General features: G+C 42.7%; 3 protein-coding genes across 6 annotated transcripts in view; 1 reads left to right on the forward strand and 2 right to left on the reverse strand.

The window, feature by feature from the left end:
• KRCC1 (lysine rich coiled-coil 1) overlaps positions 1–3390 on the reverse strand; it is a 17690-nt gene extending 14300 nt beyond the window's left edge. Inside the window, exon 1 of one of the 3 annotated variants that reach the window (XM_028516601.2) lies at positions 3157–3390. The gene's annotated coding sequence lies outside the window, so the exon portion shown is untranslated. Of the gene's footprint in view, positions 1–2922; positions 3005–3156 lie in introns of those variants that run through there. The other 2 variants (XM_028516602.2, XM_036028258.1) reach the window with 2 other exon arrangements.
• A 7605-nt stretch (positions 3391–10995) lies between these two features.
• On the forward strand, positions 10996–53163 carry SMYD1 (SET and MYND domain containing 1). 2 transcript variants are annotated; one of them, XM_028517200.2, is made up of 10 exons: positions 10996–11210; positions 28838–29014; positions 33830–34043; positions 36733–36863; positions 39104–39142; positions 42916–43105; positions 47935–48027; positions 50095–50258; positions 51265–51433; positions 52703–53163. In XM_028517200.2, exons 1-10 carry the CDS (start codon positions 11074–11076, stop codon positions 52859–52861), a joined length of 1473 nt encoding a protein of 490 aa, XP_028373001.1. In that variant the 5' UTR covers positions 10996–11073; the 3' UTR covers positions 52862–53163. The 2 variants fall into 2 exon arrangements, with proteins under 2 accessions (XP_028373001.1, XP_028373002.1); XM_028517201.2 differs by lacking the exon at positions 39104–39142.
• Positions 53164–67663: 14500 nt separating this feature from the next.
• The window catches only part of FABP1 (fatty acid binding protein 1), a 5786-nt gene continuing 1633 nt past the window's right edge, over positions 67664–71816 (reverse strand). The window contains exons 2-4 of the mRNA XM_028517332.2: positions 71388–71560; positions 69820–69912; positions 67664–67774 (exon numbers count right to left, since the gene is read on the reverse strand). Coding sequence (XP_028373133.1) covers positions 67724–67774; positions 69820–69912; positions 71388–71560 — 317 coding nt within the window. The 3' untranslated portion in view covers positions 67664–67723. The remainder of the gene's footprint in view (positions 67775–69819; positions 69913–71387; positions 71561–71816) is intronic.

Here is a 71816-nt window from a genome sequence, read left to right on the forward strand (position 1 = left end):
AGGTATGTCCCCTGACCAGGAATGAAACCTGCAGTCTTTCAGTTATGTGCTTGTTCATGTACTCTTAATTGGCAATTATTTAAGGCTTTTATGCATATTTAAACTAAAAATATATTTAGTCTCACTAGTGTTTTAAAGAGAATATATCAAATATTTACCATTTGTTAAGTAATAGTTAACTGAATAGTTACTGAAATAAATTATGTTTTTTCAAATCCTAGTGAATAAAATAGTCTCAATCCTATGTCAACAGAAATTTCATTACTCTATAAATGTTATTTGACGGCCATTCTAGGTCAAAGTTTCATGTTTTATGAATTACCATTCTAGTATATAGCCAATACATAGAATAATTATCAACACAAAACCATAAATCAGCTCACAATTTTAAAGTTGTCCAGGACCTCAGAGTTTGGTTAAGTGCAGAGTTCCTCAACCTCAATACTGTTGACATTCTGGGTAGAAGAATCCTTTGTTTTGTGTGTGTGTGCAGCTATCCTGTGCATTTTAGGATGTTTGCAGCATCTCTGGCCTATACCAAACAGATGCCAGTAGCCTCTGCTCTCACTATGCCCTTCCTTGCCAGGTGGTGAAAACCAAAAAAATCTCTAGAAGTTGCCAAATGTCCTCAGGGGTTGGGGTCAGGGGCAAGTTTTCCTTTGGTTGAAAACTACTGTATTGTTTGAACTATAAGACGCCCCCCCCCCCCCCGCCCAGCCCCCACCAATTTGGGAGGAATAATGGTTGTTAATGCTGCTGTTGAGTTCTGTTTACATTTACATTGGTGAAATATTGTTATTTACATTATTAAATATTTTACATTTTTTGCTTAAAAAATTTTTCCCCTATTTTCCTTCTCTAATACTTAGGTGCATCTTATGGTCCGAAAAACCACAGGTACTCAATTAGGTTAATCCAATTGCTCTTCCCCACAGATGACAAAGCTCAAAGAAAAGTTTGGGAGATAGGGTCATACAGCTAGTGGAGAAATCACAACTAGAACCTATGACTAGTCAAGACTCTTATTCCAGTATTCTCATTATATTACCCAGAAGTGGTATAAAAGGTTATTGGCTAGCATTGTGTGGACTGACATCATTAAGTCTTTAGTAATTCTGTACATATTCAGTCATCACACAAAAAAACCCCCAAAATGCCAAGTCAGCTAAAAAGCGTTTTTTCCACAAGAAACTGTTTCCAAATCTTCCTACAATCTGGTTATGACAGCCAAATAGAACTGTAGTCTTGACTCTTATAAACTGCTCAGGCTTACTTGTTGGTGAGAGGTGGGATATTTGTTATGAAAACCAAAAATTCAGATTTATCTCTGAAAATGATGCTAACCCAGGCTGACTGAAGACATTAAATCTAGTCTTTCAAATTGCCCTCACTAAGATACTTAATGGCACATCTAGTTGCAATGAATTTCTAATTTCCCATTTTAGTGAATGAAATTTATATAGAATGCTTACAAAACATTTTAAGAAATTTATATTTTACTACTTTGTTATTCCTCCACAGTGAAAGATGTAAAAGATTATGGAAAAGCACACAAAATTAGAATATATCATGGAGGAGGGTAAATACAAAATTATTTTTATGAGCTTATTATATTTATTGGTGTCCCTCCAGATGAAAGGAATTATTTTAAGATAATTCTGGCTTCCACCATCTTTCACTCTGGAGACAAAAAGCAACCTAAGGCAATACAGTAAATACTAGAAGTTAATCATTAAAGTGAAGTTGGCTCAATGTTTTACTGAGATCTTCTGCAGTGGGATCAAACTCCATCTAAAACCATTCGCAAACTGCCTTATAGCCTTATCTCAGTTTGGAAAAAGCAGGCTGTTTGCAGATAGTCTTGCAAGAATTTAACGTCTCTTAGATGGAAACAATCAAGAAATAGCATTTCGTATTAGGGAAAATGTGTTGGTGAGAACCATAAAGACTTTTGGCAGGGTCACTCCTTCCAAACCCCTGCACAAAGAAACTTGACCAAATTTAACCATGGCCTCTAGCGGCCTAAGATGAAATTCCCGCGATGACCTTTTCAGCTTGTTAGGATAAGCTCAGGGATGTCCAAAGAAATTTACTGTTTTAACACCTGATGATAGCCTTATTTCTTTTTAAGAGTACTTACTAAAAAGGCTTTCAATTATGACTCCTTCCTCTGACCCTTGAAGATGTACGGTATCTCCTGTAACTCAGGGTTGTCTTTCTTAAGGACCTGAAAGTCATTCCTTTGAAATGCAACCATCAGGAAGTTTAGGCCTCAGTCCCCCAGTCACCGTGGAAGAACCCTAATTTCCTAATGTCAGCAGGCAGACACAGCTAACCGCATTCACACTAACGACCCTTCGTCATTTCCACTTCTCCGAGTCTACCTGACTCTACTCCCCACGCCTTCCTTTTCCCTTTCAAACGCCCAGTCACGTCTGCGTAAATCGAAAGAAGCTCAGCGCTTTTCCCTACCTACTGTTAGTTGCTGAATAAAATGTTTTCACCCTTCTGATGTCCGGCTTTGTTTTATTTGACTTTGATAGGTACATACTAAAGCTCAGTTCAGAGTTTTAGATAGGCCTGTAATCTTGAAAGTTTGTTTTAACAGGGTGTTATCCTCAAAAAAGCCAAGGAAACTTCTCCAAAGTGGTCCCTCGAAAACCTGAGCCCCTCCTTCCTTCTCCCAGATGCTATGTCCTACTGTCCCCAAATTCCTAACTCCACTTCTCCCTAATTATCCTACTGTGAGGTTTCTGTTTTCCAGGTGTCGGATCCACCCACAGAGATGTGCTCCCTTCCACGGCTCGGGCCTTTTATCTCCGTATCTCTGACCCCTCAATCTTGAGTTTCCTCATCAAGGCCCCTGCCTCCCTGCACTCCAGGTCCACCGGCCCTACCTGGCCGCCTCTTTCTCACTCACACCTCGGTTTCCTCAGCACGCTGAGGCGTCCCTTTTGCCTCCAACGCCACCTGGGGCCCTAGGCGTCCCTCTCCTGGCGCGGGTGACGAGAAGAGCGGAGGCACTCGGACCACTACCGGGTCGGCCATTTGCACATCGGGGCGCGGCCGGCGGGCTTGGTGCGCAGGGCCTTTCACTGGGCCGGGGAGTGGAGGGGCTGAAGGCGGGGCCGCCCCCGCCGCCGGGCGGGAACTCACCTTCTTTGAGGCGAAAGGGCGGGCGTCTACAACTACTGTCCCCCTCCCCGCCAACGCCGCCGGCCGGGGGATAGGCCGAGGTGGAGATGGCGGAGAGGCAAGGACAGCCGCTGCCGCCACCACCGCCTCCGCCGCTGAACAGGCGGGGTAGGAGGAGGAGGCGGAGACCGGGACTCCTGAGGGGAAGTCGCCGCCACCACCGGCGGCTGACTGGCCGGCCCCTGCGCCATGACGGAAAGGCGAGCTAATGCGCTTGCGCTAGTCGCCCCTCCCAGAAAGCCCCCTTAGCCCCGCCTTCCTTCTTGCCCCGCCCCTTCGCCCGCCATTTCCGGGGCTCCGCTCTAATATGGCTGTACCCTCGTATTCCGTAGCCAATTTCCCACCCTCCTATTGGAGGCAAGGAAAAGCTCGTGGGAGCTCTTGCCCTTCTGAGAGTGAATCTGCAGCCAACTAAGGAAAAAAAAAGTAAGCCTGGAATCCACAGATTACCTCCACAGCATCTGAAAAATACATTATCTCCTGCTTTATCTCTCTGTCCTTTTGTCAAACCTTTAGTAGACAAAGTAGATTAAACAAAATTCTCGGTCATGATATGCTGTCATCATTGGTCTGTAAATGACCTCTCTTTCTGTTCTGGTTCTCCCTGTCCCTCTTCTCCCTCTTTCTCTCCCTCGCTATTAAATATGTGTATATGTCCATGTATGTACATATACACACACATCTCATCATCTTATTCCCTACCTCCCAAAGAAATCACTACCCTGGTTTGTAGTCATCACTTCCTTCCATATACACAAATATGCACACACACACACGCACACACTTATAGTTTAAAAAGTTTACATTGTTTTTGAATTTAGTAAGGTTTATATTTTTCCCTGTGCGGTTCTGGGACTTGCTTTGCTCAACATTTTGAGGTTCATTCAAACTGTAGTATAAACGTGTTATTTGTTTCATTGCTGTACAATGTTCTACTCACTTTCTTGTTGATGGGCATGTCTCCTGGTGCACTATGCAAGTTACTCTTAGATATCCTTTCCTGTCACACTACCACTGTCTAATTTCAGCTTTTCTTTTGTTAGAACCATGGCAGTGGCTGCATAACTGATAGCCTTCCTCAGACTTCACCATTCCAATCTACTGCCCATATTGTTGCCAAAGGGGTCTACCTAGAAGTTATTACGGGCTTCCATTGTCTGTTGAGAAGTCAAAAGTGAATACTGGCAGGCTTCTATGCACCTCCCTGATCTCATTACCTTCCTATGGCCTTCACTTCCCCACCCTGCTTTCATATTATGACCCAGCAACGTTAAACCTTTACTGATTCCTGTAAATGCCAAGTTATTGCACAAACTCACTTTATTGTACATGCTGCTCCTTCTTCCTGGAATGTACTCTTCCTACTTTTTAAAAATTGATTTTTTTTGAGAGAGAGAGAATGAATGGGAATATGGGAGTGAGAGAGAAACATCAGTTTGTAGTTGCTCTTACTTATGCATCCATTGGTCCGACCAGGGCCTCTTCCTGCTTTCTAATGAACTTCTTCACTCAGAGGTAAATATATCGTGAACTCAGCATATCTCATTCCCATACATTTCTTTGAACTTTTACTAAATATGTATTATATGTATGTATCCTTAAGTAAACTAAATATTGCTTTGCATGATTTAAAACTTTACATAAATGTTATTATACATATTGTTTATTCCTTTGCAATTTGCTTTAACCACTGTTTTTTATATTAATGTATGCTGAGATGCGAGTTTCTAATTCATTCACTTTTATAGCTCTATAACATTCCACCATATGAATACTATGAACTATCTGCTCTCATATCAATAGACAGTAAGCTTGTTTCCCATTTTTGCTTTTACAGACAGTGCTACTCTGATGATCTTGTGGAACCTCCTTGCACATGAATGTGAAAGTTTCTCTGGGGTTTATAGTTAGGAGATTCTTTAACTAAGAGGCCTTTGTAATAGGGTGTTGTAAAAGCATATGAAGTATTGCAAGGAAAGGACAATTTTAAGCATTTAAATGGTTATTGTTGCTGTTAGAATAGCTTTGAGATACATATGAAACACTAGGACGTAAAAGGCAATAGTCTGGTCTCAGAATGATAAATAGAAGTACAACATGTGTGCTTCTGTAGCTCCCTCCATACATCCCAGGTTGTAGTTGTCTGCACATGTCATACATCTCTCCTCATGCTGCTGTGTCCTTGGGCCTGAAATAATCTCCTCCAGTTCTGGTTCTCTCCCTCACTTCTTGTCTTTGTTGGCCCCTTCTTCTCTGGATACGTTTTCCTCTTTGCCTCTGATACCTCGTTATCTTTGTGCTCTTCCACAGTCCTCTCTAAATGGTCAGTGTCTTGAAGACAGAGGCTACATTTTATTCTTCTTTGTATCAAGGCACTCACTGAGCACAGTGCTTAATACATGTGCTGATAATTGCGTGTGGGATGAATGAATTTAGGAATTCTTGGAAGGAAAGCAATTGGTAGCTAAGAATTTCTTGGTGCCAAAGGAAGAAAGATGGAAGCGAGCACAATACTTTGGTAAGAACACAAAAACCAGAGAGCGTAAATGTTGTCAATGATGTAATTATACACATTTAATGGACCATTAAGGAGGGAACCTGCCCATGTCATCCTGGAACATGAGTGCTAGATATGCACAGTACTTTTTCTTTGTTCTTGCACTCACAGTGATTTTGAAGTGAATGGATGAAACAGCCAGTGAATGCATTTGGGGCAGTGAGCTACACTGCCAGGCATTAAGCTGTTATTATTATAAAGCAGGGTTTGGCAAATATTTTCTGTAAAAGGCCAGATAGTAAATATTTTCATCTTTGTGGGCCGTATGGTCTGTGTTGTAAATATTCCACTCTGCTGTTGTAATGTGAAAGAAGCCATAGTAGCAAATATGTAAACAAATGAGTATGGCTGTTCACTAATAACATTTTATTTATGGACATTGAAGTTTGAATTTCATATGTCACAAAATGGTCTCTTGATTTTCCCCCATAACCATTAAAGAGGTACAAAGCAAACTTAGTTCATGGGTGTTGGCCTAAATGCACCTGTTCCAGGTACAAATGTAGGTACAACCAGTATAAAGGGCAGTTCTTTTACTAAATCAGGCCTTAGAAAATATTTAAAACCTTGTAGCTCCCTTGGTTTGTCACTAGATGGTGGTGCCTGCAGGGTGGGAATCACAGTGGGTCTTTCAGTTGGAGCAGGGAGGGATTTTTCCAGGGTGGGATAGATTAGCTGCCGCTGCTAATAGGCCACACATACAGCCTGGTGATTCAAAACTTATCACAATCACGTGGATTCATTTATGTCTCTTACCTTCACACTTATTTGTACATATTCCTTGAATTACAACATATCTGACTGAAGAGAATGCATCACTCTCTTAAGGCCTCTGGTAGTATTTTTTCCACAGGTCAGGATAATAGTAATATGAATAAGGTTATGGTTAAAGATTTGGAAGCTCATTGTGAGAGGATACTTGAAGCCCATGTCTAATCCTGTGATGATGACTCTCTCCAAACAGCCCCACTCTTGGCCTTTTCATGTCATTCCTTTTACCTTGAGGTGCATGACTGGGGACCTAGGGTTACCCTTGCTTGTCCTGCAGCAGTTGCCTCATACCTTCTTTAGGGTGGGGAGTACTCAGTGGCCCTAGAACGTGCTTGGCCTGTGTATGTGGGCTGAGGTGTCAGGATGTTTGGCTGGAATATAGGTAGTTAGAACCATAGTGGTCATCCTTGTCTTCCCATTGTCTGAAATCTCCCAGATCAGCCCTCTCTCCTGGACAGGGGTCTGTTCACTTGAGTGTCTCATTTCCTCCCATTCTCACTACCCTTGTTGATCCAGATACACAAAAGAAAGAGACTGGATGGCTATTAAAATCATTAACAATGGAAAAATTTCCATCTTCCTGGAGAGAAAAAGGTTCAACAAAACATATTATGAAGGTCTACATATTGTGAAGCTCAAGTCTACATCCCAAGGTCATGTCTATTTTGGCAACCTATTTTCATCTCTCAGGAAATGTAAATGAATCTACTTCTTGCCTACTTCAATATGACATTGAAGAAAGCATTCATGTTTTTCCTGCATTTTTTTTTCCTCTGGTTCAACATCTTCAGTAGTGCAGTAAGAAATCCTTTCAAAATTCTAGATGTGATTTTTCTGCTGAGCAAGAACAGTAATTCTCAATGGAGGCAAGTTGCACCACTTAGGGGGCATTTTAGAAATGGGGAGGGGCCGTTCTTGCCAGGTAGTTCCGTTGGTTAGAGCTTCATCCCGATATACCAAGGTTGCAGATTCAACTCTTGATCAAGGCATGTACAAGAATCCACCAGTGAATGCATAAATACATGGAACAACAAATTGACATTTCCCTCTCTTTCCTTCCTTTTTCCCTCTCTAAAGTCAATAAATAAAATAGAAATAAAAAAATAAGTGAAAGAAAATGCTACAAATGATGTTACCATTAAATAATGTGAGAGAGACTTCCGGCCAAGATGGAGGTGTAGGTGGACACACTGTGCCTCCCTGCACAGCTAAAATTAAGGACAACAAAAATTCAGAAACAAAAAAAACAGTAAGAACAGACAGAAAATTGAACTGTACAGAAGTCCGACAACCATTCATCCAGACCAGTCAGAGGGGCAGAGTTGGAGGCCTGTGGAGAGGGGTTGCGGCAGGAAAAAGTGTGGCTGGCAGAACCCAGGCACACAGGTGGCGGCTAGCAGACCCTGGTGGCAGACCCCGAGTGCAGGGAGGCAACGAGCAGACCCAGTGAGGCACGCAAGGCAGCTGGCTGTCTGCAGTCACACATTTGCGCGCAGAGAAACCAGGTGAAAACAGGCAATGAGATAGACTGTGCAACCCAGGGACCCAGTGCCAGGAAATAAAGCCTAAAAGCACCGATTGAAAACACTTGTAGGGATTGAAGTGCTGGGAGAGACTCACAGCCTCACAGGAGAGTTTGTTGGGAACATACAGAAGCCCACTCACCCGGGAACCAGCACCAGAAGGGCCCAATTTGCTAGTGGGAAGCAGCAGAGGGGACTGAAATCTGACAGAGAGAGGAGCAAGCGCCATGGTTCCCTCTTGGACCCACCCCCACATACAACGTCACAACCCAGCAACTGGGTTGCCTGGCCCTGGTGAACACCTAAGGCTCTGCCCCTCATATGTAACAAGCGTGACCAGACCAGAAAAAAAAAAAAGAGAGAGATGGTTCAAACAAGAACAAATGAAAGCTCCAGAGCCAATACTTTTAAACAACTAAGAGATAGCCAAGCTATCAGATGCACAGTTCAAAACACTGGTAATCAGGATGCCACAGAATTGGTTAAATTTGGTCACAAATTAGATGAAAAAAATGAAGGCTGAATATGCTAAGTGATGAAGGAAAATGTATAGGGAACCAATAGTGATGGGAACAAAACTGGGACTCAAATCAATGGAGTGGACCAGAAGGAAGAAGAAAAAAACCAACCAAACAGAAAAGAATGAAGAAACAAGAATTCAAAAAATGAGGAGAGGTTTAGGAACCTCTAGGACAACTTTAAACATTCCAACATCTGAATTATAGGTACCAGAAGGAGAAGAGGAAGAGCAACAAGTGGAAAACTTATTTGAACAAATAATAAAGGAGAATTTCCCCAATCTGGCAAAGGAAATAGACTCCCAGGAAGTCCAGGAAGCTCAGAGAGTCCCAAAGAAGTTGGACCCAAGGAGGAATACACCAAGGCACATCATAATTACATTACCCAAGATTAAAATGAAGGAGAGAATCCTAGAAGCAGCAAGAGATAAGGAGACAGTTACCAACAAAGAGTTCTTAACAGACTGTCTGCTGATTCTCAAAAGAGACCTTGAAGGCAAGCAGGAGCCAGAAAGAAGTATTCCAAGTCATTGAAGGCAAGGACCTCCATCAAGATTGCTCTATCCAGCAAAGCTTTGATTTAGAATGGAAGGGCAGATAAAGTGCTTCTTTGATAAGGTCAAGTTCAAGGAGTTCATCATCACCAAGCCCTTATTATATGAAATGTTAAAGGGACTTATCTAAGAAATAGAAAATAAAAACAAGTACAGTAAAGTGAGAGCAAACTCACAATTATTAACAAACCACACCTAAAACAAAAACAAAAACTAAGCAAACAACTGGAACAGGAATAGAAACAAAGAAATGGAGATCTCATGCAGGTTATCAACAGGGGAGTGGGAGGAGGAGAGAGGGGGAAAATGTACAGAGAATAAGTAGCATAGATGGTAGGGAGAAAATAGACAGGGGGAGGGTAAGAATAATATGGGAAAGGTAGAAGCTGAAGAACCTATCAGTATGACACATGGACATGAACTAAAGGGGGGGAATGTGGGTGGGAAAGGTGTGCAGGGTGGAGGGGAGTGAAGGGGGGAAAATGGGGTAACTATGATAGCATAATCAATAAACTATATTAACAAAATAAAAATACTTAAAAATAAAGCAAAAAATTGAAAGAAAAAAAAGTACAAATAGTTCCAGACTAGCCATGGGATATAAGGTAGAATGATGCATGGACATTAAGAATGGTGTGAGGATTGCCTGAAGGAGTGGGGGGTGCTGGGTGGAGGGGGGGAAAGGAAGAAAAATTGGGAAAACTGTAATAGCACAATCAATAAAATATAATTAAAAAATAAAATAAAGTTAATTGAAAAAAAAAGTACCAAGTTCTGTGCTATGTCCATTATCCACCTTCAAACTCATGACAATCCAGAGAGAGAAATTATTATCCTCGTCTCACAGGTTCAATCTCAAAGTCGTAGTAGTAGGTTTAGAATTCAAGTGCAGATCTGACTTAGGAGCGAGTGCTTGAGAATTACCACATTCACAGAGGTCCAGACAGAGACAGGGTTCCCAGAAATAGATGCATCCCAGGAACTAAAAATATTACATGGAAGATAAGCCATAGCTCTAGACCTGCAAGTGCCTTTCTTTTTAACCCAAGTGGGAATTGGTATTTAGTTCACTGCAGATTTTAGAATTGTCTTTCCAGTGTCTTCACTGCTGGGTAAGAAGCACAGAGCACCTGGCTATTTTTCTAGCAGTAAGCACGTGTTGAAGATTTGATAGCAAGATGAAATAAGGGTTTTTATTTTCAAGACTTGCCTCCCCTCAGATAGCCTGCACCCAGCACACCTGCATTATCAGGGAATTCCCAGACTTCTATGCCCTGCAGGGTGTACTGTGGGAACCCCAGTGATAGTGGAGAAGAGGGATGCCCTTGGAGCCTGAATAGCACTGTTAGGTGAATGCCAGAGGGGTGGCTCGATGTCTGCCATCCACCTTTGCTTTCTGAAAATAGTCTACTGTGGGGGAGGGAACCGGAGGATAAGGGGCCACCTCACTTGAGGAAGTGTAAGTCTGACAGATGAGGGACCCAGAGCAGCAGGCATCACCTCTCTTCCTGGACCATTTCAGCTGTCTACTTTGGATTGACAGAGGCATCTGGATGCTAAAAATACCTTACTGAACAAGTGCTCCCTATTCCACACTAAAGCTGAGCATGACTGCCATCTAGACTGAACCTTTTCCTTGCAAAGGAATGTTTTAAGTTTGCATACTCAGTCCCAGAGCCACGCCATCCCATGGTCATTCTCGTCTCTGTCAGCTTTGCTGGCTGATGAATGGGACTCTTCCCACATCACTGTCCTCTTGTGTGCCCCATCCCTGCCTCCAGGAAAAGTGGCAGAGGGGGAGGTGAGGGCCCAGTGACCAGAGGGGGTGGGGAAGGGGAGGTGGCTTATCCATTATAGGCTTGCTCTTTGGGATGCTGAAAGTGCTAAAATAGCAGCAACGACAAGAGCCTTGGCTTGGCTTTGAATATCTGCGGTGCTGCCTGAAAGATTGTGAGATGACAATAGGGAAAATGGAGAATGTGGAGGTCTTCACTTCTGAAGGCAAAGGCAGGGGTCTGAAGGCCACTAAGGAGTTCTGGGCCGCAGATGTCATCTTTGCTGAGAGGGCTTATTCTGCAGTGGTTTTTGACAGGTATGAATGTGGGGAGTTGCCCTTATTTTTTCCATTTGGTTTGGCTGGTGCCAAACTCCAAACACTCTGCTCTTAAAAATCATCAGGAAAGGGATAAAAATCATGGGATCGTTTTGAAGAAAAAGCTATTTCCACCACCTGTTTTCTGACATAACTTTTTCTGCAAAGGACTCATTCATTGCCATGTGTGATTTGGTCTGGGCCCTAAGAGGGTTGTGAAAGTGAGCAGTGGCTTTGCGGCACTTTCTCACAGCACCAGTGAACTTGGTTGAGGGGTGTGCTGGGTGTGCTGAGGGTGGAGGGAAAGGAGTAGGAAAGTGGGTGTGGTGCTGTAGGAAATGCTTTCTACCGAAGGGCCCTACTCGATGAGAACTTTGGAAAGGAATTGAAAACACAAAAGTAACACTGGAAGGCATTACCTTTGAAAAATTAGAATATCACTAACAAGCTGGAATCCCTTTTTACCTTTTTCACCCTTTCCCAGTCCCCTCTGTGTTCCCTAGAGTTAATCCTGTTATCATTTTAAAGTGTTACCTTTTAGAATGTTCTTGTACTATTATATACATATATCTGCACTTATCAAAATGTATAGCTATAGTTTGTTGATTAATTTAATTAATTTTTACATCCTCACCCAATAAATATGTTTATTGATTTTAAGAGTAAGGTGGAGAGAGAGAGAGAGAGAGAGAGAGAGAAAGGAGAGAGAGAGAGAGAGGAGAGAGAGGGAGAGAGAGAGAGGGAGAGAGAGAGCAGACATGGATGTGAGAGAGAAGCATTGATCGGTTGTCTTTTGTGTGCTCCCTGACTGGGATTGAATTTGCAACCTAGGTATGCACCCTGACCAGGGATTGACTGCAAACCTTTGGTGTACGGGATGATGCTTCACTCAAGTGAGCTACCCAGCCAGGGCTATTATTATTATTACTTTTATTTTTATAGAAATGGTATAATTCTTCAGATGTCATTCTAAAGCTCGCTTTTTCACTAAACATGTTTTTGATATTTATTCTTATTGGAGCTATAAGATATAGATGCTTCTTTTAAAACTCAAAGATCTATTTCTTTTATCCACATGTTGATATGTCTACATTGACCCATATGCTATCTGGCTCACCAATTTTAACTGCTGTAGAAATTCCACCCTATAAACCATATCCATTCCCCTACTGAAAGACATTTGTGGTTTCCAATTACTCATAAAAACTAACCTTTTTATAATTAAAATCCTTGACTGTCTGCTTGTACACATGTGATGATTCTCAGGATGTATGACTAGAAGAGGAATCGCTGTGCCATTGGGTGTGCTGTTTTCAGGTTGGATAGACCCTTTAAAGCGCTCTATTAAATTTACACTCCCATTTCCCCACCACCTGTCTATACTTGACTACCATACTTTTGAGAGTCTCATGCTCTACTGACTGAGCTAGCCAGGTGACACCTCGCTTTTAAAGTTCTACTAAATCTTTATTAAAAAAAAAAAAAACTACACTGTAATTAAACATGACAAAATTCTCTGAGTCCAAAGTTGACTTTGGCCCTCACTTTTATGTGGTTTGAGTCATGATGGTGTCTGATAATCTGGGCTTTGTGGTGGGCTCACTGCACTGATCATCTGAGAATGGGCACTGCTTTAAGAGATAATTTGTTTATGAAGAAATTCTCCTTTCTTCCCGCCTACCAAGACCTTCAGGGAAAAGGCAGTGAATGGGGCATGTGGCTCATTACCATTAGAAGAATGTGAGGGGGCTTGGGTGACAGTAACAGCTCTTCAGAGAAAGCTTGTCCTACTTCACTTATTTGTGTGTGTGTTGGGGTGAAGGTCAGTGCAATTAAGGAGTGAGTTGGATTCAGAATTAAGATATAAAAATCTAGAAACACAAAAACTCTGATCTTGGTGTTGCCATTTTGCCTTGTGTAGAACACCTTCATTGGTGTCTCCAGTTTCCCAAAGGAAATATAACCAATCAGTTTCCTTTTCAAGAATCTTTGGAGTTGAGTAAAATAAAACTTAGGAAGAAAACAGATACCTTTACATGAAGGTAACTACTCTCAACATTGTTGTCAGCTTGTTTTAAAACAGAGGTTTCATTTGTTTGTACTTCATAGCTGGAATCTTACTTCACAAAATATTATTTTTTCACATAATAATTTAATTATAATTTGTATTACTATACACTCTTCATAAGTATAGCATTTAATGGCTGTATACTATCCTACCATTCCATTATGACTGGACATTTATGTTGTTTACATGTTTTTGTTACTATAAATAACTTATTCATTTGAAGTAATAACTACAAAAACAACCTTAGTGTACATTACAGATAAACTGCTACATAAAATATTATTATTATGAGAGTAATAAAAATTAGAATGATTGGGGTAAATGATCTTTAAAATGATTTTAAAAATCTGTCCATCCCATCCTCCCTCTCATTTTAGGCTCCAGGTGAGGCTCTGCCCCTGTAGATGAGAAACCTGACTGAGGAGGCAGAACTGAGTCACCCACAAAAGTCGTTCTATAAAAGAGCATGCTCTAATCCACGTGTTAACCTAAAAATAAAAGGCCAAAGTGAGAGGCAACAAGCATTTATTTGAGATAAAAAAAAAGAAGAAAAGAATACTATTTAGGACACACTGATTCATGCGAAGGCCCAAACAGTGTTCTAATTAGGGGACAAAGCAATGACAAAGGGAAGGGTACAGTTACATCAATAGAAGGAGGTAATTTCTATTGGTGCAGCTAAGCTAACATAGTGACACTAATTCTAAAGAATGTTTTTAATTTTCACTTTGGTAGTTTTGTCTGCTGTTTTGTCATCTTTGCAAACAGTTCTTTGGGATATGTCATTGCTATAGGCCCAGTGCAAATGTTATTTCACCCCGTCTCCAAAGGTTTGAGGCTTAAGGCGTGCAAGGCAGTTTCTCTGGGAAGGCAGCTCTGACTCTATTTCATAGTGGCTCTATTTATATCATTTTTTACACATGTTATTGGGGGCCAGGCTGATTTAGTTCATCTTATGTGAAATGGAATGAGAAGATAAATGGTTTTAGTCTAAAGAGTTGAAGGACTTCAGCAAGGAGATTAAATCTTTATCTTTTCTTTTCTTGGTCTTGGAAGGACTCTTCCAGCCTTCTGAAGTAGAACCTCCATCTTTCCAAAACTGTAAAATCAATTAGGAGGTTCAGTCAGTTGACCCACAGACAAAGACCCAGGGGGCATAATTTTCACAATATGAATAAAATCGTACCACCACCATCACCATTATCGTCATTCTCTTCAAACAGTACCCACAACCAATAGATACATGGCCGAACTGGAATAGATTCACTGACCAGGTGAAGGAATTTGCAGCATGTTTTCCAGTAACATCAGAGAACTGCCCCTAATAGCCATCTACAAACAATGACTGTCATTTTTAAGAAAGGGTTCTCCTCCATTTTTTTTTTTTTAATTGACAAAAGGGCGAATGAGAACTAGGCATTTTAAGCATAAGTTACAGTGTTATATTTCAGGTGAAAATGGGGTGGGATTGTGGGGGGAAATGCTAGTCAGAGTTCAAACCATTTAAGAATTACATAGACCCTGGAGCCCTGGCTAGTGTGGCTCAGTGGATTGAGTGCCAGCCCACAAACCAAAATGTCGCTGGTTCAATTCCCAGTCATGGCACATACCTGGGTTGTGGGCCAGGTCCCCAGTTGGGGGCTTGTGAGAGGTAACGATGTGTCTCTCACACATCAATGTTTCTCTCCCTCTCTTTCTCCCTTCCTTCCCCTTTCTTTAAAAATAAATAAATAAAATCTAAAAAAAAAAAGAATTAGGAAGACCCTGGGTATGCTTACCTTTAAATGAATCAGCTCATGGTAAGTCAAAATGTAGTTTCCACTTATTGCTTCTGAAAGGATTTTTATAGCTTTGTTTTTAACATTTTTAATTTCCATTTTTCATTTTTTGCTTTTGTCTTAAACTTTTTTTGGAACCATTGAAAGGTATCAGTCCTAAACTTTTTCCCTGGGCTACCTACAAGCTTTTAGTACCTTGACACTGAGCCTCTATTGTCTAGTGACTAGAATGAGTCTGTCAACACTCTCTGGAGATAGTAACGTCTATTTCCAAGGTTGTGCACTTCCTCATGACAACTGGCAAAAAATGACGTATGCAGAGAGTCAGACAATAAAGTGGAACTGGGTCACATGACTCTTAAGATTTCTTCCAGCCTGAGATGCTATATGTTGCATGATCTCTTCTGTGTGCAAAGGATTTCAGTGCGGCAAAGAGGAATGCTAGGCTAAAATAGGAATGGAGCTTGTTCTGATTATTACTTGATTTTAGCATTAAATATAAGAAATGGCATGGGAATGGTGCTTGTGAGCTGTTCTAGAGGCCAACAAAACTATTTGATTATTATTTTTAACAGTCCCAGATGCCTTAAATTTTCAGGGTATCTAGCCTATATGTTCCTAGTCTGGGTCCATGGATCCTTAGCTACAGAACCATCTATAACTGGAAGATCAAAATTTTATGTAGATATGCATGCATGCTTTTTATTTTTGTGGAAAAAGTCCATAGGTTTCACTATGTTCATTTTTTATTTTATTTTATCCTCACCTGAGGCATTTTTTTTTCCATTGCTTTCACAGAGAGAGGAAGGGGAAGGGGGAGGGGGGAACATTGATGTGAGAGAGAAACATCAACTGGTTGCCTTCTCATATTAGCACAGACCAGGGATCAAACCTGCCACCTGGGTATATGCTCTGACTGGGAATCAAACCCACCACCATTTGATCCATGGGATGACATTCCAACCAACTGAGGCACACCAGCCAGGGCACTTTCATCACTTTCAAAACCATTTTCAACCCAGAAGAAGGTTGGGACCCGTTGAATGTATTCAATCTTACAGATGGGGAAACTGAGGCTTAGGGAGGTGAAGGGTCTTCCCCAGGTCACATGGGGTGAGTCATAAGGCAGAACTGAGCCTTCTGGGATCTTGTCCAGGCATCATCTCTCACTACTCGTCCCCCACAAGTGGACCCAGAGCTGCCTACTTATATTTCTTTTGTTCTTAATCAGTCCAATTAATATTTAATCTTCATAAAAGAAAGGGCACCTCTCCATCAATTTCAGAGGAATCAAAATCTGGTTCTGGGGACTGAGAATGGTTAGCTCCAGAAACTCATAGGTAAAAAACAGGAATATACATGTGATTACATAGCAAAAAATGTACTTATAGTAACAAACCAATGTATTGTTTTCCTGCTGCTGCTGCTTCAAAAATTGCCACAAATTTGAGTGACTTAAACAACAAATTTTATTACCTTAGACTTTTGGTCAGAGAGCTAAAATGGGTCCACAAGGCTAGGTTTCCTTGACTTTCCTAGCTTCTACAGGCTGCCTACTGTGATATTGTGATTTATATTATATATACACATATACATATACATATATATGTGTATATATAATCATGTGTTGCATGAAGTTGGGGGGTTTAGGAGGATAGACTTATGGGCCTAAGACCCTAATCTGTGGGAATTGGTGCCATCTCCAGGTAGATGGCAAAAGAACTGAGTTGAACTGTAAAATGCCCAGCTGGTGTCAGAGAATTGTTTGGATGATGTAAGAGACCACTCCCACACACATTGGAATTGGGTGCAGAACTGGACCTGCATTCCTGGGTTCTGTCTTCAAAGTCAGCTGGCTTCTCCCCCTCTGAGCTTCTGCCTTCTTCTTATAAGGACCCTTGTGATTACATTAGGCCCTTCCAATGATTCAAGATTATCTCCTCATCTCAAGGATCTTAATCTTAATCACATCTTTCACATCTTCAAAGTTCCTTTTGCTACATAAGGTAAACATATCACAGTTTCTGGGGATTAGGACCCAGACATTTTGGGAAGGGCTATTTAGTCTGCTACAGCCAATAATGTTGATTTGCTGTTAATCTAATTCATCACAGGAGATGTTACCCCAAAAAAAGCAAAGAAGGAGCAAGAACACTGAATTTTTAAAACAGTTCTTTAGATAAAAATTAACCAGCTGCCGAATGATGCTGTTTAAGGAGTTGAAAATGCCCAGAAGATTATACAAATGTGTACATTTGTGGAGAAAAACAAAGATGAGAACATGAAAAAAAGGAGAGTACTTTAAAAGAAAGTACTGTTAGCAGGCTTTTGCTGAAAATCAAACAGTTATGAGCTTCATCAGGGCCAGTGACGACAGCTGAGCTTTCAGCCAGCATAGTTCTATGTGGGCCTGTGGGGACAGTGGGATTAGTCATGGCATATGCACAAACACTCATGTGACCTTTAATCTGGGAACAGCTGGTGGATGGGTGGTAGGGACAAATGATGCTGTAAATGGAAGTAATTTAATAAAGGATTAGAGAAATTCCTGAACAGTTAGTTCAGACAATGAATGAATAACTGTTAAAGTATTCAGGTTATAGCATTAAATGTTTGTGCCTAATAGCGAGGATAGCCACAGTAGATTTAGAACTATGCCCTTAATTTGGCACTTGTAGCTGTGAAGGTAAGACATGTTGATATGTCACATGACCTGTTATGAGCCATATTGCTAAATTTTACTAAATAATCCTGAAATGCAGAAGTTTGGGAATAATTTCTTTTGAACATAGATTAGATCAAATGTCAGCTTGTCCCCATAACATTGTCATCCTCACTCAGTTGCATCTGAAGATGTGTTTAAGCATAAGAATTGAGGTTTAGTTGCAGCTAGAGTGTGGGAAATGCATACAGGTTTGAGTGCATTGTATGAACCTAGTCATGAGTCGTGGCAGAGAAAATCTTAAGAATTGCTATTGTAATAAAAGAGAGTTTTAAAAAAGATTTTATTTATTTATTTTAGACAGAGAGGAAGGGAGGGAGAAAGAGAGGGAGAGAAACATCAATGTGTTTGCCTCTCGTGTGTCCCCTACTGGGGACCTGACCTGGACTAAAACCCAGGTGTGTGCCCTGACTGGAAATTGAACTGGTGACCCTTACATTCTCAGGCTGGTGCTCAGTTCACTGAGCCACACAAGCCAGGGCAAGGAGTTTAAAAATAAATAGGCAAACTTTTTGGAACTAGAACAAATAACACTAAATTTATATAGAGCCACAAAAGATCCTGAATAATCAAAACAATCTTGAGGAAAAAACTCCAAAATTGGAAATATCATGCTTCCTGATTTCAAACTATACTACAAGGCATAATGATCAAAAACAAGCCAAGAATATACAATGGTGAAATGATAGAGTTTTCAGTAAATTGAAAAAACTGGTCAGATACATGTGAAAAAATAAAACTAGACCACTTTTTTTTTTAAAGGAATGGGGAGCTCAGTTTTCTTGAGTTCTTTCTTTTTTTTTTAAATATTTATTTATTTTTAGAGAGAGAAGGAAGGGAGGGAGAGAGAGAGAGAGAAACATCAATGTGCGGTTGCTGGGGGTTATGGCCTGCAACCCAGGAATGTACCCTGGCTGGGAATCGAACCTGGGACACTTTGGTTCCCAGCCCGCGCTCAATCCACTGAGCTATGCCAGCCAGGGCTAGACCACTTTCTTATACCATATACAAGAATAAACTGAAAATGAATTAAAGACTTAAGTGTAAGACCTGAAAACATAAAACTTCTGAAAGAAAACATAAGCAGCAAACTCTTTAACATTGCTCTTAGTAATATTTTTTTGAATATTTCTCCTTGGTCAAGGGAAACAAAAGCGAAAATGAACAAATGGGACTACATCAAACTAAAAAGCTTCTGTACAACAAAGGAAACCATTAACAAAACAAAAAGATAATTTACTGAATGAAAGAAGATATTCACCAATGATACATCTAATAAGGGGTTAATATTCAAAATATATAATGAATTTATACAACTTAACACCCCAAAATGAACAATTCAATTAAAAAATGGACAAAGGACTTGAACAGAAATACAGATGGCCAATAGACATATGAAAAGATGCTCCACATCACAAATCATCAAAGAAACTCAAATTAAAACCACAATTTGATATTACCACATACCTCTCAGAATGGCTATCAACAAGAAATCAGCCAACAACAAATGCTGGTAAGGATATGAAGAAAAGGGAACCCTAGTGCACTGTTGGTGGGATTATAAATTGGTGCAGCCACCATGGAAAACAGTATGGGGTTCCTCACAAAATTAAAAGTAGAACTATTACATGACCCAGCAGTTTCACTTCTGGGTATTTATCTGAAGAAATCCAAAGCACTAATTGTAAAAGACACATGTACCCCTATGTTTTTATAGCATTATTTACAATAGTCAAGATATGGAAGTAACCTAGGTGTTCAGTGATGGATGAATGGATAAAGATGATGTAGTACACACATACAATGGAATATTACTCAGTAATAAGAAAGAATGAATCTTGCTATTTGTGACAACTTGGCTGGGCCTAAAGGGCATTATGCTAAGTGAAATAAGTCAGGCAGAGAAAGACAAATACCATAAGATTTCACTTACATGTGGAATCTAAAAAAAAAAAACCCAAAACAAAATAAATCAACAAAAACCAGAAACAAACTCATGGATAGAGAACATTTCAATGGCTGCCAGATGGTAGGAAGATTGTGGGGATGGGCGAAAAAGGGGAGGGGATTTAGAAATACAAATTTCCAGTTATAAAAAAGTCATGGGGATGGAAATTACAGCATGGAGAATATAGTTACTATTGTAATAACTATGTATGCTGTCAGAATGTAGTCAATAATATTGTAATAATTGCATATGCTGTCAGATGGGCACTAGACTTACCAGGGTGATCACTTCATAAGTTATATTAATGTCTAATAACTATGCTGCATACCCAAACCCACATAATATTGTATATAAATTATAATTGAAAAATTAAAAAAATGTTTTAAAAGTGGTATATATGTATATATATGTATATATATATATAATGGACTATATTACTCATTCATAAAAAAAATGAAATCTTACCATTTGTGACATGGGTGGACCTGAAGTGTATAATGCTCAGTGGAATAAGTCATACACAGAAAGACATACTATATGATTTCACTTGTGTGGAATCTAAAAACCAAAATAAATCAATGTACAAAACAGAAACAAACTCATAGATACAGAGAACAAACTGCTGGTTGGTTGCCAGATGGAAGTGAGTCCGGGGGGCTGGATGGCAAAGGTGAAGGGATCAAACTGGCAGTTACAAAATAGCCACAGGGATATGATGCACAACATAGGGAATAGAGGCAATAATCTTGTAATAACTATGTGTGATGTCAGGTGGTACTGGTTTTATCCAGAGGATCACCTTGTAAATTAAATAAATGTCTAACAACTGTGTCGTGCACCTGAAACCATAATGTTGATTTTCAACTGCAATAAAAACTTAATTATTTTATTTTTTTTAAATAGAAAGAAAACATTTGCCAACCTTTGTTCCAGACATACTTTTTACTGGGTCTGTAGTGTTTCTTTAAGTGGCTATAGCCATCTCTACATTGATGTAAGGGAACAGTACCACCAAACTTATTGTGCTAAAATATAATAGTACAAATAAGAAGCCATCAATGCCCCTCAAGGGTTTACATGAGCCATTTAAAAATGATATTAGGTAGATGCCTTGGGAAAAAGAAACCAACCCTGACTGTATTTCTTCTCTCAGCAAAAGCCTTCAATGGCTTCCATTTGCCCGCAGAATAAGGATGTGCTTCTGAGAGTTGCATTCCAGGTTCCCCGTTGTCTAGTCATCTTTCTAACATTATTCTTCAATATGGTGCATCCTGTGATCTCGTCAAATAGCTACTCTTGTCTCCTATACATGCCTGCTCTCCCCCACATGGAAGCCTTTGACTAATTCCAGGGGTTCTCCAAGGAAAGACGACATTCTCTGGGCACAAACTCAGTCCAGCTTCAGAGGAGCAGAACAATGTCTCTTCCCCTCCTGGGTGATTTCCTTCCCAGATTCCTCGCCTCTTCCTTTTCAGTGGGAGTCAGGTCTTCTTGCCTGATCCATGCACTCCTGGACAGCACGCCTCACCTTGCTTACCTGTGTTTAAGTTCCAGCCTAGCCTGGAGACTGCTCAAAAGCAAGGTTTCTGTCTTGTTTATCTTTAAGGCCCTCTTAAAGATAAGAGGGCCTTAACAAGCTAGATGCACCACATAATAGGTACCCAGTACTTGTGAAAGGAAGGAAGAGTGGAAGGGAAAAAAAAAGAAAGGAGAGAAGGAATTTAAAATATTGTAAAGTTCTCTGGGTACTTGAGGGATGGGGTGTTCTTTAAGACATGCCTCCTAGCCCTGACCAGGTGGCTCAGTTGGTTGGAGTGTCATCCTATACACCAAAAGGTTGTGGGTTTGACTCCTGTTTAGTGCATATATTTATGTTGTGGGTTCCATCCCTGGTAGGGGTGCATATAGAAGGCAACAGAGCAATGATTCTCTCACATTGATGTTTCTCTCTTTCTTTCCCTCCTTTCCTCTCTCTTTAAAATTAATACATATATCTTCAGGTGAGGTTTAAAAAATTTAGGGAAAAAGTAAATTCCCCCTTGAATTTCCAGGGAAGCTCTCCTGGCTGGCTGAGAGCTTTTAAGCAGCCCAGAAAGCCAGAACTGTTGGTCCGGTTCTGTCTGGTTGGAGGTCTTGTCCAAACTGCAGGTACCTTCTCTTTGTGTTTATCTGTCCAGTAATCGGTTATTTCCATATGAGGAGCTGAGCGCTGGCTGCCCTCCATCCCTCTTGACTCTGACATTTGACATAACCCAGTGCCTGCAGAGCAGAGTGGGGACCCATTGGCTGGGGCAAGGCACACTCAGGGCTACAGGCAAACCAGGTGGGCTTGGTGGTTTCCTTTGCCCTCTGTGCTGGGAGCAGTGTCAGGCCTTGGAAAGCCCTATGAGAATAACATCCCTGTGAGGATACTGATCACTACTCTAAAGGGTTGTTGTGAAAGTTTAACCAAAAAATTGCCAGAAACATCTTTGCAAAGTGTTGTGTAGATGGGACTTTTGTGGGGACTGGCAAAATGAGAGTAGGAGGAGAGAGACTTGCTGGAGGTCAGCTAGCTAAGCTGTCTGGGTGAAGCACTCTTTCTCCTGGAATCCAAAAAGTGGGTTTAGCACTTCATGTCTTTTGGATTTTCCTTCTCATGTGGGAAATAAAGAAAGGGTTATGTTTCTGGTGAAGAAGCACCCTTTTTCCCCTGTGGGGATTCTCTTCCAGCCTAGAGGTATGTTTTCCTCTCTGATGGCTGCCTGCGAAACAGTGGAGGCTGGAGGAGAGCAGAAGCTCAGTAGTCACGTGGCCCTGCATCCCCGTGTGACAGATGGATGGGTGGACCAGGCTGACACTTACTGAGCACTCACCCTGTGCCAGGCTCTGAGCTATTTTACTTATTGTCTCATTTAATTTCAAGAGTGGTGGGAGTGTGTGTGTGTGTGTGTGTGTGTATTTTTTCTCCTCACCTGAGGTGGAGCGAGAAGGGAGAGAGGATTTAGAGAGAGAAGAAGGGAGGGAGAGTTGGAGCAAAACACTGATGTGAGTGAGAAACATTGATTGGTTGCCTTTGTGTGACACACCCTCACCAAGGACTAAACCCACAACCTAGGCATGAGCTCTGATCAGGAGTCAAACCATGACCCTTCCGTTTGTGGGATGAACAACCAACTGAGCCACACCGGCTGGGGCAAGAGTGGTAGGATTTTAAAACTCTTTGTGATTTTCTTCTTGCTTGAATTTTAAAAACAGTAAGTATGTTTCATGAAAAAGTAGTAGCCATTATCAAGATCTAGATGTTGCAATTCCCATTTTCACATAAGGAAACCAAGGCTCAGAGAGGTTAGAGTACTTGCTTGAGGTCACACAGCAAGTAGATACTGGAATCAGGAATTGAACCCAGCTCTGACTGACGCCAGGTCTGACTTTCCCTAATACCCATCCTACCACCAATGGAAGGGGATGGAGACCAGAAGGACACTTTTTTTTTAAGCTTCCCACTCCTGCCTACCTGATACTTACCTGCATACCCAACCAGAAGGAGTAGGATTTCAGCTTTCTCTCTTCTCTGTATTCTTGCTACTCGAATCTGTAGCATCAGCATCACCTGGAGCTTATTAGAAAGGCAGAATCTCAGGCCCTCCCCCAGACCTATGAATTAGAACGTGGTTGTTAACAAGACCTCTGGTGGTGTGATGCCCACTAAAGTCTGACTGAGAAGCCGGGCTCTGCATCAAACCTTCTTGTCAGTTAAGCCTTAATAGCAGGTGAGGTAATGGAGAGAAAGGTCAGCCTCATTCTAAGGAGATCTAAATTAGGAGATTACTCACAATGCTTGCTGGGTTTCACCAACATCTAAAACTTGACTCTAGGCCCTAGAAAAATTGTGGAACAGAATCTACAACAGGTGGGTGAGCCTGTAGACAATGGTTTGGCAGTTAACACTTGGAACCCACTAGAGTTCACCATGAGAAAAAGAATCATTCCAAATTGAGCACATTTTCTTTCTTTGAAAAGTAATTAAAAGTTTATTATAGCAAAGTGATTGTAAAGAATCTCATGAGCAAATAGGAAGGTGAGTTATTATTGAACTGGTAAGTAGTTATCTACATGATTGTAACATCTGCCACCAAGTCTGGGGTGACCTTTAGATTGCATCACTTCAGGGCTTGTCTCCAGCCTCAAATGGGTTATTAGTGACTTTGAAGACATGAGGAGCATTCCACTGGAATTTCTTATGGACATAATTGTAGTTCATGGCAGATAGATTATTATAATCAGGCCCTCTTAGAAGTGATTCAAGTCAGTTCATGGGGGCCTGGAGGCAAGTGCCAGGGCAGGTATACTCTCTCCCTTTGTGCCAGGCTAAGAAAATTTGTCCTGATGAGACCCACAAGCAGTGTCAATGAATGAGAGGGCAGTGCCAGAGGCCCATCCCCAGCAGGCAATAAGGGGGCACTGTATGCACAGAATTTAAAAACAATAACAGGCATGCTCTTCCAGGAGCATGCCCACACCTTTCCTTTCCCCCTCCTCTTCTCCCACAGGCACTCATCTCCTAAACTCTGAGGGGCCTCACGAGACTTGCAACCAGGGGAGCAATGGGAGCAGCAGCTTGTCCCAGGCTGACCCCCTGATCCTGTCTCCACAGCCCCCTTGACTTTCCAGTGGGCTGACTGCAGTCTCACCTTGACTCACTTTTTCCCATAAGGTTTCTAGAGAGTCAAAGCAGCCCTTCCTAGGCTCTCTCCTGTTGCTTCTTCCATCCGAACTAAGCCCTTGTTTCACTGTCCCCTGCTTTAATAAACATCCTCTCAAAATCGCCTGGACTCATGCTGTGGAATCTTTTCTGCATGAAGTCAAGAACCCACACACTTACAGGCTGGCCTGAGGCAGACCTGCTATAGGCCAGTAACAACCTTAACATACACACACACACAACTGGTAAAAGTCAATCTTTTTTTTTTTTTATCACCGTGCACAAGCAATTCTACACAATGTCAGGGATAAAATACTCTTCCTTGGAAAAAAAATCTATATTAGTCTAGGTTCTAACTGATTGCTGTTGAGTAAACTTCAAATTAGCACATTTAAAAATTACTTATCCTTGAATAAACATTGTATTCTGCCTGGAAGTTAATTGGGAAGACTCTCAGTTGGAGACTCAGCCCCTACCGCCGGTGCGCTTGGCTGCACGTGTTTGCTGTGTGGTAAGTTTTGTAAGGTTCAGGGTTGTGCGAGCTTTTGCCCACCACAATAAGGTCTCCAGTCCCTGAGACACCACATATCCCTGCAGTTTAAGTGGGTTAGAAGTAGGCAGTGATTGTAAAACATAAAGAAGCAGAAATTCTGTTATTCTAGGTGACCATTTGGAGTTTTTATTAGCATTTAAAATTTTAAAAAGTGCAATAGTGTAAGAACTGTGAAGTGCAATACATTTACACATCAACTATGTATGTGAATATGAACATATGTGTATGAATAAAAATATAAAATACTCTAATATTCTAAGAATATCATGATGGGTATAAATTATGACAGTGGCCCCAGGGTATGGTTGTTCTCTGATGGGTGTCCCTGTGGCAGATAGGCATGGAATTTTGAGTGACAAATTATAAGTGACAGCCAGCATGATTGTGCTTGCTTCTGACTCTTCCTCTACAGCCATTTCCTGGGTGTCCTTCCTCCCTGTCCTGCCTTCATCTGTATTCCTGGCCTGGGTACCGATACCCTAGAGGCGGACATCTGCTCCTCTTTTCCCTTCCCAGCCTAAGACATGCTCTCTGTTTTACAGGTGACTCAAAGCTTAGCACAGAAATATAATGATGACACAATAAAAATTCAAAATGACCTGGACAGTTTGGAATGCTATACTGAGAGCAGACAGATAGGGGTGAAGGTGAAGATTCCACTTCAGGTTAAAAAATTCAGAGTCATGAGAAAATATTGGGGCATGATGGATACGTTAACTTGACTGTGAGACGGTTTCACGGGTATATGTGTATGTTAAATCGCACATTTTAAATGTGTGCAATTTATGTATGTCAATTATATCTCAATAAAGCTGTTTTTAAGCCCTGGCTGGCATAGCTCAGTGGATTGAGCGCGGGCTGGGAACCAAAGTGTCCCAGGTTCAATTCCCAGTCAGGGTACATTCCTGGGTTGCAGGCCTGAACCCCCAGCAACCGCACATTGATGTTTCTCTCTCTCTCTCTCTCTTTCTCCCTCCCTTCCCTCTCTAAAAATAAATAAATAAATCTTTTTTTAAAAAGCTGTTTTAAAAATATAATGACAAATGGACCAACAGAGGGGAGCCCTGACTTGGCTGCAGCACCTTTGAGAAAACTTGGGAGGTTCCAGTGACTATGTTTGTAATCTGACCTTAAATAAATGTGAAGTTTTTGCTAAAGAATCTAATGGAATCACCATGTCCAGATTCAAGAAGTGTGAACAGCACCACACCTGGATACTACACTCTGTTCTGGGCACCATAATTTAAAGTGTTGTGACCCTTAAGTGACCAGGAGATAAGATTTGGAGCCTCTTTCAGATCCAGATTACCTGGGTTCTTCAGCACCTCCATCCCTGCTGACCAACTTCACGTTCCTTCCAGAGAACGTAATCCTGACTTGAGACGAATGTGAGAAATTCATAGCTCCCCTCCTCCAGAGGTTTGGAGCTTCCACAAAATGGTCAGGGTCCTGTGTAAGTTCCCTGTACTCTCTTCTCATCCTTCTCAAGCAGGGTACCCTCTGTGTGGCATAGTGATGATGGACTGTGGATTCTTGCAACTCACTAGGTATACCAGTGTAATCCTACCCTTCTTCTCTCATTAGGAAAGCTTGAGGAATGCAAGGTAGTGAGTAAGATATTATCATGGAAATAACCTTCAATCTGCTCTAACCTGTAAAAAGTACTAACCTTGCATGCCCTTGAATATTCTATGATCATTAACCAATTACCAGCAATGCACATCACAGCAGATGGGGAAATGGCAGTGTGTTGAGTTGACCATCCAGAGGCTGAAAACTGTCTGAACTCCAGGAAGCCCTGAATCTATCTTAGAGCAGTAGCCCATGCAGTGCCCTTAGCTTGGCTCTGTTGCTGTCTCTCCATCTCTTGATGCTATGTTGGAAACAGTGGGTCTAGCCTTTGGGCTGGTCCTTGAGCCAGATACCTTAGCATTGGCTGCTGGATCTTGCTTGATTGCCCTGTTATGCTCATTTTCTTTTGGCTATAGGAATGTGCCGTGGACACACTGGAGAATGGCAGAACAGCGAGATTTTCAGAAACTTGTATAAGGAACTGTTGGAGGAGCTGAGAGTGTTGCACTTGGAGAGGGGAAATGAAGGGGAAACGTGGCAGTAGTCTTCAAGTTCTTGAAGGGCTGACATGACCAGGCCTGTTCCATTAGACAAGGATCCAGAGAGCCAAATTACATTATAGGAGTATGTTTTTCTGGAAGGCAAACTCAAGCTTAACATGAGGAGGAAGGTGGCAGTAATTGGGACCGGCCAACAATGAACTGATTGTTCTTGGAAGCAGCAAACTCTTTTTCACTATGGGAATTAGAAAATGCGTGGTCAGGGATGGACATGAGGGGTTTCTGTACTTGTATATTCTGTTAAAGATTCTTCCTTCAGGCTCTAGGATTCCATATTTCTAAAAGCCCTTGTTTTCTTAAACTTCTGAGATTCCTGTTTAGACTGTTAAGTACAACCTGAGTGTGTATACCCACTTTCTCTCAGGGAGCTCAACACTTCCCTGCGTATTGCCAAACTTCTTTTCATCATTTCTCTGCTTCAGTGGCCAGGATTTCTCCTTCCCACATTGCAGGAGTATGCAGTTGGGCCCTAGACATATTGTGATCACACCAGGTTTCACTCAGTCTGGGTGTTAGGTTATGTCTTGAGATAAGGTTACTTCATGCTAGCCCATGACCTTGTCTATTCTAATCATGGCTTTAACATGGGGAGGCACAGGACTCTAATGGGAACACTGGGAAGCCAGAAGCAGGGGGTAAGGGGCTGAATCCTCCTATGTCTCTCTCACCCACAGAATGGACATATATTGTTCTTTATCACTTCTACTAACTCTGAGCCAGGAGATACATCAAATAACATCAGTGACATCAGTAACCTTGTAATTGTTCTGTTTTTAAATAAAATCCTTACCCGAGGATATGTTTTTATTGATTTTAGAGAGAGAGGAAGAGAGAGAGAAGAAGGGAGAGAGAGAAAGAGAGAGAGAGAAACACTGATGTGAGAAAGAAACATTGATCAGTTTCCTCTTGAACACACACCTACCAGGGATCAAACCTATACATAACATAAGTGTATGCCCTGACCAGGGATTGAATCCACAACATTTTGGTGTATGGGATGATGCTCCAACCAACTGAACCACTTGGCCATGGCTAACCTTGTGATTCTTAATGTTGCAAAACACAGAACTAAGACATGTCATAATGCGTACATCTCATTTTGTGTAAAATACATTGTTTCATGTTGCATCATATTGTGGATAGTTATGATATTTTATTCTTTGGGAGAAAGGACAGTACATTTCCACAATGATAATAATACATCACACAGAATCTACCCCCCACCCACACCGCCACCATGCCATGGTGCCAATAACCTGTGACTTTTGGCAACGGGACCATGAGGAATTTCCACTCATACTCCCTTGGCCCAGAAGTCTTCCTGGGGTTCCTTAAGTATCTTCTCCAATGTGTTCCAGGAACACCTTGTGCCTCCCTTATTATAGTGCTGCTCATGCTGCATGGTGATTGCCAGTTCAACTCTTCCTTTGGGAACTTATGATAATCCAGTGCCTATAGGTCATAAACCTATACTTGCTGAATTAACTTGAAAGGCTTATATGCAGGGGCTCAATAGTGTTCCCATTTGGTTCACTTTAAAATATCTGCTAAAATAATAGTTACAGCTAAAAAGGACCTTTGGAAGCCCAAGCCTCTCATTTTGAAAAGTAGGAGTTTGAACCCTAGAAAGACAAGGATTGACCACTGAGCCAGTACCAAACCCCGAGTCTTTCAAAGGCCAATGTGGTTCCTTTCCACGGTGCACCTCCAAACTTAATCATGTTTTCTTTCTCTATTTCCAGCCTCGTTAACTTTGTGTGCCACACCTGCTTCAAGAGGCAGGAGAAGCTCCACCACTGTGGGCAGTGCAAGTTTGCCCGTTACTGTGACCGCACCTGCCAGAAGGATGCTTGGCTGAACCACAAAAATGAGTGTTTGGCCATTAAGAGACATGGGAAGGTACCCAATGAAAACATCAGGTCAGAGCTGGGCCCTGGGGTAATGTTTGGGATTCCCAAATGTCAGAGGGGGCTGGTGGCAGTGACAGCATTCCCAGGCCCAAGGAATCTGGGCTAAGTGCAAGTCAGGACAGAGCCTCAAAGAGACTAAATATGGTCACTTCTGTGAACTCCCTTTAGGTCTGGGGGACCATCTAAGAGGGAGAATAGGTTAGCAGCTCCAAACTGTAGACACTGGCTGGAGCTGGGTGTAGACTCATTCTGTATGGCTTCCTAATATTCAATTTTAAAAAATTGATCTGCCAATGTTCAAAAATTGAAAAATTTCACATTAAAAAAAAAGAGGTTTTCTGGCCTCTCTTGAAAAAACAAAATCTGTAGATTTGGCAAAAAGAGTTAGAACTTAATGGCATCTGCCCCCTTCACAAAATACTGAGCTTTTTAGGTAACCACAGGCCCACTAGTTACGGTGGTTGTACACGCAGCCCTCTGTGCCCACTCCACCTGAGAGGCACTTGTATTTGCAACAATTAGTGGCCTCCCCTGGTGACCATCACCAGAAATCTCAGGGCTAACTAACATCGGAAAGCCCCAGTTCAAGAGCTCCCAAGTCCTGGAGCTCAACTGTGGCATGGCCTGATGCAAGGCTGTAGGTAGGTGCTTATGAAGCTGATGGTGGAGAGCAGAGGAGATGGTGAAGGTGAAGTTGGGATTTTTACCATGTGTGTAGGATGTGAAGTTAAAGTGCAGACTGGAATCATTATGTGCCGGTCATTTTTAGGAAACTGCAAAATGAAATGGCTCCATTAGCCTCTCTGACCCCCTTAATTCCATCTGTTGAAATCCTACTCCTTTTTTTCTTTTTTTTGTTATTTCACATACAGTTGTATGCATGTATGTATTTATTTTTCTGCTTTATTGAGTTATAATCAATATAAAATTGTAAGATATTTTAAAGTATGTCTTATTGATTATGTTATTATAGTTGTCTCAGTTTTTTCTTCCCTTTATTGTCCACCACCCTGCACCCTCCCTCCCACCAGCATTCTCCACCCCCTTAGTTCATGTCCATGGGTTGTACATATAAGTTCTTTGGCTTCTCCATTTCCTATACTATTCTTAACCTCCCCCTGTCTATTTTGTACCTACCATTTGTGCTTCTTATGCCCTGCACCTTCTCCCCCTCCCCACTGATAACCTTCCATGTGACCTCCATTTCTATGATTCTGTTCCTGTTCTAGTTGTTTGCTTAGTTTGTTTTTATTTTTGTTTATTTGGTTTTTTAGGTTTGGTTGTTGATAGTTGTGAATTTGTTGTCATTTTACTGTTCATAGTTTTGATCTTCTTTTTCTTAGATAAGTCCCTTTCACATTTCATATAATAAGGGTTTGGTGATGATGAACTCCTTTAACTTGACCTTATCTGAGAAACACTTTATCTGCCTTTCTATTCTAAATGATAGCTTTGCTGGATAGAGTAATCTAGGATATAGGTCCTTGCCTGTCATGACTTGGAATACTTTTTCCCAGCCCCTTCTTGTCTTCAAGGTTTTGTTTTGTTTTGTTTTGTTTTGAGAAATCAGCTGATAGTCTTATGGAAATTCCTTTGTGGGTAACTGTCTCCTTTTCTTTTGCTGCTTTTAATATTCTCTCCTTGTCTTTAATCTTGGGTAATGTAACTATGATGTGCCTTGATGTGTGCTTCCTTGGGTCCAACTTCTTTGGGACTCTGAGCTCTCTGGACTTTTGAAAGTCTATTTCCTTTGCCAGATTGAGGAAGTTCTCCTTCATTATTTTTTCCAATAAGTTTTCAATTTCTTTCTCTTCCTCTTCTTCTTCTGGCACCCCAATTATTCAGATGCTGGAACATTTAAACTTGTCCCAGAGGTTCCTAAGCCTCTCCTCATTTTTTGAATTCCTGTTACTTTGTTCTGTTCTGGTTGAATATTTATTTCTTCCTTTTGCTCCAAATCATTGATCTCTGAGTCCCAGTTTCCTTCCCTTCACTATTGGTTCCCTATTTTTATTTATTTCATTTTGCAGAGCCTTCACTTTTTCCTCTATTTTGTGACCATTTCTGTGAGCATCGTGGTTACTGCTGTTTTGAAATCTGTGTCTGATAGGCAGGCTAGCTCTTCATCACTTAGTTCTTTTTTTGGAGTTTTGATCTGTTCTTCCCATTGGGCCATTTTTTTTTTTCTGGGAGCACCTGTTATGTTTCAAGGGGCAGAGCCTTAAGTATTCACCAGGGCAGGGCAACCCACTTCATTGCTGTGTTGTAGCACTGTATGTGGGGGAAGAGGTCAGAGAGGGAATAATGCTGCTTGCTTAGCTTTCTGCCAGCTTTCAGTCACTTCCCTGGCTACCCAGAAGCAAAGTGGGCCCTTCTGGTACTGATTCCTGGGTGGGTGGGCTTGTGTACAATTTAGGACTCTGTGGGTCTCTCCAAAGAACTCTTCTGTGAGGCTGGGAGTTTCTCCTGCCACCACAACCCCTACAGATGTTTTACAGCCAGAGGTTTTGAGGCTTTGTTTCCCTGCAGTTGATTTCTGGGTTGTTCAGTCTGTCTTGCTCCCTGGTTGTTCCTCCAAGTTTATCTGCATGCAAATATGGGACCCCCTGATCCTCCAGCTGCCACCTTGCCACATGTCCTCCTTGTACTGATTGCCCATCTCTGCCTCTCCTACCGGTATGGATGACTTTCTTCTTTAACTCCTTGGTTGTTAGACTTCCATACAGATCTAGCATTTCTGGTTGTTTTTTATTTTTGAATTTGTTGGGGTTTTTTTTTTTTTTGGTTGTGTGAGGAAGCAAAGCATATCTACCTATGTCTCCATCTTAGCCAGAACTAAATTGTAAGGTATTTAAAATGTGCATTGTAGTGATTCAATATATATGCACATTGTGAAAGGATTCCCCCATCTAGTTAACTAACACATCTATCATGTCACATATTTATCTTTTTGTGTGTATGAGAACACTTAATTTCTCTTTTAGCAAATTTCAATGATAAAATATTGTGTTATCAATATAGTCATCATGTTTTCCATTAGATTCTCAGAGCTTATTCATCTTATAACTGGAAGTTTGTACCCTTTTACTAACTTCTCCCTATTGTCCCCCACCACCCATCCCTGGCAAACACTTTTCCACTCTTTGCTTCTATAAGTTTGACTTAAAAAAATTTCCACAAATAAGTGAAACTATACACTATTTGTCTTTCTCTCTCTGGCTTGTTTCACTTAGCATAATGCCCTCAAGTTCCATCCATGTTGTTGCAAGTGGCAGGATTTCCTTCTTTTTCATGATTAAATATATAAAATGTCACATCTTTTTCCATTCATCTGCTGATGGCCATTAGGTTATTTCTGTGTCTTGGCTAATGTGAGTAATGCTGCAGTGAAATAGAGGTGCAGGTATCTCTTTAATATCTTAGTCTTTAAGGCCAGAAGCAAATGTTATCTCCTGTGATGAGGAGGTCACTCCCTCCAGCTGCACAGTCCCAGTTGGTAATTTCTTCTGATACTGGGTTGAAATGTGTCGCCCATTAGTCTCTACTCTCTGAGCTTTGCGACATTCTTCCTAATATTCAGAGGTAGCAGACACCCCAAACTGAGTCTTATTTTCCCCAGTTCTGTCTTGGCCTCCATGTGGGGGCATCTTGGCTCTTAGGCACCTGGGGTACCCAGCAGGGCAACTCTATAGAAATAACCCTGTGACCCAGATGAAAGAAAAAAAAGGGCCATGTTTTGTCAAGGGGGTTTCTCTTCAGAGGCAGGTTCTGCCCTAAGCCACCAGCCCTCCCTGGTAATTGGCTAGCCTGCAGTCAGTGAATGGCAGAGAGTTGCCAAAGTGTCCCTTGGTTACAGGCTTCATCTTGTGGGTATGGGCTGTTTAATAGTCAACAGGGGGGCCCTCTTTGCCCTCAGGATTAAATGTACCCCTTTGTCTCACATTCAGCCCTGTGCTCTCCTGAGCTCTCAGCTCCAGCCAGGCCTGATCCTTCCCTGCTTCCAGCTTATGCCATGCTTTAGGCTGCATCCAGGCCTTTGCTTATACTGCTTCCTCATCTAGATGCCTTCTTCACCTTCTCTTTATCTAATCATTAAGAATATAAGTAAGTTCACACATGATGTGGACATCTATTACCTCCCTTTGGCTTCCAAATACCTCTGGAGGTTAGCATGGCATGGAATAGTTATTATCCTCATTTTAATGGTCATTAGATAAGTTCAGGGAGGTCACACAGTAAAGAGTAGAAACAGACTTGAACTCAGGCCATTAGATTCTTCCAGTGCTCATCTCAGTCATACTACCAGGAGAGACCCAGGCTGCCATACCTCACAGTGTCACCAGGCCTTTTTTGTGATCTCCTAGACCCCATGTGGCCTGGCTTCTGTCCACCTCTTCACTTTCATTTACTTTTCACTCCTCACTCGTGTTTCAGCTTCCTTGGTCTTCTTGATATTTCTCCTTCTTATACTCGCTGCTCTTTCCCCATTGGTACAGAACTGGCTCCTGTTCATTCCACTTTCAGCTTGAGTGTGACTCCCCTATGCCACCTCCCCTGATTCCCTTGGCTCCTCTTCAACCTCCTGCCACTTTCTATCATGTCACCCTATTCTATTTTCTGCATAGCATTTAACCCTAGTTTAAATAATCTTTAATAAGTTTTTGTCTCCCCCACTATAACAAACTTCATGATAGAAAAAATTCTGTCTAGTTCGGAGCTGTATATTGGGCCCCATACTGTGCAATGCTTTATTTAGGGAGTCAGTAAGTGTTTGTTGAATGAATGAATACAGTGGGGTCTCCATAACCATGCCCCTCTCCACAGGCTGGCTGCACGTATCATGTGGCGGGTGGAGAGAGAGGGTACTGGGCTCACAGAGGGCTGCCTGGTCTCCGTGGATGACCTACAGAACCATGTGGAGAACTTCGGGGAAGAGGAGCAGAAGCAGCTGAGAGTGGACATGGACACTTTCTTGCAGTACTGGCTGCCCCAGAGCCAGCAGTTCAGCATGCAGTACATCTCGCACATCTTTGGCGTGGTATGATTTCTCATGAAGTGGGTGTGGGTGACAGCTGGGATTGTCCAGTGAAGAAGTATTCAGAAACTGCCAGGCCAGAGTGGGGAGGAGGGGCCAAGAGCTGCAGGGAGACAGAGCCCTGAAATGAACAACTGTCATCTAGTCCTCTGTCTTTCTTGTTTTGCTATGAGGTTACTCATTACTATGAGGTTATTCCTGACCTATCTGAATTTGGCACCCCAACACAAACATTCCATTATCTCTTTTTTAAAAAAATATTTATTTATTTTTAGAGAGAGGGAAGGGAAAGGGAAAGAGAGGGAGAGAAACATCAGTGTGAGAGAGATACATTGATTGGTTGTCTTTCATGTGCACCCCAAGTGGGGACCCGGCCCGCAAGCCAGGCATGTGCCCTGACTGGAATTGAACCTGTGACCTTTCCATTTGCAGGTTGGCACTCAATTCACTGAGTCACACAAGCCAGGGCATATTCCATTATCTCTGAATGGTAGATTTGGATGATATTTTACCTTCTTGTTGATTTGCATTTCCTCCTTTCCACACTGAAGACAAAGACCCACCATCCCTTCCTACCTAATTAGTTACTTTGGGGAAAAAATGTCCTTCCTTTTCCCAGATCTGATGGGCAGGATAATGGGGAGCCTAGAGTGGTGGGTATGGAAGCCAGAAACAGGAAAATAAGGGCCTTTCAGAGTGTGCTGTCTTGTAGCAACAAAGCCAGGCCTCTTGTAGTCATCAGAGTCCAGGCGGTAGAGATGGGGGTCCTGAGGATCAGCAGGCCTTGGGCAGTGGGGGTAGATGTGTTCTATGTGGCTTGCCCAGCACCTTCTCTGGTGTTGGTGAACTGAACAGGGGGGTTATTGTAATAACAACAACAGCATGATCACAACCAACATCTCTTATCATGTGCTTACCATGTGCCGGTGCTTCTGTAATAGAGTTTTCCAGAGAAACAGAACTATCTGTCTATCTATCTATCTATCTATCTATCTATCTATCTATCTATCTATCATCTATTTGTCCATCATCTGTCTATTGAGAGGAGAAGATTTATTTTAATGAATTAGCTCTTGAGATTGTGGAGGCTTATTAAATTCAAAATCTGCTGATAAGCTGGCAGGCAGGACCCCCCCCCCCCCCCCAAAAAAAAGAGTTGCAGTTTGAGTCCAAAGGCCAACTGCCCGCAGAATTCCTTCATGATCAGGGGAAGTCAGTCTGTGTTCTATTAAGTTTGTTAACTGATTGCATGAGGTCATCTACACTGTGCAGGGTAATTTGCTTTACTCAAAATCTACTGATTTAAATGCTAATCTATCCAAAAACACTTTCACAGAAACATAGAGAAAAATGTTTGACCAAATATGTGGGTACCACACATAAAATTGACTAGCACATCTTACCATGTATTATTTTATGCCATCTTTACAATATAAGGTACAGTTTGTGCTTTTAACATTCCTACGTTATAAACAGAAAGCCTAGGCCCAGAGGGGTTATAGGACTTCCACAGCGAGCTGGTGTCCATGCCAGGGCTAGCAGCAGTTTGCCTGGTGGCAGAGTTGCTAATCTTAGCTGTTAGGCTCCACAGGCTTGGGGTGAATGAGTGTTATAGACCATTCTGTGTATCCCCAGGTGGCATGGTGACTATAGCCACAGAATGGCATAATCACCAAAGTGTAGAATTGAAAGGATCATAGAAGTCATCTAGTCCAACCTACAGATGGGGAAACCTGGGCTCAGAGAAAAAAAGAAATTTAACTAAGGTAACACAGCTTGTTAGTGGTGTTGACAGGCCTAACTTCACCTCCTTGCTGAATGGCCCAGGAGACAGAAAGGAGGAAGTGACAGTCCTCCAATATCAGTAACAAATGGCCATGTGCTACACATATCAATATACATATATCAATGTATATTATAGTATGTATAGTATATATTTATTTATATTATTTATAGATAAAGCAGATATTTCTGTGTAGTTGTTAATGTATTTTAAGTTATACTAATTCTTACGCATTTTCATACCCTGATAGCAGATATTTGGAACCTGTTTCTATAAAGAACCACTTGTTTTTAAGGAAGAGGAAATAAAGGGAGTGCCATAAATAACCAACTTGATTTGCCTTGGATTCAGACATAAATGTCATACTCATCAGAGTTTAAAATTGTGAACTGGGAGTATAAATATTCAGCAGACACAAATAATAAGAAAAAGATGTCAATTTTATCTATGAGCAGCTATAGGAGTTGAGGGTGGGTAGACCAAGGAGGCAGGAGGTGGGGGAGACACACAGACTTGTGCACAGGCACCCCCACTAACGCAGAGTAGTCACGGAGAGAAACCAAACAGATGCTGGGGAAGGCTCATGTGACACCCTGACACAGGAAAGGGAGACACTTTCAGAACTAACATTTCCATCTTTGGCCTTTTTAGAAAATAGCTACCTCAAACTTTCAAGGTGGTGTTGTATTTTAGCAAATATGAGACCTGCCCGTGGCACTAATCTTGAGGGTCATTTGGAATCACACAGAGAAAAGGAGACTGTTTTATTTCCACATTCTCTAAGCATTTCCAGGATTAGATTTGGTTTTGAATATTTTATTATCTTTTAAAAACTTTCAGTAGCTAGGATGGTGTTCTGTCCCTAGTCTGTGTCTGTTAGCTGACTTGTTTATCTTTTCCTCTGGGTAGATTAACTGCAATGGCTTCACGCTCAGTGATCAGAGAGGCCTACAGGCAGTGGGCGTGGGCATCTTCCCCAACCTGGGTCTGGTGAACCACGACTGCTGGCCCAACTGCACCGTCATATTTAACAATGGCAAGTGAGTATGTCTTTCACTGGGGGTGTGTGATGGGGATGGGGAGGCCTTATGATGTTTTTTTCCACTTGGCTTAAGCCAAAGGTAAACTGTTGAACCTGAACTAGCATGGATTTCAAATGGGAAGAAAATAGGAATTTCCTTTAGAATAATTGTGGCTAAGAGAAAGGTAATGAGGGGGATAGCAAAGAATTCCACATGGGTAATTTCTGAGTCTTTTTGTGTTTATTGAGCTTGCCTAGATATGTCAGGTAAACCTCTAACTACTATTTTAAAACCTGATGCCTTGAATTACCTATCTAGAGGTCATTACAAAACATCACCAACAGAGAAGGCACTTGGTAGAAGCATATATTAGTCAAGGTCTCAGCAGATATCAGAAGGCATGCTCAGAGTCTACCTGAAGGGAATTTAATAAAAGGATAATTTATAGAAGTGTGGCTAGCATTTAAGCAACTAACAAGGAATGGTGAGGTGTCCAGGGTCTAGCAGCAGCATGAAACTGTTATTACCTCTAGACCTTGGAAGCAAAAGACGTACTGTTGTGGTTGGTAAGAGCCCCAGCCATTGGAGAGACCCCTTCTCTCCCCTCCCCCACCAGCTTGGCTGTGCCTGTAGAGAAAGCAGCCACTGCTGGAACCATGGGAAGCAGGGAGGGAGCCAGGAGACTAAGCACCCCAACTCTCTCTCCTCCTATTGGCCAACCTGAAGCTGAAGTAAGCGTGCAAAGCAAACAGGGTGATGAGGTCCTCAGAGGTCAGTCATCAACTGCCCCCCACCCCTGACTCCACCCTGAAGAAGGCCCAGAGGGGACAGAAGGGTAAAGAATGGAGTTTGGGGGTGGAGTGCAAAGGAGAAGAGTCAGCAAACAAGATAACTACCCACCGCTCAGGCTGGGGGGATTTGGGAGAATGAGGCCTGAACAATATTGCTTTTGCTCTTAGAGACAAGCTCTTAAGACAGATGCAAATTGACTCTGAGCCATTGGCATTGAGCAGGTTTTCCCCCAAACTTCCTGTAAACCAAAGACAATAGTTTCTAGTTCTGAGCCAGGAATCAGGTCTAAGCCCCAATATAGTAGGAACTCTGATTTCCCTTTTCTTTCCCATTTCTGGAAGCAAGGGCCCACATGACATCAGGCTCTTAAGCAACTGAGAAAGTCACTCAAGACAGGAGAGTTTATTTTGCATCCAGATGATAATCTTTTCACAACATCTGTGTTTCCCTTCCTAAGCCTTCTGTTGTCCAGGGTTAGCCTGGTTGGCAGAAAGGATCAAATTCAGCCATACACAGGGCTGGCCTTTGTGGATACCCCTCCACTAAGCAATGGTGACCCAGGGCTCTTGTCACTACCTGTGACAGTCACAGGAACCTGGGACCCCATTTTTCAGGTCATTTCCAGAATCTGCTCTGGTTTCTATGCACCCACTAATTTTGAGCAGCCATGTTTTACCTGGGCTTCTTGGCTGTTGTGCAAGAGAAAGTGACTTTTCAGTCCCTGTCTAGCTGCCTGCCATAGTGGAAAGAATACTGGTCATGATGTTAGTGGCCCAATTTTAACCCTAACAATTTTTATCTGCTACCTGTGTGACCTAACCAGTCTCCATACACAGTTCAAACTCTCTGTGAGGTAGACATCAAAAGAGGCAATGCCTATTTGTCTAAGATACTTGTTAGTGAGATAATAATAGCTTTCCATCCTTTTATCTTATTTTAAAAATATATTTTATTTATTTGTTTTTAGAGAGAGGGGGAGGAAGGGAGAAAGAGAGGGAGAGAAATACGAATGTGTGGTTACCACTCATGTGTGCCCCCTACTGAGGACCTGGCCCGCAACCCAGGCATGTGCCCTGCCTGGGAATAGAACCTGTGACCTTTCCATTTGCAGGCCGGCACTCAATCCACTGAGCCACACCAGCCAGGATAGCATTCTACTTTAAAATGCATTGTCTCATGAATCTTATTGCTAGGTTGTTGATGAGAGCACAGAGGCCTGGAGTGGGAAGTCACTTGTCCAGGGCTGCATATTTTCGAACCCAAAACCTCTCATTCTAAATGCAGTGAACTTTCCACTATACCAGGCTACATCTTGTCAAGTGAGCCCAGCTATCGGGGCTGGGATAGAAGTTGTTGTTATGGCCAAAGCTTTGATTGTATAACCCAAAATACTGTGCACCCTTGCTAGCTGTGCAGGATCAGTCAATGGTAATGATTTCTATTTGGGTGTCTGTTTTGTCTTTCAGTCATGAGGCAGTGAAATCCATGTTTCACACCCAGATGAGGTGGGTCAGTTCTTGCAAACTTCCCTGCTCCTCTGACCCACCTCCCTCACTTGCCTGGTTTGCTGGGGCCACCCCTTCCCAAGATTCCATGGCTGCTGTCTGTCTGTAATGTCCTTCTGCACCCCAGAGTCTCCTCTTTTTGAATGCTGTATTCTTAAGTATTTAAATTAATCATTTTCTTCTTCACTCACCTACCACCTGACATGGCTTTTTGGTACTTTGCTTTCTCTCTTCCTCCTCTTTCACTCCTTACTTCTCTTGTTCCCCCAACATCAAAGTGTGATAGTCCTTTCTGGCCCACATCATCTTGTTCACATTGTCCCTCTAAGCCCTGCTTACCATGAAATGGGGACTGCTGATATAACTGACCTACTAAAGGGCTACATGTTTTCTTATAACCCCCAACATCTCACCCAGACTGGTTTCTGAAAATTACACCCATAACTGCGATATTTTGATAAATATTTATTCATAGTATTCTGTTTACTGCTTCTGGCCAACTATGAGTTAGCAGTTCGGGTTAGATTTTACTTTTGACTTTTCTTAATCACAACCAAATAGGCCCAAATGGGTCTTTTTTCTCAAGTTGGGCTTGAAATACTGGAAATTCTCTTTGGATTTAAAACAAAATGCTGCATGGGAGTCTGGGCTTTAGGAGTGCAGGGGAGAGTGGTTTGTGCACCTTAGCCTGTTGGCATGCACTGCATGTGACTTTGAATGATTCACATCATCTCCTGGGCATTTTGACCCACATCTGTAGAGCAAAGGTCAAGATGAGAGTGTCTCAAGGGACATTCCCAGTCTGTACAAGAAATACTTAAATTGATTGTTACTTGTCGCTCAATTGGCTAAACTATAGCATTGCAGAGCATTAGAGATAGAAGGGGGCTGGTGTCCAGGATGGAGTGGTGGTCACTATTCATTCCCTGATCCTCAATTCCAAGTTAGTTAAATGGGGTGTACATGTACACATTTTTTCATATGTAAGTGAAATTAATTTAGTTTAAAAATTCTCTAATATTACTGACATAAATTGAGATACTTGGAGACCTTGTATAAACTGGCTTAATCATGATGGGACATAAAGCTACTAGAAATTCTAACTGATGGGCCATTGAATCCCTATTGAATGGAGATATGTTACTATGGAAAACTGCCTCTGTAAAATGGGCTGGTGGGTGTAGCATGTTTATTGATTGACCCTACCATGACCAAATGCCTGGGAGCCACACTCAACACTGACTCAGATATTGCTCACATGGAACTATTTAGGGAATTAGTAGAGTCCTGAAACTAAGGGCTTTGGTGCATCTTACTTCCCATGCATTGCAGACTCACGAGGCAGACTGAAAACAACCAGGCGAGGCTAATATGATGTGGCAAGGCATGAATGGCACTTGAGTTCTAATCTTGACTCTGTTGCCAAAGTGCTATGGGACCTTTGGGGAAGTTAATTCACTTCTCTGAGCATCAGTACCCTCATTTGTGAAATGAGGGGGTTGATTCCCTGCAGCTCAAACATACTGGGATTCCAAGCAGAGCTGTGGGTAGACTCACTGGGCACCCCTCTCCCTCTTGCCTTTCATCACTTCAGTAAGAGCTGCTGCAAAAAATTGGGGTGGGGAAGAAAGGAAAGAAGGAATAATAGATGAAAGGGAACTTAGATTTTGCTAGGTGAGTTGGCATATGAGTTGTGTGTGTGTGCATGTGTGTGTGTGTGTGTGTGTGTATATATATATATAATTGCATTTATTTGGCATGTCAGTGTACTCCACTTTGGGAGAAAGATTTTTAACCTTAAGTGGTCACCTCTAGTGCCTGGACATGCATGCCACTGCTATTCAGTAGTTACTTAATCAATTGTCACTTCAGTGCATGTGGAAGAGGATGCCTTGAACTAGGATGCTTCTGTGGTGGTGAAATCTTGTCCCACCTTTCACACAGTGTCTGACAGCCTCTCTGGGAGGTAAAAGAAATGATCATGGACCTCTCTGCAGAAGCTCTGCCCAACCTCTGCATCCTGCTACTCACTGTCTGGGCAATGGTTTCCCACTTGGTAGTGAGGCTCTAGAGTACTGGGGAGATATAGGAGCACAGCTTAGGGTCCAGCTTGCAGGGCTCACCACTTGTTTTCTGCAGTTTCTGGCCTTGTGAATGGCTGAGAGGCCCACAGGCTGATCTCTGATTGTTTGGCTTACCTGGATGTGAGTTCTGCGGTGAGCTTTTGCCTTCAGAACATTTGCATCTATTACATGGCAAAGTGGGTTGTGCTCTAGGTCATTGGAGGGTCAGGTCTAGGCTGGAAGGGGATTGAAATGCCATCTGTTCTTGCTAACTACCTTCAGCTAAAAAGCCCTATCCCTAATAAACACAAAAGTGAATGATGCAGCAGAATAACAGAGCCAGGCTCTGTTAGCTGTCAAGGACCTCCTCAATCAGTTTCCTCACATAATGTGGGCCTGAACCACTGGTTGAGATAAGAAGGGTCTTATAGTTAGACACAGAATAGGACAAGATTGTGGGTAACTGAATATGTGTGTTTCTGAGGGAGCAGTTCCCAAACTAAGCAGAATGACTATGGAGTCTTCTCGTTGAGCTTTCATTTGTATTAATTTCTCCCACGTCTTTGTTTGATAATCAGGAAACTGGATTGGATAATTGCACATTGATAAGTTGGTGGGCATAGGAGCCTATGTGTGGTTTTAAGACCAAGATCAGTAGTTACCCGGGAATCTAATAATTGAGGAGATTTCAGAGCAAATTCAACAGAATGGAGCAGATTTGATTATCATAATGAGTAGAGGCAGACTTATCTAGAAAACTGTCCGTTAGGTCTACATCTCACTCTTTTGAAGAATTTCTTTCTGGTATCGTGAGGCGGGAGGGAGGGATGGGGGGGGGGGGGTAGGTCTTGTTTAAGGGATCCCTTACAAATCGCTAACCAAACTTCTTGTAGTTCAGGATTTCTTTCGGGGCTTTCTCGTGTGGTTTTCTTATCTTGTTTATTTCTTTTTGGTCGTTCTTTAGTTCTTTCTTTTTTTCTTTCCCGTCCTTCCCCATTCCTCACCTCACTCCCTCCCTTCCTTCCTTCCTTCCTTCCTTCCTTCCTTCCTTCCTTCCTTCCTTCCTTCCTTCCTTCCTTCCTAAAAGATTTATTTATATATTTATTTTTAGACAGAGGGGAAGGGAGAGAAAAAGAGAGGGAGAGAAACATCAATGTGTGATTGCCTCTCATGCACCCCTCCTGGGGACCTGGCCCACAACCCAGGCACATGCATGTGCCCTGACTGGGAATTGAACTGGTGACCTTTGGTTCACAGGCCAGCATTCAGTCCACTGAGCCACACCAGCCACGGCTCTTTCTTTCTTTTTAAAAACTATTTTGTATTAAATTTATTGGAGTGAAATTGATTCACAAAACCATAGAGTTTTTAAGTGTACAACTCAATAAAACATTGTCGGCATGCTGCATTGTGTGCCCATTGCTCCAAACAAAGTCTTACAGCCCCATTCTCCCTGCCTTTCTTCACCTCCACCTTCCTCCACCCACCTTTACCCTCTGGCTATCACCACACTGTTGTGTATGTCTGTGTGTTATGAACATATGTTTTTTGGTTAATCCCTTCACCTTCTTTCATCCCGAATGGGAATGGGAGTTTTCTCAAGTGCTAGGGAAGTTGTCTTTGAGACTCAACTCCTTGAAACTTGAAAAGCAAAAATGCTACTTGGATAACCCTGAATTTTATTTACTCCTTTCCTTTCCTCTGCTCTAGAATTGAGCTCCGGGCCCTGGGCAAGATCTCAGAAGGAGAAGAACTGACGGTATCCTATATCGACTTCCTTAATGTCAGTGAAGAGCGCAAGAAGCAGCTGAAGAAGCAGTACTACTTTGACTGCACGTGTGAGCACTGCCAGAAAGGGCTGAAGGATGACCTCTTCCTAGGGGTGAAAGAAGACCCAAAGGTACACACAGCCCTACTCTGGGAGTGTTTGGGTCCACCTATGCAGGAGCCAGACATGGGTGGATTCCACAGCTAATCAGCGCACCCCTGCTCATTAGTTTCCAGGGTGCCAGTCTGTAACCCCTGGGAAGACTGTGTGGTGCACTGCAGACAGGTCCTAGCTAGTGCTTAGACACCACCACTTGCTGGATATTTGAGTTTGGGCATTACTCAGATTTCTCATTTGTAACATAGGAGACATGACAACCACTACAAGGGTCGTTATGAGTATTTAACAAAATTATATAAGTAAAGGGTGTGGCATAAACAACAGACATTCCGTAAATTTTAGTCCTCTCTTTGCTCCTTTGCAGTTTAATGCTTAAAATTTCACATATTGAGACCAGTTGGTCAAAGAGATGCATTGTCTGGTTATTATAAAGATATTCTTAGTCCCATGGAAGTAGGCAACGTGGAGATGGGGCAATGTTTAGGTTGGTTAATTTGCTTAAATACTGAGAAGCTATTGCCTAATTGATGGTGAGACCACAGAGCAAAGGGAAGGCTTACTGAGGGGGATGTCAGGAGCTCAGGTGAGCTGGGAGAAAGTGGAGCTGCCAGGTGTTGAAGTAGCCAATTAAAGCAGTGTTCTCTTAATCACTTCCTACAGTGGGATAAGCAAGAGGCTGAACTGGGGCAGGCAGACTCCCCCTATTTCATTTGTCCCCATGGAAAGGTATACTGGTGGAAGGTCAGGTGGATCAGCACAGATGTGGGGCTCATCTCACTGCTGAGGGGCCCAGAATGAAAGGCTCCAGCAGTTTTATGAGCCCTGAGGTGAGAGGTCAGGGGAGAGGGCATGGAGGAAAGACTAGGAGAGGAAAAGCACTGGGTGCTGAGTCAGAGTGGGGGAAAGTGTCTGCAAGTCTCCTCACTCCCTCCCCCAACAGGAGGCCTTCCTAGAAGGGTCTAGAAGACCTCAGAGCAGAGCCTCAGGTAAAGAGACCTAGGAAGAAAGTTCTCTGGGCTGGGAATGCAAATACTCTAAGAGCATGACCAGCCAGGGGTCTTGATCGCAACACCCTTTGGAAACTGTGCACCAAATCTTGTGTGGGGCAGTAAAAACAGCCACCACCCCAGCCCCACCCTGTGAGGCCCACCAGAAACATCACAAAATAGAAAACAGAGAGGAACAGTGGGGGAAGAGCCAGAACAGGAGGGGAAGGGGCCACAAGAGGAGGAATCAGAAGAAAAAGTAGAGGGAGAAAGAGAGAGATTGATTCCCCGACGTTGAAAAATTGCCATGCTCTTATTGAGAAATACAGCTGATGAGAGAGAAATAGAAAAACTTAAGGAGGCTAAATGAAGAAAGTGCAAAGCTACAATTATAGAGAATGTTAATTACAGTTTTATTTTCTAAATATTTGGCTTTTATTTTTATTTAGGTTTGCACATACATATATTAAGAAGTCAGGAATGATTTTGGTGTCAGTTGAAAGTTTGGGGATGAGTCATAATGGCTGCTATACTGAGGGGGCTTATCAGGCTGGGACCAAGAATTCTGAGCAAAAGAAAGAAAGGCAACTGTGATGTCACCAGGGATATAGAGCTTGAAGGAAGTGTTAGTAAGTTAGTCCAACTTGTCATCTACAGATGAGGAATCTGAGGTGCAAAAGGAAGAGACTTGCCCAAGTAATCTATGATTCAATGCAATTCCTACCAAAATACCAATGGCATATTTCACAGAACTAGAACAAATAATCCTAAAATTTATGTGGAACCACAAAAGACCCCAAACAGCCACAGCAATCTTGAGGATGAATAATAAAGTTGAAGGTACACATTACCTGGTATCAAACTATACTACAAGTCTGTATTAATCAAAACAGCATGGTATTGGCATAGACACAGACATAGAGATCAGTAGAACAGAATAAAGAGCCCAGAAATAAGCCCACACCTATATGGTCAATATTTGACAAAGGAGTCAAGAGTGTACAAAGGGATAAAAGTAGTCTATTCAATAAATGGTGTTGGGAAAATTTGACAGTTACATGCAAAAAAATGAAATGACCACTTTCTTACATTATATACAAGAATAAAACTCAAAACGGATTAAAGATTCAAATGTATGACTCAAAACCATAAAACTCCTAGAAGAAAACATAGGCATTAAATTCTCTGACATTTAACTTAGCAATGTTTTTTTCCCCCCGATATATCTCGTTGGGCAGGTGAAACAGAAGAAAAAGTAAACAAATGGGACTACATCAAACTGAATTTTTTTGCACAGCAAAAGAAACAATCAACAAAACAAAAAGACAACCTATTGAATGGGAGAAGATATTCACTAATGATACATGCAGTGAGGGGTTAACATCATAAATTTATAAAGAACTTATGCAACTCAACACCATAATAACAAACAATCCAATCAAAAAATGGGCAGAGGACCTAAATAGACATTTCTTCAAAGAAGAGATAGAGATGGCAAATAGACATATAAAAAGATGCTCACTGTCACTAATCATCAGAGAAATGCATGTTAAAATCACAAAGAGACATCACCTTGTACTTGTCAGAATAACTATCCTCAATAAATCAATAAACAGCAAGCAAGTGCTAGAGAGGTGGTAGAGAAAAGGGAACACTTGAGCACTATTGGTGGAAATACAGACTGGTGCAGCCACTGTGGAAAACAGTATGGAGGTTTTGCAAAAAATTAAAAATGGAACTTCCTTATGACCCAGCAATTCCACTTCTGGGTAGATATTAAAAGAAACCCAAAACACTAATTCAAAAGGATATATGCACTCCTACCTTCACTGTAGCATTATTTTCAGTAGCCAAGATATGGAAGCAACCCAAGTGCCCATCAATAGACAAATGGAGAAAAAATGGTGTGTATATATATGATATATATATACCACATGGAATGTCATATATACTAATGGTATATATACCAATGGTGTGTGTGTGTGTATATATATATATATACATATACACACACCAATTCTTTTCCACTATATATGTATATAGTGGAATATATATATAGTGGAATATTTGGACTATGGGATATATATAGTGGACTATTACTTAGCCATAAAAAGAATGAAATCTTACCATTTGAGTAGGCATAGATGGATCTAGAGGGTATCATGCTAAGTGAAATTAGTCAGAGAAAGACAAATACCACCTGATCTCACTTATATGTGGAATCTAATCAACAAAATAATTTAACAAACAGAATAGAAACAGAAGAATAGATACACAGAACAGACTAACAGTTGTCAGAGGGGAGGAGGGTTGAGGGGCTTGGTGAAAAAAGGTGAAGGGATTAAGCAAAAAAATATGTATATATGAGACACATACACACAGACAAAGGTATGGCGATAGCCAGAAAGAAAGGGGGATGGGGGAGATGGAGGTGAGCAATGAAGGGATAAATGGGGAAGGAAAGAGACTTGACTTTGGGCAGTGAACGTATGATGCGATGCAGTGTGCAGATGATGGTTTACTGAGTTGTACACTTGAAACCTGTATGGTTTTATTAACCAATGTCACCCTAATAAATTCAATAATTAGGAAGCCTTTGTTGTAGCTCTATGACCCTGCATGTAAATTGTTGTTGAAAAATAAAATAAAAACCAGAATAAATAGGAAAAAATATTTGATTCTATCAGCATATACACCACACACACATGTGTGTGCATATATAGGACTGCAACCCAGCCAAACACACGGAGAAGGCCATGTAGGGACACTCACTGTTTATGGTTGGTGTTTGTTCTAATTTGTCAGTGCCTTTACTGTGCCAGTTGTTAAATATTTTAAATATTACTCATATATATATTATATATATATGGTAAAATGTTCCTCAAAATGCTGTGTCCATCTTTGGGATGGGTTTGGGGAATTACTTTGTTCTCCATACTTTTTTCATATATTTTAATTTTATAGTCAGAATAAATAATAAACTTATTTTCATTTTGGAAAAAACTTGATCATATTTGCCTAAGCAAACAAAAATGAGAAAAGAGTTTTAATATAGATAAGCACAGCAGATACACTTTTCCTTTGGACTATGAAAAATTTTGGCACTTTTTCTTTGAAATTATGGTGCCCTCATAGACTTCTTCATTATGGTATCTCCTTGCCTCAAATATCAAAACCATGTTTTAAAAACAATATCACTGCATTCCTCAGGCAAATGCAGTGAGCCTAATGAGTCTAGATGTCACAGAGACAGCTGACAAATTCTCTCATAATATCGTTTTGGTGAAAACAAGGAAATATGAACTGGATGCTAAGACACTTGGGAGGGTTGGATTTCCATAGTCTAGAGGCTGTCTTCCATGGACCACAGTGGAAAAGTGGAGCACAAACTTTAGTCAAGTCCTCAGCCTCTGTTCTCAGCCCTGTGCTGGCCAGTATTTAAGTCAATGACTTGGGCAAAGACAAAAAAGCAAGGGTATATCTGTAGTATCAATGCATATGATTGACTTGGAGTACACAGAAAGAATGGAAAATATTTTGGGTGATAGAATGAGAATCCAAAATGCCAGAGAAAATACAACGGGAGGCAATGTCAGATTCTGTACTGGGTCCAAAAGCCCAGGCATGAGTACAGAGTAAGGATGACTGCCTGGCAGTAAGGCTCTGGGGCTTGGTCCATGGCAACCACAACATGAGTCAGAGCGTGATGAGGGAGCTGGAAAAGCTATAGGGATCTTGCACAGCATTTATAGAAATGAAGCTTTCAGAATGGGGAAGGCATCAATTTTGTAACACATTGAACATCAAAGATGGCAACTATGCAGAAATGTAACGCAGTGTCACTCCCTTCCCCAGCCCTCTCAGGACGCGGTGAAGGAGATGACACAGTGCTCTAAGGATACACTAGAAAAAATTGACAAGGCTCGCTCTGAGGGCTTGTACCATGAGGTAAGAATTCCTTTTATTGGTGGATAGGGGTGGAGAGGAAGGCAGAAACTTTCTCCAGTCAGGAAGTGAAATGGGGTGGAGTGAAGATGGAGAGGCTACCAAGCAGGCTGATTTTCAGGAAATGTCCCTTTGATGAGACCAGGACTCCTCTTGCCCCTGTGTTTTTAGTACTTCCTAGGGGTGTATTCTCAGTGACTATTCAACCCACTGGAACTGGGGCCAATAACACAGGCAGCCTGACAAATGTCCCCGGGGCGTCTGTGATATCTCAAGTTGGCATTAGAAATGGAAAAATGAAGATGGCAGTGGGTTGCTTGCTTTCCTGTAATTAAACGCATATCTTGGCTACAGTTTCCAGTCTCTACTAACTGAGAATTTAGCCCTGGCTCCTGAAGCACCAGGAGTTCTCAGCTGGCTGTATGCTGGAGTCACTGAGAAATCCTACTGGTCAGACCCTAACCCAGCACAACTCTCCCAGACTCTCTTGGGATGGGACCCAGACACCAGGATTTCTAAAGCTTGCAAGTGATTTCAATGCACATCCAAAGTTGAGACCCACTGACCTGCAGAGCACTTACACTGAATTCACCTAGGCAGCTTTTTAGAAATATAGATTCTGGTATCTCACTTCCTAAGACTGATTTATCCAATCTGCAACAGAACACAGGAAACAAATCCATATTTTTCCAAGCTCTTTAAACAACTCATGAAAATTAAGAGAGGTTTTCATTTTCATCCTTTACTTACTCGCTCTTCATACATTTTTGAGCCCTTAACAGGGGAGATTGATACAGGACATTTTCCTTGACTCCCAGAGCTCCTTCAGGTGGGGGAGACGGTCATGTGAACAAAGTGTTATTGAACAGCATGGAAAATCTGTGTCAGAGGCATGAGATAGGACCTGGAGCAATCAGGAGGGCCCTACTCACCCCATTCCTCCGGCTTCTCCCCTTCTCTTCATTTCTCCTTTTCTCCAATCAGAACCACCCAGGGGCAGGTGTGGGGCTGGACACTGCCCCACCATGTAAGAGAACGGCCTGTAGGACAGGTGGATGGCCAGCCTATATTTGTCATGCCCCACCCAGTTGCCTAATGGGCCTGTGGTCTCAGAGCAAAATTAGTTTCCACTCATTTAAAATGGAAAGAATTGTGTGGCATTTCTCCCATGATGGTGGCAAGGGAAAAAGAAGAGAACCTCAGACAACTGAAACCTAACAACCATCTGACTTCTCAGAGCACAACCTGAGCCCGTGTCTACACATGAACTAGGCAGAACAGCCTGGCTGCAGGCTGATGGGGTCAGACCCATCTTGTTTCTCACCAGGACCATTGTGGTGTTCCCTTCATGACTCTTCAGCTTCCCAGGAGCCTCCATCCCTGCCAGTCCATCTCGTATACTTGAAGCAGGGCCAACCTGACTGTTAAACCTCACTGCTCACAAGGACCACCTGGGGCTTATACGAACCACAGAGGCCAGGGTCCCTTCCCCAGATTCTGTATTTGGTTTCAATTGTTCTGAGGGTAAGGCTCAGGCATAGGTATTTTTAAAAATGTCTCCAGGTGATTCCAGAGCATAGCCAGGGTGGAGAATCACAGGAAAGGTGGTCAAGACAAGGCTCGATTGCTTGGTTTGCCCATTGTACACAACCTTGGCAAAGCACTTACCCTCTCTGTGCTTTAGTTTCTTATCTGGTAAAACAGGAATATTAGTGGTATCTATCTCACTGCATTATTGTGAGAGTAAAAATGATGTATCTAAATACATCATATATATCTAAAATGATGTAAAGATAGACCTATATCTTTTATAACCCCCTGCTGTCAACTGACTTATATATGAAAACTCCTTGTTTTGCCATTCAGTTATAACTGCAGTTACCCTTTCCATCTTACCCTGATAGGACCATTTTGCTGTTCAAACCCCAAACTGTTGCTTTCCCACTTCTGTCAACAATTTCCTCAACTTTCAAAGAAGGGTGCCCAATGTCATTGTGAGCCTCCATATGTAAATTAAACATGTGCTGCGTGTGGTGCATTGGTAATGGACAGGGCCTATGTCTCTTCTAGGTTGTGAAATTATGCCGGGAGTGCCTGCAGAAGCAGGAGTCAGTGTTTTCTGACACCAATATCTACACGCTGAGGATGCTGAGCATTGTGTCAGAGGTCCTCTCCTACCTCCAGGCATTTGAGGAGGCCTCGCACTACGCCAGCAGGATGGTGGATGGCTATATGTAGGTGGCAATCCTGGGTCTCACACAGTCTCCTGGAAACATGTCTGTTCCAAGCAGGACAACCAGATGGCACACATGTTGCTACCTCTCCCTCATGTACCCACAGCAGGCACCAGTAATTGGGGCTCTTTGTAATGGGGCTTTTTATTCTTTCTAATCATGGTGCTTCCAGTGGTAATGACCAAGTAACCAGAGCTGGTATCTGAGGAGAAACCTATTTGTTACCCCTGGTCATTCCCAAATCCTCCTGCTCATGTATCAATAGTACTTGATGGTGATGTTTTCCTTTTGATTTCTATAAGACTATGTCCAGCTTGATTTTTTATGCTTACAAAGGGTTTTCTCTCTCCTAATCAACACAGAAAATCCTGTAAGCTTTCTTTTATTAAAGAAAAGTGAGGTGTCAGCCATTCTTGGAAATTATAAGATACAATGCCCTTGCCTTCACTCCACCAATGCCTCTCTGTCCACATTGGCATGTGATTTTGCATTTCTGGCCAAATGAGTGTATTGGTACAAGAAGGTTCATTTTAGGGGGAGGATGTTACTCATAAACAAAATGTGGGAAAAACAATATAACATGTTAAAAGGAAGCTCTATAAAGAAGGTGCCAAGGAGGGAAAAATTCTGTCCCAAGAAGGACATTCAAGCTGTGTTTTTTTTCCTTTGAACTTCCGACTCCTTTCCAGGGAGAGGGCTAGGGTACACCTGAGAGCTCCCAGCTTCCTGCAGGAAAGTTCAGAGCACAGTCCTGATTCCTGTCCCCCATGAGGGTGGCTCAGTGGCTGAGGCAGAGTCTCAGCTCTTACATCTTTATTGTGTGGGGTTCTTAGCAACTCACCCACCTCTCTGCCTCCTGATGGGCTGTAGGTGCTTCATGGCACTGGTGGGAAAGCCATCATTGAAAGATGGACTTCAATGAGAGTATTTTATAAGTTGTCAAATACTCTGCAGGCACAATAAAGGCTGGGATTAGGTGTTATGATTATTTCATATGCCCCTACAGGAAGCTCTACCACCCCAACAACGCCCAACTGGGCATGGCCGTGATGCGGGCAGGGCTGACCAACTGGCATGCTGGTAACATCGAGGTGGGGCACGGTATGATCTGCAAAGCCTATGCAATTCTCCTGGTGACACACGGGCCCACCCACCCAATTACCAAGGACTTAGAGGCAAGTAGCATCTTGACGCTGGGCCCCCTGCCTGCTCTGAGCTCTCCAAGGATGAGAGCTGAGTTCTGGGCTCTGCTTTTGGAAAGTCTGTAGATTGGGTGCTAGACCTGAAGGGAACTCAGAAAGGCTTTAGCCCACTCCTCTTGTTTTACAAATGAGGAAACTGAGGCCCAGGGAAGAGAAGTAATCTGTCCATAGTCATTTAGCTAGTGGGTGACAAATGTGAGATTTGAACGCTGGGATGCTCCAAGCTTGGATTGGGAGAACCTAAACAGTGGTGCACATGTGCTTATGTGTGTGTGCACATGCAGCTGTGTACATTAGAAAAGGTGCTACACGGAGTAGACTTGGGGAGCGCAGGCTCTGGGGTCAGACTACTGGGACTGAGTTCAGCTTCACCATTGTCTAGCTATGTGACTGCAAACATTGCACATGAGGGCCTCAGTCTCCTCCTCAGTAAAATGGAGAAGAATAGGCTTGTAACGAGTGGTCAGTGAGTTAATGTGTGAATGCTTAGAACATGTCTGGCAAATAGCATGCTCTCAATTGCTGCTGGTTTCCTTTGTGCTTTGAAGGGCTGGCTTATCTGAGAGTGACAGAGTTCAAAGACTGTTCTCAGATAGTGTAGTGTAGGGAAAGATGACAGACTTTGGTGTCATAAAACATATGAGAAGACAAACTTTATGTTCAGTGTATTAAGCTTCTCAAAGGCAGAGTTTTTGTCAGTCTTATTCACTGCTGTATCCTTAGCCTTTCAACGATGTCTGGCCCTTGATAAGTATCTCTTGAATGAACCTATGGGAAAGTGAGGCCTTTTTTGTGTGTGTATGTGTCACATACTGTAATTTTCCTGGCCTGTTGGAAAGTATGAAGGAATCTTACCCATTTCATGTAAGAGGAAACTGAGGGCTGAAAAGATTCCATCACTGGCGTGAGGTCCTACAACCTTAGGTGGGACCCAAATGCAGGGGCCAAGGTTCAAATCCAGGACCCCACTTGATGGCTCCTGAGAACAAACACTCCCCTGAGAACAATCCCTCAGCTACTCTCTCAGGGGTCTGACTCCCTCTCCCCCAACAAACTGAGCCCGCTGTCAGGACATTGGACCCCCAGTACATGGATGTATCCTCTGGGGGGGAGAGTGAAATCTTGGTGACTGGGAGTCATTTACCCCATTGCCTGCCCTTTCAAAAAGAGCTGAGGTAGGTCAGAGACCAACATGTCCTGGGGGCTTGTCATCACTGTTCACAGTGTATCTGTGTCCCACAGGCCATGCGGGTGCAGACGGAGATGGAGCTGCGCCTGTTCCGCCAGAACGAGTTCATGTACCACAAGATGCGCGAGGCTGCCTTGAACAACCAGCCCATGCAAGTCATGGCTGAGCCCAGCAGTGAGCCAGCACCATCTCTGTTCCATAAGAAGCAATGAGGACCTGCGTGGTGGAGGGGGCATTGTGGCTGGGGGGCCAGGGAGACATTTTGGAGGGAGTGGGGTTCTGGGGGGACCCTTGACAAGGAAGTCAGAGTAATGCTCAACCTTGATGCTATGGGAATGCACTGTCCTGTGTTCCCCTGTGTCATTTTAGTTCATTTCAACTCAGTTTAATTCAATTAACTCATTCTATGGCCACACTTATCCTACAAATATTTATTGGATAGTGGACCTGAGAGATAATGAAGCTCTAAAAATAGCTGGGGAGGCAAAATGGAGACAAACAAAGTACTGAGTAATAACAAATGCAATGGTAAACAATATGGAGAGAGGGCAGTAGAGGGCACGGCTGGTGTGTGTGCGAGATGCAGTGTGGCACATCACGGAGGGGATAACATCTGAGCTGAGGGGGCTGCTCACCGACCTGTGCAGGTATCTCTGGGGCTGCTCTCACCCATGATCTGGATATCCAGGATTTGGCAGACCAGGATGGGTGATGTCCAGTTTCTTTAGGTAGGTGTGGGGTTATGAAGAAGTGGCTGTGTTGGGTCAGTTAGGCTCTGCCCAGAGAAGTGAAACCTCTTTAGAATGGTGCATGTGCAGGATGAGGTGTGGGCTTTTCCCAAGCCACTTGAGGCCTCTGTTTAAACTCTGGTTTCCAAGTATTCTGAAACATTTTCTAAAACACAGAGAGGGAATATCTCCTTTCCCCAACCTCACTGCCAAGCCTTGTGATTCCTTGGGACAATATCTGAGATTTTTCTGGCCATTGGCCTGTTGGGATTGAAGAAGTCTTTTAAGGGTGAAGCTGAGGGAGAAACTTGGAAACACATATATCTGATGATCTCAGGACCAGCAGAATTGGCCTTTGTGGGCTTTATCTGATTACATCTTTATCAGCTTAGACTTCATTATTGCCTCTCCCTGCCCCAGTAAATCTCTATTCTTAGTAATGAACAATTAAGCAAGGCTTGCCTTGCTTAATTTATTTTACCATCCATGTACTGGGCCCTGCTCTTCTCACAAGAGGGAACATCTAATGTGGACTCTTCACATCTGGGGTAGGATCTCTTTGGGGGTGTGACCAACTTGCCTTCATTTTCTGGGAGACTGCTTGGTTTCCACTCAAGAACAGGAATTAATCAATTTAGTTGTTCTGTTATTTTCTGGGATCCCAAACTTCTCACCAATGTTTTGGGAGATCCTGGAGCAGAGCCGTCCATTTGAGGGTATCACCAAGTCTTCTCCAACACCTGGGGCTTCCTTTGACTCCAGAACTCTAGCTAACAAGTGATGCTCCCAGGTTCAACATTTGTCATCTCTGCCTGAAGTGTTAGCTTTTCCAGTCCCACTGTTTCATCTTCAGAATGACCGACCCATCACCTCCCTCTGCCCCTGTCCAAATGGCTTTGCAAATGCACCAAAGACTTTCTCTAAAAACTTGGCAAGTGTGCCACCTCTTTGCAGAACACCTGTATTGGCATTTGGCTCTTCTCTGAGGATACCTGCTCTCTAGAAGCTTTCACAGGAAGTCTGACAGTTCTGCCAAGCCCCGTACTGCAGGCGTGGAGGTGGCACCAGCATTCTCCCAGGGACAAAACTGGCACAGTCAAATGACCACTCTTCTACTCTCATATAAAACCTCCCCCAAGCTGTCTCCCCTCCTTCGTCACTGTTGTCTGGTCATTCCCCATATCATGGTCCCATTTTTCATCTCCTCTTCCTCATACTTAGCATCTTCTGTGTCCACTTGACAAAGCATTTAACCCTCTTGTTTCACAGATTTTTAAAATTTACTCAATTCTATTGGGTGTCATCACCCATCACTTCTCCATTTTTAAAGTCTAACTTTCTGGTTATTGCTCCTACACTTTCTCCTCTCTCAGTCCCTGACTACTGCACCCCAGACTTCTGCACCCCAGACTACTCTATGATGTCATGTGTTTCACCCTCCTCCTGTCTTCACTTCCTTCCAGCTAAGCCGGTCCTCTAGCCCTTCTTCCTTTTTGCGCATTCTTCCTTCCTGCTGGACAGAGTCCCAACCCTGAATTAATTCAACTGTATTGTTCTCCGTCTTCTGCACCTGGAGATGCTGAGTACAGTCAGGAAAAGAGCATAGCCTTTATGAGCACAGGTGCCTCTGTGGGCTCCTCCTCTCCAACTTCAGCTGGCTGCTGGGTGCAGCCCAGAAGTGCTTCATGTGCCGCTGATTGGCTCTCTTTCCCTATTGTCAAAAGCTATTTTAGGCCTTCAGCCCTGCTCTCAAATCCTCAGCTTTCAGCTTTTCACCTCTTGCTTTATGGAGAAAATGGAGGCCAGAACATGGGATTCCCTTAGTTTCCTCTCCCTACATTCACACACGTCATGTCTGCACTCATCCTTCCCTCCCTATTCCTTCTCCATCTGTGCTCTGGACTCCATCTGCCCTCTACATCCTTGGGGCCTTGCTTCACCTCTTGCTCCTTCTCCACCCTGGGTCCTTGATGATTCTCTGTTCCCTGGCTTTTTTAGTGCAGTCAGCAAACGTGCTGGGGATAATCTTCAGTCAAAATCTTTACAGCTGAGTATTATTCTAAATGATTTGTCTCTCCTAGTTATGATCTTCTTTTCTTCACTTTTCATATCTTCCTGAAACCACTGCAGGCTGGCATCCTGAACTCCACTAAAACAGATTTTACCAAAGTCAACTCTAGTGAGTACTTTTCAGTCCTTACATTATTTGGCATCTCTGCATCAGCTGACAGCCCCAGATCTTGATTTCTGCAACCCCACTTCCTCATGACGATCCTCTGATGTGCTTACTCAGTCTTCTCTGTCCCTGTTCTCCGCATGCCCTGACATGTGGGTATTTTCTACAGCTGGCTTTGTTTATTCTGGTTACTCTTAGTTTATTTTCTTCTCAGTCTGCACACCTCTCTGCATGAGCTCAGCAAGCCCTTGGTTTGTTCACCACCTTGAATCTGATATTCTTAAATCCATATTTCCCAACATTGTCCTTGAGCTCCAGCCCCACACACCCCTTTGAATGTTCTGTAGGCACATCAAACTCACCACACCCAAAATAAAACTTTCCTTTCTCCCCTCTCCAATGCTTCCTCCTCAGCACACTACCTGAGAATACCTGACTTTTCCTGCTTCTGTTGCATCCTAGGCCTCAGTCAAACCCACTCACTTACAGGTCCTGAGTGATCCACGTTCTATATTTCTTTGAGTTTTCTATCTAAAACATCTAAAACCTGCCAACTTTTACTTATCTTTCAGCATTCAGTTTGGAAATCACCCCCTCTGTGAAGCCGTCCCTGAATGCCTTTGATTCAGCTGGCTGCCTGTCTGAGTCTCTCCTATTACCCTAGAATCCCCCATTATAACTCTCTTCGTATGGCATTATAATAGCCCTTTTAGGTGTCTGCCTCCTCTATTAGATCATGAACTCCTAGAGAACAGGAGCTGTGCCCCTTTATTCATCTTTCTATCCCCAGAACCTAGCACAGGTTCTGAAACATAGTAGGTGCTCAGTAAATGTGTTGAATGAATGAGTGAATGAATAAGTGAATGAATTTACTTATTTCAGAGCAGAAGAGACATGAACTGTGTATTTTGAGTTTTTATGTTACAGCTGTCAACAAAGGCCATTAAATCCACTGTTTCCAAGCAGATGTGTGGCTTCTTTCTTTCTGACAATCTAATCAGAGCAGCACTGTCTAATAGAACTTCCTGTGATGATGGAAATGTATTATATCTGTGTTGTCCAATACAGTAGCTGCTAGTGGCATGTGCCTGATGAGCACTTGAAATGTGTCTAGTATGACAGAGGAAGTGAATTTGTAATTTTATTTAATTTCAATTAAAATAGCCAATGTGGCTAGTGGCTACTGTATCAAACAGTGCAGTTTTAGAGAAGACTTTACTGTAGTTTTTAAGATTATGGGCACTGAGACAAATTGAGTTTATATCACAAGTTATTAGCTTGGACTGCTTATTTCACTGGTACCTCAGGTGCCTCATTTCTACCTACCACAAGAGTTGCCTTGAGAATTAAAAATTTTAAAGGTAATGAACTTAAAACAGTGCCTGGTCCATTATAAGTACTCCATGAGCTTTCCAACCATGCTGCTATTGGGGTGTCCTTTCTCTTAGTCAGAAAGTGAAGGTAAAGGGTAGACATAAGCAGTGATATGCTGGAACCAGCTCTTACCAGCTTGTGAGAGCTGACTGTGCAGATCTCTTTCCAACTCTGCATTCACCAATATCACATGGATACATTGACATTGGCTATGGTTAGAATATTTACACCATGGTATTTGGCTCAATTTTAGAAGAACACATTAATTGGTAGTGTTGTCAATCTGTGAAAATGGGGTTTGCTATATGGACGTAGCAGAATAGAGGGTTAAAGACCATTAAATAAATCTTTACTTAAACTTGGGTGGCATCTGCATTCTGAAACCTCTACCCCAAGGGTCATAGCAAGCTAGTATAAAACCTCTGATTACTACGCTTCAGACTAAGTGACTTGCCCACTGCACCAACAATGTATCAACAGAGCATGTATTAAAGTCAAGATACAGCCATTTGCTTGGGAAAATTGCTCAAGATTTATTTCTGTAAAGAGTTAGAAGGGAATTCATATAGCTGAGGCACAGCAGAGAGGTTAGTAACATCTCTGAGGGCAGAGGTGCAAGCTTCTGGACCACAGTGTGCACAGCTGTGAATGACAACATTCCGTGTGTGAAGGTAAACTGCACTGCTTGGAGATTTCTGGTCCTCTCTGGCCCAGCATTACACATAAACCACCCAGTCTCACATTATCCAGGACCTCATCAATCTCAGAAAAGCACAGCATGCAGCATGACCACAGGCCAACATAGGGATTCACTAACTCTGGCATGACCTTCATCCTCATTACTGCCTCGGCCTCCCCACCTCACAGGGCTTGGTCTGAGAACATTCTGGTCCAGGTACAGTTTCTCAGATGTCCTTAGGAGTTGTATTTGTGCCTCTTGCTATACAAATTACCACAAACTTAGTGACTTAAAACGATACTGATTTCCCTGGCTGGGTAGCTCAATTGGTTGGAGTGTCATTCTGATACCAAGGTTCAGGGTTTGATCCCTGGTCAGGCCACATACAGGAATCACCCAATGAATGTATAAATAAGTGGAATAGGAAATTGACGTCTGTCTCTCTCAACTCAATAAATAAATCCTTTAAAAAATGCAGATTCATTATCTTATAGTTCTAGAGGCCAGAAGTCCAAAATTGGTCTCATAGGGCTAAAATCAGGTGTCAGCAAAGCTGGGTTCCTTCTGGAGGCTCTAGAAGAGGGATCTGTTTCTGGCTTTTTTCAGCTTCTAAAAGCATCTCTGGAATGCCCACATTCCTTGGCTTGTGGCCCCCCAGCTCACAATTGCTCCTTCTCTGATCCTCCTGCCTTCCTCTTTCACTTATAAGAACACTTGTGATTACATTGGGCCCACTGGGATCATCCAGAATAATCTCCTCCTTCCCTCTTCTTAATCACATCTGCAAAACTTCTTTTGCCACATAACAGCACACATTCACAGGCCCAGGAGTTTGCACATGGACATCTGTGGAAGCCACCCTTCTGCTGGCCCAGCCGTGTGCTATCAAGCCCTCAGACCAGTCATGCAGGCACAGCTGCAACCCCCTGAGCAGAAGACAGGAGCTTCAATTCCGATTTTCAGGTTCCAGGAGAAGGAATCTTCCTTCCTATTCATCACATTGACAGCCATGTCCAATTTGCTTTCTTTCTCTTCCTCGTTCAACAAGACAGGGTTTCTAAACTCTCATTTAGCACACCACAGCCCTGTCTCACTGCTTCCCTTCTGCCCACCAGTCCTGGGCAGGTGTGGTGCATGTGGAATCCCTGTGTAGACCCTGCTCCTTCCTGGGTTTGACACAGAGCTGGGCCAGTGCTGGGAACCACAGTTTGAAGCAGCAGATTGAATTCTAGCTATGTGGTTTGTGTCCTTTGCTGGCACTTATATTTGGCCTTGTAAGACAGTCCTTTGCATTTTATTTACCACCTGTCTTATTAGAATATATGTTTCTTGAGTGGAAGAATTTTGCCTTTCTTGTGGTAGTAGGTGTTTAGGCAATTCATACACAACTTATTTATACATGAACTCACTCATTATTTCCCTTCAGATCTCTACTTACCACCTCACCATCCACCTAGTTCCTCAAGATCTTGGATGTCATCTTAGATGCTCCCCTCTCCTTCTCTGCCTACAATAAGCTTCTGTAGCTCATCTTTTCAGTCCAACTTCTCCTCCTCACTCCTAGTAACAGTACCAATCCTTCCTCCAGAGACCTTCCCTACATCATGAGGTTCTTAAGGGGCTGTTTAGGATGGGTTGGCTCAGGACCCAGCCTGCTCCATCCTGGCACAGCATTTCCTGACATACAATGTTGTCCTGAGAGTCAGTGATGGGCTGGTAAACATAACATTTGCTTATTTCCATGTTGTACATACTCCCACCATGGCAAATGTCAAATTACCAAGCTGTGTGTTGAGTTGGGAGCTGGTACTGTTACCAGATAGGCACCAGCCTGGAGCAGGTCTGCCTCAGGCCAGCCTGTAGTGTGTGGGTTCTTGACTTCATGTAGGAAAGATTTCACAACATGAGTCCAGGTGATTTTGAGAATACATTTATTAAGCCTGGGTACGGTGAAACAAAGGGAGGACTTAGGGTAGAAGAAGTAGCAAGAGAGAGCCTAGGCAGGCTGCTTTGGTCCCCAGAAAAGTTATAGGAAGTGAACCAAGGTGGGACTGCTGTTAACTCACCCGGAAGTCAGAAAAAGGGGGCCCTGGAGACAGGCTCACGGGGTAAGCCCGGGCCAAGCTGCCACTGCCCGCTGTTTCCCGGCTGCAAGTTTCCTTGGGACCTTTAGGATTTAGGAGGAAATAAAAAGTTCATAGTCAGGGAGGGGCTTGGGCACGCTCTGGAGTGAGACTATGCTATGTCTTTGTTCTGAGAGCTTTTTATATTTTTTCTTCTGGTGAGAATCTTAGGGGAGGGTTTTAGCGGAATACTCATTAGTTTTCTAGTTGTATTTTTAAAAATATGCTGATGCTTCAAAAGAACCACATGGGGGTTTGGGAATATTCTTTGGCCCATTACACCGTTTTACTTTTATCTTGGGTCTGTCTGGCTTTTAGGGGCATTCTTGTTATTGTTTCCCTGACTTCATTTGTCCTTGGGTTTAGCTGACATTAACTGGGTCTTTGTTCTTTACTTCCCAGGCCAGGGAGATGTAAGCTGTGTATTCTCTGGTGAGGGAGGAGAGGTACAAGCCATTTGCTTTCAAGTGTCCTCGGTTAGGGGAGGTAAATTCTTGCTGGCTGCAAGTTGCTCAAACTGTTTGGCCCTGTTTGATTTTTGTGTCTCAGTTTCCCCTTCCACTTGCCTAGGAATTTTCCTAGCTCTTTACTATCCCGCCTCAGTATGACCTAGCTCCAGTGCACCATTGCATGTGACTCAGGTCAGCTGATTGGACCCTTGCCAGGGCCCTTTTGAACTCGAGAAGGAGGAGTCCCTGCTCTTCCTGGGAATGCGAGCTCTCAGTCTGTCACCCTGGAGGTGCTGGTAGTCATGCTCACTGCTGTTGGAAAGTTCTGGGAGAACATTGCTGGCATTGAGGGAGAAGCGGGAGTGAATAGAGAGAAAATGATTGATAACATTGTTGTAAGGCTTTGGATTTACCTAGTCTTTCCAGTTACTTGAGTCAGTGAACCACCCCTCCCCACCGCCCCATGTTAATTTTGGCCTAAGCCAGTTTAAGTGGCTTTCTTTCACTTGTAACTAAAAGAGTTCCCATCATGCTGGTTTGTCTCCATTTGCCCCTACAACCCTTTTCCATCCTTCTCTGCCCTGCTCTCTGCCCAGAATGGCTGACCTCTGCTTTCTCAGCCATTAGGAAGCACCAGCGGGAGACAGGAGGCAGAAAGAGAGAGGAGCCAGGTGTTACTCCCCACCACACTCTATCTTTCCTGCCCCTCCCTGCCCAGCCAGTGTTCAGCTCCTTCTGGGTGGCTGTCTTATGGCTCCAACTCTCACTGAGCTCCAGTAATGCTGATGCCCATGTTGCCCTGCAGGCCTATGGGCGGTGATGGCTTTCTGTGGTTGCTAGTCCCTGGGCACCTCACTTATGTTGTTGGCTTCCTTTACTCTAACTACACCTTTATAAATGGTGCTTGCATTAAAATCTCATCAGGAGAACACTTCTGAGTGTGCCTTATTTCATGCAGTTATATCCCTGACATATCTTTCTAACACACTTCTCTCATCTAATTACTAGGTTCCATTGATTCCAATCCTACATGCTCTTGAGCCTTTCTGCTTTGCTCCCTTCTCCCAGGGACTCCCTTTGTTCAGGCTTTCAACCTCTCTTTCCTGGGCCATTGTTGCCATCTCTTAATGGTCTCTTTGTATTCAGCCTTGGCCTTTCTCATTATCTCAACACCATGGCCAGAATAATTTTTCTACAATTTCTTTAGTTCCATGCTATTCTTGTAGCTGAAAACCCTTCAACAATACCCCATGATCTCCAGGATCAAGTTCAAACTCCTTACTCCAGAGTAAAGGATATTCATGTCAGAGACTCTGTCCTTCTCTGCCTTATCTGTTGCCAAGCCTTCATTTATACCACACCTCCTGGCCAGAAAATATCCTTGGATGCTTTGTGAGTCAGGGGTAACCATTGCCTCCTCTGAGACATTTTCCTAGGTAGCCAGGGTCTGGAACTTGTACACACCCTCATCATGGCATGAGTCATGCTGTCGCCATGCGGATTATGGGTTGGCCTCCCTAGGAGACAACAAGTCTCCCAGGGATCATTGTCTCCTCAAAGGTTAATGATGCTCAGTGCTGACTTGGCTGAATGAGTCCCGGTTGTAAAGATAAATAAGTTCTATGTCTCCATGTTTTTCTGGTAAGAAATCCTAGAAAATCATGGTATAGGCAATATGCCTATAGTATGTAAAGAAAAAATGCTCTGAAGATGAAGTGTGGACTAAATTAGAGCCTCTTTCTCATAAAAAATAAGAAAAACAATCACTTTCTTTACTCTAATAGCAATCAGTTAAAAAAGAGAAAACATGCATCCTCCCCCCGCCCCCACCACAAATGTCTGCTTTTGTGTGGACATAGCCACCAACACTGGCTCTTCTCAAACCAAGTGGCTCTCAGGGGAAGGAGCGCTGCCCGTTGGTGGGATGTGCACAGGGCACTCGGAGCAAAGGCAGAAGGATCAGGAGGAAAGAGAGGTCAAGGTAAAAATAGCTGATATAACCAACAGCTGTTTATTCATTTTACTTAAAGCAGGCTTCAGGCCCAAAGTTCTTTGGGAACCTGTACAAAATCTAAATTGGGTATCTAAAACTTATTCTCCTTTTTAGGTGAAAACATACAATCTTTTTCTAAACCCAGCATCATTCCCAGTTAGGAGGAGACTTTGGGAACTTTTTCAGCTCCCTGCAGGCCTTGCTGAGAAGACCTCATTTCTACTCTTTCCCTCCTCCTGTGTCTGGAGAGTCAAAAGACTCAGCGCCACCATGTGTCAGCTGGGTACTCCTAGCAAACCGCTTTTCCTCTCTCTTCATCACTGATGTTTCTCTGGGCAGAACGGAGTTTCTGATAATGGTCTGAATGTCAAACCCAACCTCAGTTCCCTGAGGAAGCCTAGTGGCAGTAATAACATGCTTCATTTGAATGGCACTTGCCTTGTTTCACAGGCTCCTTATAAAAGCCACGAGAGAAGGTATTGTATTGCCCATTTTTCAGATGAGAAAACTGAGGTCCAAAATTATGGATTAGTTGAAATATATTTTCGAGCCCAATATTTTTACTTTATATCATCTGCTCTTTAAAAATTCATTACTCACTTAAAAATAGTAGTTTCGCAAAACTGTTGCCTTGTGAAAGATTCAAACAATATAAATAACGCAAAAAAGTCTCTTGACCTCCCACCCAGTTCCTCTTCTCACTGTAGGATAATGGCTATTACACAACCATCCATGTTTACATACATATGTGTTTATATGATCTATGTAAATAGATCATTTTGTTTCACATTGTAATAAAATTTTCATGAATGATATTATTCTGAAACTTGCTTTATATTTTTTAATCCTTACCTGAGGATATGTTTATTGATTTTAGAGAGAGAGGAAGGGAGGGAGATAGAGAGAGAGAAACACTGATTGAGAAGTATCGATCAACTGCCTTCTGCCTCCTACACGTGCACCAACTGGCGATTGAACCTGCAACATAGCTATGTGACCTGACCAGGAGTCGAACCTACAACTTTTGGTGTACGGAAAAATGCTCCAATCAACTGAACCTCTTGCCTTTTTTTTAAAAAAAATTAAGCTTTGTCTTAGAGCTAGATCTACAACAGTACCTATATATCTACCTTGTTTGTTTAATCTATTATAAGTTATTTCAGAGTATGGCTGTACCAGAGTTTATCCAACCTTTTTTACTGATGGGAATTTGTTTTCAGTTTTTTGCCGTTGCAGCTTTATATGCGTCTTTGTGCCTGTGTTGAAACATCTCTCTGGGAGGTATAGGCAGTGGTGTTGCCAGGTGTTAGGGAAGTCCTGCTGGAAAACCAGTGAACACTGTTGACTGGTGCTGTGTTTGGGCTGCCCTGTCTACATCTCCACCCCCTGCAAACATTGGGTGTCACCAACCTTTTTACTTTTTACCAGTTTGATTTGTAAAATGGTATCTCATCTTACAGTCTTACTTCCTGACAGCTATGAGACTAAACATATTTTATATCGTGAATTCTTTATTAATGTCCTCAGTCCACCTTGCCATTGTCTTATTGGTCTTATTAATTTGGGGTAGGTTTTTATATTTTGTCTATTAACCTCTGTTATGTGAGCTACAAATATCTCTACATTGTTATCTCCGCTTTTTAAAAAAACTGTTTACAGTATCTTTTTTCATGTAAGATTAAAAACTTTTTGAGATAGTAAAGTGAATTAATCCTTTTCTTCATGGTTTTTGCACAGTGTTTAAGAAAGCGTTCTATAATCCTAGTTATTTACTTATGATGATATCCATTTCTAATAGTTCATATTTATTCATTTAGTGCTTTAGTTTATCTGGAATTTATTTTTGTCAATGGTATATTATAGTATGCCATTAATATTTTTGGACTTTTTTTCCCCCAACTCTGAGTTCTTATTGAACCTCCAAAACTCTTTCCTTAAATCTACCTCAGTTCATGAAATAATGCTTTCCCCTTTTTCCAAGACTGTGATCCATGTGGGAGAAGGAAGGCAAATATATGGAGACACTATAGTGCAAGGCAGGAAGAACCTCATTCCAAAAGACTGGTGCAGATAAATGCCAGAGAGAGGTGCAGAGGATTTTCAGCTGTGCAGTTTAGGAAGCTTTCTAGAAGGAGATGGCACTTAAATCACAAGAGGAATGAGAGTTGTTCAGCTTGACCAGTGTGTATGTTGGGTTGGCCAAAAAATTCTTTTGTTTTTTTCTCTAAGATGACTCTAATAGTGCTTAGTTGTCTTTAACTTCATTCAAAACTTTTTGTTAGATTGTATTGTGACAGCTGTCATATTAGTATGCATTTAAAAATCTCATCAAAACTGGTGAATTTTTGTGTAGACATTTTAATATTGAAGATGGGAGAAAATGTACAACATTTTTGGCATATTAGGCTTTATTATTTCAAGAAAGGCAAAAATGCAACTGAAATGTAAAAAAACATTTGTGCAGTATATGGAGTGCTGTGACTGATTCAACGTGTCAAAAGTGGTTTGCAAGGTTCCATGTTGGAGATTTCTCTTTGGACGATGCCCCGTGGTTGGGTGGAGCAGTTGCGGTTGACAGAGATCACATTGAGACATTGACTGAGAACAACCAACATTCTACTATGCAGGAGATAGCCGACATACTCAGCATATCCAAATCAATAAAGTTATTGGTGAAAACGAAAAATGTCATTTATCTTAAGGAAAAAAACAGAACTCTTTGGTCAACCCAATATTATAGGAAAGAGTGTGGAGCTAGATGAGGTGGGGCAGACTCTGTTTGAGCAAGGATTGGCAAGCTGCCATCCACAGGTCGGATCTGATCTGACTGCCATTTGTTTCTGTACAGTGCGTGAGCAAAGAATGGTTCTCACATGCTTAAATTATTTAAAAAAAGACTATTATTTTATATAACATATAAAATAACATATGAAATGATATGAAATTCAAATTTCAGTGTCCATAAGTGAAGTTCTACTGAAACATAGCTATGCCCCTTTGTGTATTGTCTGTGGCTGCTTCTGTGCTACAACAGTGTCACTGAGGAGTTCTGACAGAGACTGTATGGGCCACAGCTGACAGTATTTAATCTCTAGCTTTTTACAGAAAAAGTTGACTGACCCCCGATATAGAGATTTGAGTTCAGGTTTAGGACTATGACTCATGTGCTAGGCAATGTACAAGGAAGCATTGTGATCAGCACCGTTTATGAAGAGAGGACTGTTAGCAGGGTGGAGGTTTGGAGATGAGAGAGAGAGAGAGAGAGAGGCAGGGAGATGTCTTGAATTGACTGTGGAAATAATGTAAGTAACAAGTAATTGGGTTTCAACTCTAGAAGTTGGAAGGGGGGAGAAATGTGACAGATTCACTTATTAATTCATTTATTTATTAAGATACTGTGATTTATAATAATAAATATATATTTGATCTTCATCCCTAGTCCTTGAAACAGGGCTCCTAAACCCTCATAAATTCCTGAGTGATAAAGTCACTGGGAGCATCTTTTGTTCTAATGGGGTGACCCTGGGTGGGCTCCTGGGTGGCTCCTGGGTAGAGGCTGGTCACCAGAAAGACAAAGCAACAAGAAAGACCAAGGTCCTAGTTTTCAGCTCCACCTCCCACTTCTTCAGAGAGGAAAAATGAGCTAGAAATGCAGTTAATAAATGGTCATGCCTACATGAGTCAGCTTCCATAAAATCCCAATAATATGAGGTTCAGAGAGCTTCCAGGTTGGAGGATACATTTATGTACTGGGAGGGTGGCACACCCCAACTCCACAATATGTGCTTGGGATCCTCCCAGGCCTCACCCTACGTGTTTCTTCATCTGTTTTTTTTTTTAAATCATATCTTTTAATAAAATGATAAATGCGAGTGTTTCCCTGAGTTCTGTAAGCTCTTCTAGCAAATAATCAGATCCAAGGTGAAGGAGGTCATGGGAACCTCTGATCTACAGCCAAACCAGTTAAAGTGGTGGGTAACCTGGGGCCTACTACTCGTGATTGGCATCTAAGGCGTGTGGGAGAGCCCTGGCAGGGTGGCTCAGTTGGCTGGGGTGTCCTCCGTGCACTAAATGGTTATGGGTTTGATCCCTGGTTGGGGCATGGACAGGAGGCAAACAATCGACGTTTCTCTGTCACACAGATTTCTCTCTCTCTCTTTCTCTCTGAAATCAATAAATATATCCTAGAATGATGATTAAAAAAATAATGAAGAGTATGGGAGGGTGGTGGCCTCATGAGACTGAGCCCTTACCCTGTGGGACCTGACATTATTTCTGGGTAGACAGTCAGAATTGAATTAAATTGTAGCACACCCAGCTGGTGTCCTAAAATTTCTTAATGTGGTGAAAAACCCCACGTATTTGGTGATCAGAAATGTCAGAATGAAGCATTCCTTGTGAAAGTAGAGGAGAAAAACTGGGTTCTCCCAAAATAGCATCTTTGTTGGGAGCTTTCTGTGAGCTGGGCACAGTTCTGAGAGCTGACTGATGTGATGAAGGTGGGAATGTTAGAGGTGGGCAGGTGGAGGAGATGGGGAATGAACACCATTAGTTTGCTAGGGCTGCTGTAACAGAATACTACAGACTGGGCGACTTGGGCTATATTATCTGACAGCCTGGAGGCCAGAAATCTGAGACTAATGTGCTGGCAGAGCCATGCTCCCTCTGAAGTCAATGATCCATTCTAGGCCGCTCTCCCAGCTTCTGGCAGTTCCTTGGCTCATGGCAGCACAACTCCAATCTTCATATGGTGTGTTCCCCATGAAGGTGTCTCTACGTCCAGTTTCCCCTTTTAATAAGGAGACCCACCATATTGGATTAGGGGCCCACCTTACTCCAGCATGACCTCATTTCAACTTAACTAGCTGTATCTGCAATGACCCTATTTTGAAATAAGGTCATTCTGAGGTAATGAGGTTGTGAATGTCAACATGTAAATTTTGGGGAGATGCAACTTAACTGGTAACAACTACCAGTGCCTGGTACAAGGTATTTTTCAAAGAAATCATTTTTTTCACACATTCTGCCTCTGCTCATAGCATGAAGAGAACTTCTTTTGAATATCCTCTATTTACTTGTGGCACGTCTCGCTAAGCTCCTCACTCAGCCCTTCCCTAGGAGGGAGAATTCTTCATTTGGTGGGGCAGTGCCTGCTCTTTTTGTCCATGTCCACTGGTGGGTGAGGCTGCTATGGCTACTCATGGGAATGGCCCTCCTTTGTCTGCCCATCATACCTGCTCTCTGTCCCCATGGGGAGCCACCTTTTGAGCCAGCATACCGCATACCCTCTTGCTCCAACTCCTAGGAAAGGCCCCTCGTGGGTTGTTCTACAGATCCAGTCATACTTCATGTTCCTTGTAAGGTCACCTGAGTGGACAGCCTGGGGTCCACTTCAGACTAGATTATCAAACTTTGTGAAAAAGGGTATCAGTGCCTACTGATATCAATAACACTGTCAATGAGAAACCATCAAAAAGAAAAGAAATGTTTTCAAAACAAAGTTTATTTTATTATATTAATTTTACACAGTAAAGAATATGAAATGAAGACATCTAAATTCTCTTGCTCAATCTCTTGAAGACAATGTCACCCAGTGTCATGGTCTGAAAGTCAGAAAAGAAATCATGTAATGTCCATCTGATGCTGAATTATAAAAATAACTAAGTCATGACAGTAGCTCTAAATAACAACTCAAAATTCCTCCGCTTTTTATAGGATGAGAGAAAGAGTTGGCAATCTTCTAAAATCCCATGCCAAGTTTTTGTCACTTTACTCCCTCACATGGAGAGTGGTCCTGACTCTCATTGAATTCCTTTCTACGTTAATGGCTATTAGAGCAAGATCATCAAAAGCAGTCTTATCTAATCCAATTTCTCAAAGCTTTATTGAGTGCCTGCTATGTACCAAATGCTTGTTGAACAGCAAGGAAACACGTACATGGAAACACCAAGGCACCCAGCCTGGAACACAATAGGTAAAGCACTATTTTCCTCCCCAAGCTGTGAAGCATATAAAAATTGAGTTTCTTGGGCTCATCAGTTTTTGAGTTTTTGAGTTTTTGAGGTATGTTCCTTCTCCTCCCTTCCTCCCTCCCACTGATTCTCTTGAACAAGACTGTGGTGATGATGTGGGATAATGTCATCAGAGTTAAAAAGGAGTCTCTTAGCTTCAGCAGCAATGGAATGAAAGAGAAAGATTTGGGTCCTACAACTCATTGTAGATGACCTTGGATTGGTGAACCTGTCTATTAAATCCCTTATCCTGCCTCCCTCATGGGAGATGTGAGGATTAGAGGAGATAGAGAATATTAAAGGACATTGGTCAGGGCTAAGTCCAGGACAGATCATCTGCTCTGCTGTGAATGTGCTGGGGTGGGGGCTGGGATAGCATGTTTCATGGTTGACTCTCACACTCTCCCTAGTTGAGGGATTTTCCCACTTGCTCTGAGTGATGACAGACTCTTGGCAGTGTTCTGCCTTCCATTACTGCCTAAAACACAGCCTGGGAGCAGGGAAGAGCTAGGGGGTTATAAGTGATGGAGAAACACTGCACTGAATCAGACATGGCCCTCAGCCAGGCAGCAAGGATGATGTGGCACACATGATGGAGTGTGCCAGTGTCATAAGCTGCCATAAAGTTGCCATGAATATGATTCTCCTTATAAATGCCAAAAGGGCAAAGGCATTTATTGAGTGCCCTGGACTTGTAGGGCACATAGAGGTCTCTGTGGCTTCCTGGTTAGTGCTGAAGCAGAAAAGAAGGGTTATGGCTAATAATTATTGCAATATTATAAAATAGAAAAAACTATGAAAGGGCCCAACTTTTGGCCAAACAAAGCCTTTCTCACATGTGGGTTCTGTGTCAATGGGAAGGGTTGTCCTGTGAATCAGAGGCCCACAGGAGGGGGTTTCTGCCTTCTAGCCTATGAGTGTGTAGTGGGGCTACTTCTCCAGCTGAGACTAAGGAAGGTGGGCTGGGCATGACTCTATGTCTCCTCCCACCAAGCACCTCTTCTGCACCATCTTAGTTAGGTTTGGTGAAGGAAGGGTATGGCAATGAGGGAGAAGGATGTGAGGAGGCTGGAGTGGAGAATCCTGACCAGGAAAGTGGTGATGGAAGGACAGCCTGAGGGAACCAGGAGAAGTAGGGAAGCACTGGCTGGGTCTGCTACCAGCATATGTGGTCTTTGGTGAATTAAAAAAGGGTGCTCCTTCCTCAAGACACTGTTCTTTTATCTGTTAGAAATTGACCCTAATGCACTGTACTGGTTTTGTTAGACTAATGCTACTTACTAGGAGACAGTGCAAAATTATAATAAATATGCAAATCTAAAGTACCTATAATGGGAGTGACTCCCCCTAAGGTTGTGCAGTGGTACAACTGTGAATGATAGCCCTGTGAGACTAACCCCATGCAGAGGAACCCTAGCTCTGCCATTCCCTGGCTATTTGTTGTCCTAGTTTCCCTATTTAGAAAATTCAGAGAAGATTGGAGAGGATGTGTGTTAACTGTCTGGTACGTAACTGGTGCTCAGTAAGTGGTAGCAGAGACTGACACCAGGAAAGGTGGTGGGGAAGGCTGCTCCTCACCCTTCACCTTTTTTCTCCCCTCTTGCACTGGAAGCAGCAAGTTCAAGGCGCCAACTTACATTGATGATTGTGTCTCCATTGAGTTCAGTCACAGACTTGATGCCTTTGAAAGTTGTCACCAGTTTATTCTCACCTTCTTTCTGAACCACTGTCTGCAGGGGACAGAAGAGATGGTCTGAGAGGAAGGGTCTGGGCAGGGAGCAAAACACCCCCTTGCTAATGAGGTTGACTTCCCTGCATGGGTCTCTGTTCACAACGACCACACCACACATCTTTATATAAGGCTAGCCTCCCAGCTCTCAGGCTCTAAACAGAAATGAGGTGCATTTAAGAACTAAAGAATATATCAGGGTTTCTTTTGTCAGACTTTTAATTTATGGTATGTAATCTAAAAATCAGCATAAGACACCTACATGGCTGAAGTGCAAACACTAAAGTGAAATTGAGTAAAATCTTGATTCTTCAAGATAACAGAGGGAGGTAATAGCGACATTCAAAAACTGGCCTGTTGGGAGAACACATATTTTGCTTTGGCATGCATTATCTCTTCCTTTCTTACTGTGGTATCATTCTCAAGCTTTATACATCCAGGGAGAGGTAACAGAAACCCAGGAAGAGGTAACAGGGAGCAGAAGACACTGGTCAAGGTTAAAAATTTTTCTCCAAAATGGACAATTGGAAAAGGCCTGTGGTAAAACCCATGACCACCTGCCTCTTCCCATGAGCATATCAAAAGAGTTTTTCTCCTAAATTTTATCACAGATTTCTTGACCTGTAATGTTGTATCTGGAGAAGCAGATATAAAGCCTGACCAGAAGAGGTAAGAATAAGCAATGTGCTGAGCCCACTGCACAGAGTTGTCTGGAGGGGAGGAGTGAAGATGGCTTCTCAGTGGTGCTGGCTGTGCTGGGGTTTGTGGAGTTTCTCAGGGAGGAAGAAAGGTTCCTGGTGATGGGCACCCTAGTGCCCGGACCTTCCAGCCATCTCCCACTGACCACTCACATAGCCCACACCCAGAACTCCTTACACACCTGAAACACAGCCCAGTGGAAGTGAGGTTGCCCCAATTTCAGTCTGGGAAGGAAGACTATGCCTATTTTACAGATGAGGTAGTTGAGGCCAGGGGCTCAGTGATCTCCCTGAAGGTTTGGTCTGAGTGTCTGGCTGGGGCCCTGGTACTCTGGTTTTGGCAGCACCTCCTCTAGGAAGACTGTCTCCATGACCCCCAGCTCTAGGCTTAGCAAAGCCCAGTTTCCTTTACCTTGGACTCAAGAATGACCTCAGGGCTCTGTTAAGGGTTTTTTATTGACTCCCCACTTGCTCACTGTTGGGTCTGAGAGAACCCAAGACTTAGATTCGTTCTCTGTGCCTTGGATTCGATCCTACCTGTTGGGAAAGCTTGGATTCTTGGGCCAGAGCACTCCTAGACAGTCCTTAGGGAAGTTTTCCCTAAGAGCTTTTTCCCTAGGAGCTGTCTTTGTTGCTCTGCTTCTCACCCCAGAAGTAAGTTCAGAGATAGGGTATCCATAGTGGAAATTGTGAGGTGGGACCCTTGAGGGAGGAAGCCTTGGGACTGAGCTCCAAGGAAAGTCTGGAAGCAGAGTATATCTTGAGGGACATCTCTTACCTTGACCTTCTCCCCAGTCATGAGCTCCAGCTCACATTCCTCCCCCAAGGTGAACTCATTTTGGATCACTTTGGATCCAGTGGTGATGGTGAGCTTGAAGTGGTTCCCATTCTGCACGATTTCTGACACTCCCTTGATGTCCTTCCCCTTCTGGATGACGTCGTCAGGCAGACCTAGTAGAAACCAGGTTTAGAGATGGGCAGAGGTGGGAGTTCCAAGGTGATGGTCATAAGAAAAACTGTGGAATGAGGGGGAGAGGGAGGTGCTTGTATCCCTGGAGGCCACGGGCAAGTACTGGAGTCCTGTGGGCAACACGGGCTTTGGCCTTTGAAAGGAAAGGCCGGGGACCTAGTTTGACCTGCCCTGGCCAGCTCACTATGTTGCTAGTTGGTTTATAAAAAAGACACACCTCTGGCCTGAAGGACCTCT

The sequence above is a fragment of the Phyllostomus discolor genome, chromosome 6, assembly GCF_004126475.2.
Source record: "Phyllostomus discolor isolate MPI-MPIP mPhyDis1 chromosome 6, mPhyDis1.pri.v3, whole genome shotgun sequence".
Taxonomy (NCBI): domain Eukaryota; kingdom Metazoa; phylum Chordata; class Mammalia; order Chiroptera; family Phyllostomidae; genus Phyllostomus; species Phyllostomus discolor.

Excerpts from the sequence above, each read along its gene's own strand:
- SMYD1 (XM_028517200.2), top strand. The coding sequence starts at position 11,074 with ATGACAATAGGGAAAATGGAGAATGTGGAGGTCTTCACTTCTGAAGGC. Across the intron at positions 11,211-28,837 it reads TCTGCAGTGGTTTTTGACAG|CCTCGTTAACTTTGTGTGCC; the intron begins GTATGAATGTGG and ends CTCTATTTCCAG. Across the intron at positions 43,106-47,934 it reads GGGTGAAAGAAGACCCAAAG|CCCTCTCAGGACGCGGTGAA; the intron begins GTACACACAGCC and ends TCCCTTCCCCAG.